We start from the raw sequence: 65,422 nt of genomic DNA on the forward strand, positions 1-65,422 counted from the left end.
CATGGGAGTAATGTCTCAAACCGTCTACGTTTTGATCGTTCCCTGGAAGACATGTAGTAGTTTCCGATGCACATCGGTGTCATTCTGTAATCTGTGGACCTTCAAAGTGTTGATGAAACACAGAAATTGACTCGGGATTGAATACAACAGTCATCATGCGCATTTTCCTCCATGGGAGTAATGTCTCAATCAGTCTACGCTTTGATCGTGCCCTGGAAGACCAGTAGTAGTTTCCTATGCACATCTGGAGGCATTCTGTAATCTGCTGACCTTCAAAGTGTTGATGAAACACAGATATTGCGTCGGGATTGAATACAACAGTCACCATGCGCACTTTCCTCCATGGGAGTAATGTCTCAAACAGTCTACGGTTTGATCATTTCCTGGAAGACCAGTAGTAGTTTCCGATGCACATCTGGGGGCACTCTGTAATCTGTGGACTATCAGAGTGTTGATGAAACACAGAAATTGCATCGGGATCGAATTCAACAGTCACCATGCGCAATTTCCTCCGTGGGAGTAATGTCTCAAACAGTCTACGGTCTGATCATTTCCTGGAAGACCAGTAGTAGTTTCCGATGCACATCTGGAGGCATTCTGTAATCTGTGGACCTTCAAAGTGTTGACGAAAAATAGAAATTGCCTCCTAATTGAATACAACAGTCATCATGCTCATTTTCCTCCATGGGTGTAATGTCACAAACAGTCTATGCTTTGATCGCTCCCTTTAAGACCAGTAGTAGTTTCCGATGCACATCTGGAGGCATTCTGTAATCTGTAAAAGATCAGAGTGTTGTTAAATCACAGAAATTTAATCGGGATTGAATACGACAGTCACCATGCGCACTTTCCTCCATGGGAGTAATGTCTCAAACAGTTTACGTTTTGATCGTTCCCTGGAAGACCAGTAGTAGTTTCCGATGCACATCTGGGGGCATTCTGTAATGTATGGACTATCAGAGTGTTGATGAAACACAGACATTGCATCAGGATTGAATTCAACAGTCACCATGTGCACTTTCCTCCATGGGGGTAATGTCTCAAACGGTCTACGCTTTCATCGTTCCCTGCAAGACAAGTAGTAGTTTCCGATGCACATCTCGAGGCATTCTGTAATCTGTGGACCTTCAAAGTGTTGATGAAACACAGAAATTGCCGCGGGATTGAATACAACAGTCACCATGCGCACTTTCCTCCATGGGAGTAATGTCTCAAACCGTCTTCGTTTTGATCGTTCCCTGGAAGACATGTAGTAGATTCCGATGCACATCTGGTGTCATTCTGTAATCTGTGGACCTTGAAAGTCTTGATGAAACAAAGAAATTGAATCGGGATTGAATACAACAGTCACCATGCGCACTTTCCTCCATGGGAGTAATGTCTCAAAGAGTCTACGCTTTGATCGTTCCCTGGAAGACAAGTAGTAGTTTCCGACTCACATCTGGTGTCATTCTGTAATCTGTGGACTATCAGAGTGTTGATGAAACACAGAAATTACATCGGGATTGAATACAACAGTCACCATTCGCACTTTCCTCCATGGGAGTAGTGTCTCAAACAGTCTACGATTTGATCGTTCAATCCAATACCAGTAGTAGTTTCCGTTGCACATCTGGAGGCATCTGCAAACTGTTTACCTTCAAAGTGTTGATGAAACACAGAAATTGCCTCGGGATTGAATACAACAGTCACCATGCGCACTTTCCTCCATGGGAGTAATGTCTCAAACAGTCTACGCTTTGATCGTTCTCTGCAAGACCAGTAGTAGTTTCCGATGCACATCTGGATGCATTCTGTAATCTGTCGACCTTCAAAGTGTTGATGAAACACAGAGATTGCATCGGGATTGAATACAACAGTCATCATGCGCATTTTCATCCACGGGAGTAATGTCTCAAACAGTCTACGCTTTGATCGTTCCCTTTAAGACCAGTAGTAGTTTCCGATGCACATCGGGAGGTATTCTGGAATCTGTAGACTATCAGAGTGTTCTTCAAAAACAGAAATTGCATCGGGATTGAATACAAAAGTCACCATGCGCACTTTCCTCCATGAGAGTAATGTCTCAAACAGTTTACGCTTTGATCGTTCCCTGGAAGGCCAGTAGTAGTTTCCGATGCACATCTGGGTGCATTCTGTAATGTGTGGACTATCAGAGTGTTGATGAAACACAGAAAGTGCATCGGGATTGAATACAACAGTCGCCATGCGCACTTTCCTCCATGGGAGTAATGTCTCAAACAGTTTACGCTTTGATCGTTCCCTGGAAGACCAGTATAGTTTCCGATGCACATATGGGGGCTTTCTGTAATCTGTGGACTATCAGAGCGTTGATGAAACACAGAATTTGCATCGGGATTGAATACAACAGTCACCATGTTCCCTTTCCTCCATGGGAGTAGTGTCTCAAACAGTCTACGCCTTGATCGTTCCCTGCAAGACCAGTAGTAGTTTCAGATGCACATCCGGTGGCATTCTGTAATTTGTGGACCATTAAAGTGTTGAAGAAACACATAAATTGTCTCGGGATTGAATACAACAGTCACCATGCGCACTTTCCTCCAAGGGAGTAATGTCTCAAACCGTCTACGATTTGATCGTTTCCTGGAAGACCATTGGTAGTTTGCGATGCACATCTGGAGGCATTCTGTAATCTGTTGACCTTCAAAGTGTTGATGAAACACAGAAATTGCATCGGGAGTGAATACAAGAGTCACTATGCGCACTTTCATACATGGGATTAATGTCTCAAACTGTCTATGCTTTGATTAGTCCCTTTAAGACCAGTAGTAGTTTCCGATGCACATCTAGAGGCATTCTGTAATCTGTAAACTATCAGAGTGTTGTTAAATCACAGAAATTGCATCGGGATTGAATACAACAGTCACCATGCGCACTTTCCTCCATGGGAGTAATGTCTCAAACAGTTTACGTTTTGATCGTTCCCTGGAAGACCAGTAGTAGTTTCCGATGCACATCTGGGGGCATTCAGTAATGTGTGGACTATCAGAGTGTTGATGAAACACAGACATTGCATCAGGATTGAATTCAACAGTCACCATGTGCACTTTCCTCCATGGGAGTAATGTCTCAAACGGCCTACGCTTTCATCGTTCCCTGCAAGACAAGTAGTAGTTTCCGATGTACATCTGGAGGCATTCTGTAATCTGTGGACCTTCAGAGTGTTGATGAAACACAGAAATTGCCGCGGGATTGAATACAACAGTCACCATGCGCACTTTCCTCCATGGGAGTAATGTCTCAAACCGTCTACGTTTTGATCGTTCCCTGGAAGACATGTAGTATTTTCCGATGCACATCTGGTGTCATTCTGTAATCTGTGGACCTTCAAAGTGTTGATGAAACACAGAAATTGAATCGGGATTGAATACAACAGTCACCATGCGCAGTTTCCTCCATGGGAGTAATGTCTCAAACAGTCTACGCTTTGATCGTTCCATTGAAGACAAGTAGTAGTTTCCGACTCACATCTGGTGTCATTCTGTAACCTGTGGACTATCAGAGTGTTGATGAAACTCAGAAATTGCATCGGGATTGAATACAACAGTCACCATTCGCACTTTCCTCCATGGGAGTAATGTCTCAAACAGTCTACGATTTGATCGTTCAATCCAAGACCAGTAGTAGTTTCCGATGCACATCTGGAGGCATTCTGCAAACTGTTTACCTTCAAAGTGTTGATGAAACACAGAAATTGCCTCGGGATTGAACACAACAGTCACCATGCGCACTTTCCTCCATGGGAGTAATGTCTTAAACAGTTTACGCTTTGATCGTACCCTGGAAAACCAGTAATAGTTTCCGATGCACATCTGGGGGCATTCTGTAATGTTTGGACTATCAGAGTGTTGACGAAACACAGAAATTGCATCGGGATAGAATACAACAGACCCCATGCGCACTTTCCTCCATGGGAGTAACGTCTCAAACAGTCTACGCTTTGATCGTTCCCTGCATGACCAGTAGTAGTTTCCGATGCACATCTGGATGCATTCTGTAATCTGTAGAACCTCGAAGTGTTGATGAAACACAGAGACTGCATCGGGATTGAATACAACAGTCATCATGCTCATTTTCATCCATGGGAGTAATGTCTCAAACAGTCTACGCTTTGATCGTTCCCTTTAATACCAGTAGTAGTTTCCGATGCACATCTGGAGGTATTCTGGAATCTGTAGACTATCGGAGTGTTCTTCAAAAACAGAAATTGTATCGGGATTGAATACAAAAGTCACCATGCGCACTTTCCTCCATAAGAGTAATCTCTCAAACAGTTTATTCTTTGATCGTTCCCTGGAAGGCCAGTAGTATTTTCCGATGCACATCTGGGTGCATTCTGTAATGTGTGGACTATCAGAGTGTTGATAAAACACAGAAAGTGCATCGGGATTGAATACAACAGTCACCATGCGCACTTTCCTCCATGGGAGTAATGTCTCATACAGTCTACGCTTTGACAGTTCAATGCAAGACCAATAGTAGTTTCCGATGCACATCTGGAGGCATTCTGTAATCTGTTTACCTTCAAAGTGTTGATGAAACACAGAAATTGCCTCGGGATTGAATACAACAGTCATCATGCGCATTTTCCTCCATATGAGTAATGTCTCAATCAGTCCACACTTTGATCGTGCCCTGGAAGACCAGTAGTCGTTTCCGATGCACATCTGGAGGCATTCTGTAATCTGTAAACTATCAGAGTGTCGTTCAAACACAGAAATTGGATCGGGATTGAATACAAGAGTCACCATGCGCACTTTCCTCCATGGGAGTAATGTCTCAAACAGTCTACGATTTGATCGTTCCCTGGAAGACCAGTAGTAGTTTCTGATGCACATCTGGAGGCATTCTGTAATCTGTGGACCTTCAAAGTGTTGATGAAACACGGAAATTGCATCGGGAGTGAATACATCATTCACCATTCGCACTTTCCTCAATGGGAGTAATGTCTCAAACAGTTTACGCTTTTATCGTTCCCTGGAAGACCAGTGTATTTTCCGATCCACATCTGGGGACATTCTGTAATCTGTGGACTATCAGAGTGTTGATGAAACACAGAAATTGCATTGGGATTGAAATCAACAGTCACCATGCGCACTTTATTTCATGGGAGTAATGTCTCAAAGAGTCTACGCTTTGACATTCTCTTTAAGACCAGTAGTAGTTTCCGATGCACATCTGGAGGCATTCTGATATCTGTAAACTATTAGAGTGTTGTTCAAACACAGAAAATGCATCGGGATTGAATACAACAGTCACCATGCCCACTTTTACTCAATGGGAGTAATGTCTGAAAGAGTCTACGCTTTGATCGTTCCCTGCAAGACCAGTAGTAGTTTCCGATGCACATCTGGAAGCATTCTGGAAACTGTAAACTATCAGAGTGTTGTTCAAACACAGAAATTGCCTCGGGATTAAATACAATAGTCACCATGCGCACTTTCCTCCATGGGAGTAATGTCTCTAACAGTCTACGTTTTGATCGTTCATTGCAAGACCAGTACTAGTTTCCGATGCACATCTGGAGGCATTCTGTAATCTGTGGACCTTTAAAGTGTTGATGAACACAGAAATTGCCTCGGGATTGAATACAACATTCACCATGCGCACTTTCCTCCATGGGAGTAATGTCTCATACAGTCTACGCTTTGATCGTTCCCTGGAAGACCAGTGTATTTTCCGATGCACGTCTGGGGACATTCTGCAATCTGTGGACTATCAGAGTGTTGATGAAACACAGAAATTGAACTGGGATTGAAATCAACAGTCACCATGCGCACTTTCCTCCATGGGAGTAATGTCTGAAAGAGTCTACGCTTTGATCTTTCCCTGGAAGACCAGTAGTAGTTTCCGATGCACATCTGGTGTCATTCTGTAATCTGTGGACTATCAGAGTGTTGATGAACACAGAAATTGCATCGGGATTGAATACAACAGTCACCAAGTGCACTTTCCTTCATGGGAGTAATGTCCCAAACAGTTTACACTTTGATCAATCCCTGGAAGACCAGTAGTTGTTTCCGATGAACATCTGGGGCAATCAGTAATCTGTGGACTATCAGAGTGTTGATGAAACACAGAAATTGCATTGTGATTGAAACCAACAGTCACCATGCGCACTTTCCTCCATGGGAGTAATGTCTCAAACAGTTTACGCTTTGATCGTTCCCTGGAAAACCAGTAGTACTTTCCGATGCACATCAGGGGGCATTCTGTAATGTGTGGACTATCAGAGTGTTGACGAAACACAGAAATTGCATCGGGATTGAATACAACAGACCCCATGCGCACTTTCCTCCATGGGAGTAACGTCTCAAACAGTCTACGCTTTGATCGTTCCCTGCAAGACCAGTAGTAGTTTCCGATGCACATCTGGAGGCATTCTGTAATCTGTGGACCTTCAAAGTGTTGATGAAACACAGAAATTGCCGCGGGATTGAATACAACAATCACCATGCGCACTTTCCTCCATGGGAGTAGTGTCCTAAACAGTCTACGTTTTGATCGTTCCCTGGAAGACCAGTAGTAGTTTCCGATGCACATCTGGAGGCATTCTGTAATCTGCTGACCTTCAAAGTGTTGATGAAACACAGATATTGCGTCGGGATCGAATTCAACAGTCACCATGCGCACTTTCCTCCATGGGAGTAATGTCTCAAACAGTTTACGTTTTGATCGTTCCCTGGAAGACCAGTGGTAGTTTCCGATGCACATCTGGGGGCATTCTGTAATGTATGGACTATCAGAGTGTTGATGAAACACAGACATTGCATCAGGATTGAATTCAACAGTCACCATGTGCACTTTCCTCCATGGGGGTAATGTCTCAAACGGTCTACGCTTTCATCGTTCCCTGCAAGACAAGTAGTAGTTTCCGATGCACATCTCGAGGCATTCTGTAATCTGTGGACCTTCAAAGTGTTGATGAAACACAGAAATTGCCTCGGGATTGAATACAACAGTCACCATGCGCACTTTCCTCCATGGGAGTAATGTCTCAAACCGTCTACGTTTTGATCGTTCCCTGGAAGACATGTAATAGATTCCGATGCACATCTGGTGTCATTCTGTAATCTGTGGACCTTGAAAGTGTTGATGAAACACAGAAATTGAATCGGGATTGAATACAACAGTCACCATGCGCACTTTCCTCCATGGGAGTAATGTCTCAAAGAGTCTACGCTTTGATCGTTCCCTGGAAGACAAGTAGTAGTTTCCGACTCACATCTGGTGTCATTCTGTAATCTGTGGACTATCAGAGTGTTGATGAAACACAGAAATTACATCGGGATTGAATACAACAGTCACCATTCGCACTTTCCTCCATGGGAGTAGTGTCTCAAACAGTCTACGATTTGATCGTTCAATCCAATACCAGTAGTAGTTTCCGATGCACATCTGGAGGCATTCTGCAAACTGTTTACCTTCAAAGTGTTGATGAAACACAGAAATTGCCTCGGGATTGAATACAACAGTCACCATGCGCACTTTCCTCCATGGGAGTAATGTCTCAAACAGTCTACGCTTTGATCGTTCTCTGCAAGACCAGTAGTAGTTTCCGATGCACATCTGGATGCATTCTGTAATCTGTAGACCTTCAAAGTGTTGATGAAAAACAGAGATTGCATCGGGATTGAATACAACAGTCATCATGCGCATTTTCATCCACGGGAGTAATGTCTCAAACAGTCTACGCTTTGATCGTTCCCTTTAAGACCAGTAGTAGTTTCCGATGCACATCGGGAAGTATTCTGGAATCTGTAGACTATCAGAGTGTTCTTCAAAAACAGAAATTGCATCGGGATTGAATACAAAAGTCACCATGCGCACTTTCCTCCATGAGAGTAATGTCTCAAACAGTTTACGCTTTGATCGTTCCCTGGAAGGCCAGTAGTAGTTTCCGATGCACATCTGGGTGCATTCTGTAATGTGTGGACTATCAGAGTGTTGATGAAACACAGAAAGTGCATCGGGATTGAATACAACAGTCACCATGCGCACTTTCCTCCATGGGAGTAATGTCTCAAACAGTTTACGCTTTGATCGTTCCCTGGAAGACCAGTATAGTTTCCGATGCACATATGGGGGCTTTCTGTAATCTGTGGACTATCAGAGCGTTGATGAAACACAGAAATTGCATCGGGATTGAATACAACAGTCACCATGTTCCCTTTCCTCCATGGGAGTAGTGTCTCAAACAGTCTACGCCTTGATCGTTCCCTGCAAGACCAGTAGTAGTTTCAGATGCACATCCGGTGGCATTCTGTAATTTGTGGACCATTAAAGTGTTGAAGAAACACATAAATTGTCTCGGGATTGAATACAACAGTCACCATGCGCACTTTCCTCCAAGGGAATAATGTCTCAAACCGTCTACGATTTGATCGTTTCCTGGAAGACCATTGGTAGTTTGCGATGCACATCTGGAGGCATTCTGTAATCTGTTGACCTTCAAAGTGTTGATGAAACACAGAAATTGCATCGGGAGTGAATACAAGAGTCACTATGCGCACTTTCATACATGGGATTAATGTCTCAAACAGTCTATGCTTTGATCAGTCCCTTTAAGACCAGTAGTAGTTTCCGATGCACATCTAGAGGCATTCTGTAATCTGTAAACTATCAGAGTGTTGTTAAATCACAGAAATTGCATCGGGATTGAATACAACAGTCACCATGCGCACTTTCCTCCATGGGAGTAATGTCTCAAACAGTTTACGTTTTGATCGTTCCCTGGAAGACCAGTAGTAGTTTCCGATGCACATCTGGGGGCATTCAGTAATGTGTGGACTATCAGAGTGTTGATGAAACACAGACATTGCATCAGGATTGAATTCAACAGTCACCATGTGCACTTTCCTCCATGGGAGTAATGTCTCAAACGGCCTACGCTTTCATCGTTCCCTGCAAGACAAGTAGGAGTTTCCGATGTACATCTGGAGGCATTCTGTAATCTGTGGACCTTCAGAGTGTTGATGAAACACAGAAATTGCCGCGGGATTGAATACAACAGTCACCATGCGCACTTTCCTCCATGGGAGTAATGTCTCAAACCGTCTACGTTTTGATCGTTCCCTGGAAGACATGTAGTAGTTTCCGACTCACATCTGGTGTCATTCTGTAACCTGTGGACTATCAGAGTGTTGATGAAACTCAGAAATTGCATCGGGATTGAATACAACAGTCACCATTCGCACTTTCCTCCATGGGAGTAACGTCTCAAACAGTCTACGCTTTGATCGTTCCCTGCATGACCAGTAGTAGTTTCCGATGCACATCTGGATGCATTCTGTAATCTGTAGAACCTCGAAGTGTTGATGAAACACAGAGATTGCATCGGGATTGAATACAACAGTCATCATGCTCATTTTCATCCATGGGAGTAATGTCTCAAACAGTCTACGCTTTGATCGTTCCCTTTAAGACCAGTAGTAGTTTCCGATGCACATCTGGAGGTATTCTGGAATCTGTAGACTATCGGAGTGTTCTTCAAAAACAGAAATTGTATCGGGATTGAATACAAAAGTCACCATGCGCACTTTCCTCCATAAGAGTAATCTCTCAAACAGTTTATACTTTCATCGTTCCCTGGAAGGCCAGTAGTATTTTCCGATGCACATCTGGGTGCATTCTGTAATGTGTGGACTATCAGAGTGTTGATAAAACACAGAAAGTGCATCGGGATTGAATACAACAGTCACCATGCGCACTTTCCTCCATGGGAGTAATGTCTCATACAGTCTACGCTTTGACAGTTCAATGCAAGACCAATAGTAGTTTCCGATGCACATCTGGAGGCATTCTGTAATCTGTTTACCTTCAAAGTGTTGATGAAACACAGAAATTGCCTCGGGATTGAATACAACAGTCATCATGCGCATTTTCCTCCATATGAGTAATGTCTCAATCAGTCTACACTTTGATCGTGCCCTGGAAGACCAGTAGTCGTTTCCGATGCACATCTGGAGGCATTCTGTAATCTGTAAACTATCAGAGTGTCGTTCAAACACAGAAATTGGATCGGGATTGAATACAACAGTCACCATGCGCACTTTCCTCCATGGGAGTAATGTCTCAAACAGTCTACGATTTGATCGTTCCCTGGAAGACCAGTAGTAGTTTCTGATGCACATCTGGAGGCATTCTGTAATCTGTGGACCTTCAAAGTGTTGATGAAACACGGAAATTGCATCGGGAGTGAATACAACAGTCACCATTCGCACTTTCCTCAATGGGAGTAATGTCTCAAACAGTTTACGCTTTTATCGTTCCCTGGAAGACCAGTGTATTTTCCGATGCACATCTGGGGACATTCTGTAATCTGTGGACTATCAGAGTGTTGATGAAACACAGAAATTGCATTGGGATTGAAATCAACAGTCACCATGCGCACTTTCCTCCATGGGAGGAATGTCTGAAAGAGTCTACGCTTTGATCGTTCCCTGGAAGACCAGTAGTAGTTTCTGATGCACATCTGGTATCATTCTGTAATCTGTGGACTATCAGAGTGTTGATGATACACAGAAATTGCATCGGGATTGAATACAACAGTCTGCAAGTGCACTTTCCTCCATGGGAGTAATGTCCCAAACAGTTTACGCTTCGATCGTTCCCTGGAAGACCAGTAGTTGTTTCCGATGAACATCTGGGGGCATTCAGTAATCTGTGGACTATCAGAGTGTTGATAAATCACAGAAATTGCATTGAGATTGTAATCAACAGTCACCATGCGCACTTTATTTCATGGGAGTAATGTCTCAAACAGTCTACGCTTTGACATTCTCTTTAAGACCAGTAGTAGTTTCCGATGTACATCTGGAGGCATTCTGATATCTGTAAACTATTAGAGTGTTGTTCAAACACAGAAAATGCATCGGGATTGAATACAACAGTCACCATGCGAACTTTCCTCCATGGAAGTAATGCCTCAAACAGTCTACGCTTTGATTGTTCCCTGGAGGAAAAGTAGTAGTTTCCGATGCACATCTATGTGCATTCTGTAATGTGTGGACTATCAGAGTGTTGATGAAACACAGAAAGTGCATCGGGAATGAATACAACAGTCACCATGCGCACTTTCCTCCATGGGAGTAATGTCTCAAACAGTTTACATTTTTATCGTTCCCTGGAGGACCAGTATAGTTTCCGATGCACATATGGGGGCATTCTGTAATCTGTGGACTATCAGAGTGTTGATGAATCACAGAAATAGCATCGGGATTGAATACAACAGTCACCATGCCCACTTTTACTCAATGGGAGTAATGTCTGAAAGAGTCTACGCTTTGATCGTTCCCTGCAAGACCAGTAGTAGTTTCCGATGCACATCTGGAAGCATTCTGGAAACTGTAAACTATCAGAGTGTTGCTCAAACACAGAAAATGCCTCGGGATTAAATACAATAGTCACCATGCGCACTTTCCTCCATGGGAGTAATGTCTCTAACAGTCTACGCTTTGATCGTTCATTGCAAGACCAGTACTAGTTTCCGATGCACATCTGGAGGCATTCTGTAATCTGTGGACCTTTAAAGTGTTGATGAACACAGAAATTGCCTCGGGATTGAATACAACATTCACCATGCGCACTTTCCTCCATGGGAGTAATGTCTCATACAGTCTACGCTTTGATCGTTCCCTGGAAGACCAGTGTATTTTCCGATGCACGTCTGGGGACATTCTGCAATCTGTGGACTATCAGAGTGTTGATGAAACACAGAAATTGAACTGGGATTGAAATCAACAGTCACCATGCGCACTTTCCTCCATGGGAGTAATGTCTGAAAGAGTCTACGATTTGATCGTTCCCTGGAAGACCAGTAGTAGTTTCCGATGCACATCTGGTGTCATTCTGTAATCTGTGGACTATCAGAGTGTTGATGAAACACAGAAATTGCATCGGGATTGAATACAACAGTCACCAAGTGCACTTTCCTTCATGGGAGTAATGTCCCAAACAGTTTACACTTTGATCAATCCCTGGAAGACCAGTAGTTGTTTCCGATGAACATCTGGGGCATTCAGTAATCTGTGGACTATCAGAGTGTTGATGAAACACAGAAATTGCATTGTGATTGAAACCAACAGTCACCATGCGCACTTTCCTCCATGGGAGTAATGTCTCAAACAGTTTACGCTTTGATCGTTCCCTGGAAAACCAGTAGTACTTTCCGATGCACATCTGGGGGCATTCTGTAATGTGTGGACTATCAGAGTGTTGACGAAACACAGGAATTGCATCGGGATTGAATACAACAGACCCCATGCGCACTTTCCTCCATGGGAGTAACGTCTCAAACAGTCTACGCTTTGATCGTTCCCTGCAAGACCAGTAGTAGTTTCCGATGCACATCTGGAGGCATTCTGTAATCTGTGGACCTTCAAAGTGTTGATGAAACACAGAAATTGCCGCGGGATTGAATACAACAATCACCATGCGCACTTTCCTCCATGGGAGTAGTGTCCTAAACAGTCTACGTTTTGATCGTTCCCTGGAAGACCAGTAGTAGTTTCCGATGCACATCTGGAGGCATTCTGTAATCTGTAGATCTTCAAAGTGTTGATGAAACACAGAAATTGAATCGGGATTAATTACAACAATCACCATGCGCACTTTCCTCCATGGGAGTAATGTCTCAAACAGTCTACGTTTTGATCGTTCCCTGGAAGACATGTAGTAGTTTCCGATGCACAACTGGTGTCATTCTGTAATCTGTGGACCTTCAAAGTGTTGATGAAACACAGAAATTGAATGGGGATTAATTACAACAATCACCATGCGCACTTTCCTCCATGGGAGTAATGTCTCAAACAGTCTACGTTTTGATCGTTCCCTGGAAGACATGTAGTAGTTTCCGATGCACATCTGGAATCATTCTAGAATCTGTAAACTATCAGAGTGTTGTTCAAACACAGAAATTGCATCGGGATTGAATACAACAGACCCCATGCGCACTTTCCTCCATGGGAGTGACATCTCAAACAGTCTACGCTTTGATCGTTCCCTGCAAGACCAGTAGTAGTTTCCGATGCACATCTGGAGGCATTCCGTAATCTGTAGATCTTCAAAGTGTTGATGAAACACAGAAATTGCATCAGGATTGAATACAACAGTCATCATGCGCATTTTCATCCATGGGAGTAATGTCTCAAATAGTCTACGCTTTGATCGTTCCCTTTAAGACCAGTAGTAGTTTCCGATGCACATCTGGAGGTATTCTGGAATCTGTAGACTGTCAGAGTGTTCTTCAAAAACAGAAATTGCATCGGGATTGAATACAACAGTCACCATGCGCACTTTCCTCCATGAGAGTAATGTTTCAAACAGTTTACGCATTGATCGTTCCCTGGAAGACCAGTATAGTTTCCGATGCACATATGGTAGCTTTCTGTAATCTGTGGACCATCAGAGTGCTGATGAAACACAGAAATTGCATCAGGATTGAATACAACAGTCACCATGCGCACTTTCCTCTATGGGAGTAATGTCTCAAACAGTTTACGCTTTGATCGTTCCCTGGAAGACCAGTATAGTTTCCGATGCACATATGGGGGCTTTCTGTAATCTGTGGACTATCAGAGTGTTGATGAAACACAGAAATTGCATCGGGATTGAATACAACAGTCACCATGCGCACTTTCCTCCATGGGAGTAATGTCTCATACAGTCTACGCTTTGACAGTTCAATGAAAGACCAATAGTAGTTTCCGATGCACATCTGGAGGCATTCTGTAATCTGTTTACCTTCAAAGTGTTGATGAAACACAGAAATTCACTCGGGATTGAATACAACAGTCATCATGCGCATTTTCCTCCATGGGAGTAATGTCTCAAACAGTCTACGCTTTGATCGTTTCCTGGAAGACCAGTGGTAGTTTCTGATGCACATCTGGAGGCATTCTGTAATCTGTGGACCTTCAAAGTGTTGATGAAAAACGGAAGTTGCATCGGGAGTGAATACAAATGTCACCTTGAGCACTTTCCTCAATGGGAGTAATGTCTCAAACAGTTTACGCTTTTATCGTTCCCTGGAAACCAGTATATTTTCCGATGCACATCTGGGGACATTCTGTAATCTGTGGACTATCAGAGTGTTGATGAAACACAGAAATTGCATTGGGATTGAAATCAACAGTCACCATGCGCACTTTCCTCCATGGAAGTAATGTCTGAAAGAGTCTACGCTTTGATCGTTCCCTGGAAGACCAGTAGTAGTTTCCGATGCACGTCTGGTGTCATTCTGTAATCTGTGGTCTATCAGAGTGTTGATGAAACACAGAAATTGCATCGGGATTGAATACAACAGTCACCAAGTGCACTTTCCTCCATGGGAGTAATGTCCCAAACAGTTTACGCTTCGATCGTTCCCTGGACGACCAGTAGTTGTTTTCGATGAACATCTGGGGGCATTCAGTAATCTGTGGACTATCAGAGTGTTGATGAAACACAGAAATTGCATTGAGATTGAAATCAACAGTCACCATGCGCACATTCCGAAATGGGAGTAATGTCTCAAACAGTCTACGCTTTGATCGTTTCCTGGAAGACCAGTAGTAGTTTCTGATGCACATCTGGAGGCATTCTGTAATCTGTGGACCTTCAAAGTGTTGATGAAAAACGGAAGTTGCATCGGGAGAGAATACAACAGTCACCATGCGCACTTTCCTCAATGGGAGTATTGTCTCAAACAGTCTACGCTTTGATCGTTCCCTGCAAGACCAGTAGTAGTTTCCGAAGCACATCTGGAGGAATTCTGTAATCTGTGGACCTTCAAAGTGTTGATGAAACACAGGAATTGCCGCGGGATTGAATGCAACTGTCACCATGCTCACTTTCCTCCATGGGAGTAATGTCTCAAACAGTCTACGCTTTGATCGTTTCCTGGAAGACCAGTATAGTTTCCGATACACATCTGGAGGCATTCTTTAATCTGTAAATTGTCAGAGTGTTGTTCAAACACAGAAATTGCATCGGGATTGAATACAACAGTCACCATGCGCACTTTCCTGCATGGGAGTAATGTCTCAAACAGTTTACGATTTGATTGTTCCCTGGAAGACCAGTAGTATTTTTCGATGCACATCTGGGGGCATTCTGTAGTGTGTGGACTACCAGAGTGTTGATGAAACACAGAAATTGCATCGGGATTGAATACAACAGACCCCATGCGCACTTTCCTCCATGGGAGTAATGTCTCAAACAGTCTACGCTTTGATCGTTCCCTGCAATACCAGTAGTAGTGTCCGATGCTCATCTGGAGGCATTCTGTAATCTGTGGACCTTCAAAGTGTTGATGAAACACAGAAATTGCATCGGGATTCAATACAACAGTCACCATGCGCACTTTCCTCCATGCGAGTAATGTCTCTAACAGTCTACGCTTGGATCGTTCCCTGGAAGACCACTAGTAGTTTCCGATGCACATCTGGAGCCATTCTGTAATCTGTAAACTATCAGAGTGTTGTTCAAACACAGAAATTGCATCGGGATTGAATACAACAGTCACCATGCGTACTTTCCTCCATGGGAGTAATGCCTCAAACAGTTTACGCTTTGATTGTTCCCTGCAGGAAAAGTAGTAGTTTCCGATGCAGATCTGGGTGCATTCTGTAATGTGTGGACTATCAGAGTGTTGATGAAACACAGAAATTGCATCGGGATTGAATACAACAGTCACCATGTTCACTTTCCTACATGGGAGTAATGGCTCAAGCAGTTTACATTTTTATCGTTCCCTGGAGGACCAGTATAGTTTCCGATGCACATATGGGGGCATTGTGTAATCTGTGCACTATCAGAGTGTTGATGTAACACAGAAATAGCATCGGGATTGAATACAACAGTCACCATGCGCACATTCCTCAATGGGAGTAATGTCTCAAACAGTCTACGCTTTGATCTTTCCCTGCAAGACCAGTAGTAGTTTCCGATGCACATCTGGAGGCATTCTGGAATCTGTAAACTATCAGAGTGTTGTTCAAACACAGATATAGCATCGGGATTGAATACAACAGTCACCATGCACACTTTCCTCCATGGGAGTAATGTCTGAAAGGGTCTACGCTTTGATCGCTCCCTGGAAGACCAGTAGTAGTTTCCGATGCACATCTGGTGTCATTCTGTAATCTGTGGTCTATCAGAGTGTTGATGAAACACAGAAATTGCATCGGGATTGAATACAACAGTCACCAAGTGCACTTTCCTCCATGGGAGTAATGTCCCAAACAGTTTACGCTTCGATCGTTCCCTGGAAGACCAGTAGTTGTTTCCGATGAACATCTGGGGGCATTCAGTAATCTGTGGACTATCAGAGTGTTGATGAAAAACGGAAGTTGCATCGGGAGTGAATACAAATGTCACCATGCGCACTTTCCTCAATGGGAGTAATGTCTCAAACAGTTTACGCTTTTATCGTTCCCTGGAAGACCAGTGTATTTTCCGATGCACATCTGGGGACATTCTGTAATCTGTGGACTATCAGAGTGTTGATGAAACACAGAAATTGCATTGGGATTGAAATCAACAGTTACCATGCGCACTTTTCTCCATGGGAGTTATGTCTGAAAGGGTCTACGCTTTGATCGTTCCCTGGAAGACCAGTAGTAGTTTCCGATGCACATCTGGTGTCATTCTGTAATCTGTGGTCTATCAGAGTGTTGATGAAACACAGAAATTGCATCGGGATTGAATACAACAGTCACCAAGTGCACTTTCCTCCATGGGAGTAATGTCCCAAACAGTTTACGCTTCGATCGTTCCCTGGAAGACCAGTAGTTGTTTCCGATGAACATCTGGGGGCATTCAGTAATCTGTGGACTATCAGAGTGTTGATGAAACACAGAAATTGCATTGAGATTGAAATCAACAGTCACCATGCGCACTCTCCTCCATGGGAGTAATGGCTCAAACAGTCTACGCTTTGATCGTTCCCTGCAATACCAGTAGTAGTGTCCGATGCTCAACTGGAGGCATTCTGTAATCTGTGGACCTTCAAAGTGTTGATGAAACACAGAAATTGCTTCGGGATTCAATACAACAGTCACCATGCGCACTTTACTCCATGCGAGTAACGTCTCTAACAGTGTACGCCTGGATCGTTCCCTGGAAGACCACTAGTAGTTTCCGATGCACATCTGGAGCCATTCTGTAATCTGTAAACTATCAGAGTGTTGTTCAAACACAGAAATTGCATCGGGATTGAATACAACAGTCCCCATGCGCACTTTCCTCCATGGGAGTAATGCCTCAAACAGTTTACGCTTTGATCGTTCCCTGGAAGACCAGTAAAAGTTTCCGATGCACATCTGGGTGCATTCTGTAATGTGTGGACTATCAGAGTGTTGATGAAACCAAGAATGTGCATCGGGAATGAATACAACAGTCACCATGCGCACTTTCCTCCATGGAAAGTAATGTCCCAAGCAGTTTACATTTTTATCGTTCCCTGGAGGACCAGTATAGTTTCCGATGCACAAATGGGGGCATTGTGTAATCTGTGCACTATCAGAGTGTTGATGTAACACAGAAATAGCATCGGGATTGAATACAACAGTCACCATGCGCACATTCCTCAATGGGAGTAATGTCTCAAAGAGTCTACGCTTTGATCGTTCCCTACAAGACCAGTAGTAGTTTCCGATGCACATCTGGAGGCATTCTGGAATCTGTAAACTATCAGAGTGTTGTTCAATCACAGAAATTGCTTCGTGATTGAATACAATAGTCACCATGCGCACTTTCCGCCATGGGAGTAATGTCTCAAACAGTCTACGTCTTGATCGTTCCCTGGAAGACCAGTAGTATTTTTCAATGCACATCTGGGGGCATTCTGTATTGTGTGGACAATCAGAGTGTTGATGAAACACAGAAATTGCATCGGGATTGAATACAACGGATCCCACGCGCACTTTCCTCCATGGGAGTAATATCTCAAAAAGTCTACGCTTTGATCTTTCCCTGCAATACCAGTAGTAGTTTCCGATGCACATCTGGCGTCATTCTGTAATCTGTGGACTATCAGAGTGTTGATCAAATACAGAAATTGCATCAGGATTGAATACAACGGTCACCATGCGCACTTTCCTCCATGGGAGTAATGTCTCAAACAGTCTACGCTTTGATCGTTTCCTGGAAGACCAGTATATTTTCCGATATACATCTGGAGGCATTCTGTAATCTGTAAAGTATCAGAGTGTTGTTCAAACACAGAAATTGCATCGCGATTGAATACAACAGTCACCATGTGCACTTTCCTCCATGGGAGTAATGTCTCAAACCGTTTACGATTTGATCGTTCCCTGGAAGACCAGTAGTATTTTTCGATGCACATCTGGGGCATTCTGTAATGTGTGAATTATCAGAGTGTTGATGAAACACAGAAATTGCAGCGGGATTGAATACAACATACCCCATGCGCACTTTCCTCCATGGGAGTAATGTCTCAAACAGTCTACGCTTTGATCGTTCCCTGCAATACCAGTAGTAGTTTCCGATGCACATCTGGAGGCATTCTGTAATCTGTGGACCTTCAAAGTGTTGATGAAACACAGAAATTGCATCGGGATTCAATACAACAGTCACCATGCGCACTTTCCTCCATGCGAGTAATGTCTCTAACAGTCTACGCTTGGATCGTTCCAGGGAAGACCACTAGTAGTTTCCGATGCACATCTGGAGCCATTCTGTAATCTCTGGAACTTCAAAGTGTTGATGAAACACAGATATTGCCTCGGGATTGAATACAACATTCATTATGCGCATTTTCCTCCATGGGAGTAATGTCCCAAACAGTTTACGCTTTTATCGTTCCCTGAAAGACCAGTATAGTTTCCGATGCACATCTGGGGGTATTCCGTAATCTGTGGACTATCAGAGTGTTGATGAAACACAGAAATTGCATCAGGATTGAATACAACAGTCACCATGCGCACTTTCCTCCTTGGGAGTAATGTCTGAGACAGTCTACGCTTTCATCGTTCCCTGCAAGACCATTAGTAGTTTCTGATGCACATCTAGAGGCATTGTGTAATCTGTGGACTTTCAAAGTGTTGATGAAACACGGAAATTGCATCGGGAGTGAATACAACAGTCACCATGCGCACTTTCCTCAATGGGAGTAATGTCTCAAACAGTTTACGCTTTTATCGTTCCCTGGAAGACCAGTGTATTTTCCGATGCACATCTAGGGACATTCTGTAATCTGTGGACTATCAGAGTGTTGATGAAACACAGAAATTGCATTGGGATTGAAAGCAACAGTCACCATGCGCACTTTCCTCCATGGGAGTAATGTCTCAAAGAGTCTACGCTTTGATCGTTCCCTGGAAGACCAGTAGTAGTTTCCGATGCACATCTGGTGTCATTCTGTAATCTGTGGACTATCAGAGTGTTGATGAAACACAGAAATTGCATCGGGATTGAATACAAAAGTCACCAAGTGCACTTTCCTCCATTGGAGTAAAGTCTCAAACAGTTTACGCTTTGATCGTTCCCTGGAAGACCAGTAGATGATTCCGATGAACATCTGGGGGCATTCAGTAATCTGTGGACTACAGAGTGTTGATGAAACACAGATATTGCATCGGGATTGAATACAACAGTCACCATGTGCACTTTCCTCCATGGGAGTAATGCCTCAAACAGTTTACGCTTAGATCGTTCCCTGGAAGACCAGTAGTTGTTTCCGATGAATATCTGGGGGCATTCTGTAATGTGTGGTCTATCAGAGTGTTGATGAAACACAGAAATTGCATCGGAATTGAATACAACAGTCACCATGTGCACTTTCCTCCATGGGAGTAATGTCTCAAACAGTCTACGCTTTGACGTTCCCTTTAAGACCAGTAGTAGTTTCCGATGCACATCTGGAGGCATTCTGGAATCTGTAAATTATCAGAGTGTTGTTCAAACACAGAAATTGCCTCGGGATTGAATATAACAGTCACCATGCGCACTTTCCTCCATGGGATTAATGTCTCTAACAGTCTACGCTTTGATCGATCCCTGCAAGACCAGTAGTAGTTTCCGATGCACATCTGGAGGATTTCTGTAATCTGTGGACATTCAAAGTGTTGATGAAACACAGGAATTGCCGCGGGATTGAATACAACAGTCACCATGCGCACTTTCCTCCTTGGGAGTAATTTCTCAAACAGTTTACGCTTTGATCGTTTCCTGGAAGACCAGTATACAGTCCGATAAACATCTGGGGGTATTCTGTAATCTGTGGACTATCAGAGTGTTGATGAAACACAGAACTTGCATCGGGATTGAATACAACAGTCACCATGTGCACCTACCTCCATGGGAGTAATGTGTCAAACAGTCTACTTAAGACCACTAGTATTTTCCGATGCACATTTGGAGGCATTCTGTAATCTGTGGACCTTCAAAATGTTGATGACACATAGAAATTGCCTCTGGATTGAATACAACAGTCATCATGCGCATTTTCCTCCATGCGAGTAATGTCTCAAACAGTCTACGCTTTGATCGTTCCCTTTAAGACCAGTTGTAGTTCCCGACACACATCTGAAGGCATACTGTAATCTGTGGACTATCAGAGCGTTGATGAAACACAGAAATTGCATCGGGATTGAATACAACAGTCACCATGAGCACTCTCCTCCTTGGGAGTAATGTCTCAAACAGTCTACGCTTTGATCGTTTCCTGCAAGACCAGTAGTAGTTTCCGATGAACATCTGGAGGCATTCTGTAATCTGTGGACCTTTAAAGTGTTGATGAAACAAAGATATTGCCTCGGGATTGAATATAACAGTCACCATGCACACTTTCTTCCATGGGAGTAATGTCTCAAACACTCTACGCTTTGATCGTTTCCTGGAAGACCAGTAGTAGTTTCTGATGCATCTGGAGGCATTCTGTAATCTGTGGACCTACAAAGTGTTGATGAAACACAGGACATGCCACGGGATTGAATACAACAGTCACCATGCGCACTTTCCTCCATGGGAGTAATGTCTCAAACAGTTTACGCTTTTATCGTTCCCTGGAAGACCAGTGTAGTTTCCGATGCACATCTGGGAGCATTCTGTAATGTGTGGTCTAGCGGAGAGTTGATGAAACACAGATATAGCATCGGGATTGAATGCAACAGTCACCATGCGCACTATCCTCCATGGGAGTAATGTCTCAAACAGTTTACGCTTTGTTCGTTCCCAGGAAGACCAGTAGTACTTTCCGATGCACATCTGGTGTCATTCTATAATCTGTGGACTATCAGAGTGTTGATGAAACACAGAAATTGCATCGGGATTGAATACAACATTCATCATGCGCATTTTCCTCCATGGGAGTAATGTCCCAAACAGTTTACGCTTTTATCGTTCCCTGAAAGACCAGTATAGTTTCCGATGCACATCTGGGGGTATTCTGTAATCTGTGGACTATCAGAGTGTTGATGAAACACAGAAATTGCATCAGGATTGAATACAACAGTCACCATGCGCACTTTCCTCCTTGGGAGTAATGTCTGAGACAGTCTACGCTTTCATCGTTCCCTGCAAGACCATTAGTAGCTTCTGATGCACATCTTTAGGCATTGTGTAATCTGTGGAATTTCAATGTGTTGATGAAACACGGAAATTGCGTCGGGAGTGAATACAACAGTCACCATGCGCACTTTCCTCAATGGGAGTAATTTCTCAAACCTGTTTACGCTTTTATCGTTCCCTGGAAGACCAGTGTATTTTCCGATGCACATCTGGGGACATTCAGTAATCTGTGGACTATCAGAGTGTTGATGAAACACAGAAATTGCATCGGGATTGAATACAACAGTCACCATGTGCACTTTCCTCCATGGGAGTAATGCCTCAAACAGTTTACGCTTAGATCGTTCCCTGGAAGACCAGTAGTTGTTTCCGATGAATATCTGGGGGCATTCTGTAATGTGTGGTCTATCAGAGTGTTGATGAAACACAGAAATTGCATCGGAATTGAATACAACAGTCACCATGTGCACTTTCCTCCATGGGAGTAATGTCTCAAACAGTCTACGCTTTGACGTTCCCTTTAAGACCAGTAGTAGTTTCCGATGCACATCTGGAGGCATTCTGGAATCTGTAAACTATCAGAGTGTTGTTCAAACACAGAAATTGCCTCGGGATTAAATACAACAGTCACCATGCGCACTTTCCTCCATGGAAGTAATGTCTCTAACAGTCTACGATTTCATCGTTCCCTGCAAGACCAGTAGTAGGTTCCGATGCACATCTGGTGGCATTCTGTAATGTGTGGACCTTTAAAGTGTTGATGAAACACAGAAATTTCATCGGGAATGAATACAAAAGTTACCATGCGCACAAAATCCTCCATAAAAGTAATGTGTAAACAGTCTCTGCTTTGATCGTTCCCTGGAAGACCAGTAGTAGTTTCCGATGCACATCTGGAGGCATTCTGTAAACTGTGGACTATCAGAGTGATGATGAAACACAGAACTTGCATCGGGTTTGAATACAACAGTCACCATGCGCACTTTCCTCCACGGGAGTAATGTCTCAAAGAGTTTATGTTTTGATCGTTCCCTGGAAGTCCAGTAGTAGTTTCCGATTAACATCTGTAGGCATTCTGTAATCTGTGGACTATCAGAGTGTTGATGAAACACAGAAATTGCATCGGGATTGACTACAACAGTCACCATGCGCACTTTCCTTCATGGGAGTAATGTCTCAAAGAGTCTACGCTTTGATCGTTCCCTGGAAGACCAGTAGTAGTTTCCGATGCACTTCTGGAGGCATTCTGTAATCTGTGGAGTATCAGAGTGTTGATGAAACACAGAAATTGCATCGGAATTGAATACAACAGTCACCATGCGCACTTTCCTCCATAGGAGTAATTCTCAAAGAGTCTACGATTTGATCGTTCCCTTTAAGACAAGTAGTAGTTTCCGATACACATGTGGTGGCATTGTGTAATCTGTGGACTATCAGAGCGTTGATGAAACAGAAATTGCATCGGGATTGAATACAACAGTCACATTCGCGCACTTTCTTAAACTGGAGTATGTCTCAAACAGTATACGCTTTGATCGTTCCCTGGAAGACCACTACTAGTTTCGATGCACATCTGGTGGCATTCTGTAATCTGTGGACTATCAGAGTGTTGATGAAACACAGAAATTGCATCGGGATTGAATACAACAGTCACCATGCTCACTTTCCTCCACGGGAGTAATGTCTCAAACAGTCTACGCTTTGAGCGTTCCCTGGAAGACCAGTAGTAGTTTCCGATGCACATCTGGAGGCTTTCTGTAATCTGTGGACTATCAGAATGTTGATGAAACACAAAAATTGCGTCGGGACTGAATACAACAGTTACCATGCACGCTTTCTTCCATGGGAGTAATGTCTCAAAGAGTTTACGCTTTGATCATTCCCAGGAAGACCAGTAGTAGTTTCCGATGCACATCTGGATGCATTCTGTAATCTGTGGACTATCAGAGTGTTGATGAAACACAGAAATTGCATCGGGATTGAATACAACAGTCACCATGCGCACATTCCTCCATAAAAGTAATATCTCAAACAGTCTACGATTTGATGGTTCCCTGGAAGACCAGTTGTAGTTTCCGATGCACATCTGGAGGCATTCTGTAAACTGTGGACTATCAGAGTGTTGATGAAACACAAAAATTGCATCGGGATTGAATACAACAGTCACCATGCGCACTTTCCTACATGGAAGTAATGTCTCAAACAGTCGACGCTTTGATCGTTCCCTGGAAGGCCAGTAGTAGTTTCCGATGCACATCTGGAAGCATTCTGTAATCTGTGGAGTATCAGAGTGTTGATGAAACACTGAAATTGCATCGGGATTGAATACAACAGTCACCATGCGCACTTTCCTCCATGGGAGTAATGCCTCAAACAGTCTAATCTTTGATCGTTCCCTGGAAGACCAGTAGTAGTTTCCGATGCACGTCTGGTGGCATTCTGTAATCTGTGGACTATCGAAGTGTTGATGAAACACAGAAATTGCATCGGGATTAAATACAACAGGCACCATGCGCACTTTCCTCGATGGGAGTAATTCTCAAACAGTCTACGCTTTGATCGTTCCCTGGAAGACCAGTAGTAGTTACCTTTGCACATCTGGTGGAAGTTGTAATCTGTGGACTATCAGAGTGTTGATGAACCGATTGCGCTTGCCAGGACTCCGTAAAGATTTTGCAAATATGCTTAGCCTGACATTTGAAAGGGAAGGTGTTGGCTAAGGTCGCCTGTGTGAGCCGATTTCTTTTATACTGTAGCTGGTTTTGCTGCCTTTATGTAAAATTATTCTCTACACCTGGACTGAAGTTTACGTGGACCTTTAGAGCGAACAAGAAAAACAAAAGACCAAGAACCGAGACAAAACAAAAGTTGGGATAGAAAAAAAAAAGAGTCGGTAGAGTATGAGACTCTTAGTCTCAGGGTCGTGGGTTCGAGCCCCACGCTGGGCGGAACGGAATTTTGTTCCGCTGCAGATGTAAATTACCGTTTTTCTGATTAACGTGATGTAATGGAAATAGCATCTTTAAACTTTGGCTACGTCTCTGTCAGTCGCAAGGAAACTTTATTTGAAGGTGAAGGTGATTTTGTAGACATGTGTGGAAGACATGTTCTGAAATGCAAGTGTTGTTGTTTGGAGAGGACATCGGTTACGTGTCAGATGTGTAGCCAAGCAGTAATGGGTCGCCATAGCTGCAAATATTAGTCGGTAATATGAAGTGTTGTCAGCTGAAGTCTGATGATCCAGACGACTGTAAGGACGAAGTATGCAAATGTACCGCTAGGCCGCGCCTCTTTAGCTCAGTGGTAGAGCACTGGTCTACTAAACCAAGGGTCGTGAGTTCCATCCTCAAAGAAGGAAGTCGAATTTTGGAAATCAGTTGCGCGTCGTGGCCGTATAGCAAACAGTATCTATGATGACGAACAATTAGCGACATGCCTTTTATTCAGAATTACTCTCAGATGTGATTAAGGCGAATGGTGCAGATAAAGCCTTTGCCAAAGCGGTGCAGCATAAAGTGGGACGAGGCAGTCTGAATTACATTTTATACACTCCTGGAAATTGAAATAAGAACACCGTGATTTCATTGTCCCAGGAAGGGGAAACTTTATTGACACATTCCAAGGGTCAGATACATCACATGATCACACTGACAGAACAACAGGCACATAGACACAGGCAACAGAGTATGCACATTGTCGGCACTAGTACAGTGTATATCCACCTTTCGCAGCAATGCAGGCTGCTATTCTCCCATGGAGACGATCGTAGAGATGCTGGATGTAGTCCTGTGGAACGGCTTTCCGTGCCATTTCCACCTGGCGCCTCAGTTGGACCAGCGTTTGTGCTGGACGTGCAGACCGCGTGAATCGACGCTACATCCAGTCCCAAACATGCTCAATGGGGGACAGATCCGGAGATCTTGCTGGCCAGGGTAGTTGACTTACACCTTCTAGAGCACGTTGGGTGGCACGGGGTACATGCGGACGTGCATTGTCCTGTTGGAACATCAAGTTCCCTTGCCGGTCTAGGAATGGTTGAACGATGGGTTCGATGAAGGTTTGGATGTACCGTGCACTGTTCAGTGTCCCCTCGACGATCACCAGAGGTGTACGGCCAGTGTCGGAGATCGCTCCCCACACCATGATGCCGGGTGTTGGCCCTGTGTGCCTCGGTCGTATGCAGTCCTGATTGTGGCGCTCACCTGCACGGCGCCAAACACGCATACGACCATCATTTTCACCGAGGCAGAAGCGACTCTCATCGCTGAAGACGACACGTCTCCATTCGTCCCTCCATTCACGCCTGACGCGACTCCACTGTCGGCGGTTTGCATGATTTTGGGGCGTGAGTGGAAGACAGCCTAACGGTGTGCGGGACCGTAGCCCAGCTTCATGGAGACGGTTGCGAATGGTCCTCGCCGATACCCCAGGAGCAACATTGTCCCTAATTTGCTGGGAAGTGGCGGTGCGGTCCCCTACGGCCTTGCATAGGATCCTAAGGTCTTGGCGTGCATCCGTGCGTCGCTGCGGTCCGGTCACAGGTCGACGGGCACGTGCACCTTCTGCCGACCACTGGCGACAACATCGATGTACTGTGGAGACCTCACGCCCCACGTGTTGAGCAATTCGGCGGAACGTCCACCCGCCCTCCCGCATGCCCACTATACGCCCTCGCTCAAAGTCCGTCAACTGCACATACGGTTCACGTCCACGCTGTCGCGGCATGCTACCAGTGTTAAAGACTCCGATGGAGCTCCGTATGCCACGGCAAACCGGCTGACACTGACGGCGGCGGTGCACAAATGCTGCGCAGCTAGCGCCATTCGACGGCCAACACCGCGGTTACTGGTGTGTCCGCTGTGCCATGCGTGTGATCATTGCTTGTACAGCCCTCTCGCAGTGTCCGGAGCAAGTATGGTGGGTCTGACACACCGGTGTCAATATGTTCTTTTTTCCATTTCCAGGACTGTAGAGGTATTTCTCACATATGTCAGAGCCTCTCGTCGTCGACGTCGTCGCCGCCGCTTCTGCAGAAGTAGCAAATGGCCATCGTGGCAAATGCGGCGAGGGACGCCCTGCCTTCGATTCCGTATGCACAATGTGTGTGGTCTTGTTTCCCAGTCTATATTTGGTCGGTCACGTAAGAGGTTGAATGTAACGAATGGGTGGGAAAGAGCAAGGGGCAGCGGCTGTGTAGAACGAAAACACAAATCATCATGGGTGTGAACCTTTGGAGATGAGTCATATACAAGTTGCACTTGGTCGTCAGTGACCGTGTGGCCTAATGGATATGGCGTCGTACTTCGGATCTGAAGATTACGGGTTCGAATGCTGTCACGCTCGTTTTTTATCAGTTCTGAAAAAGAAACATACCGTTTTAATGTAGCAATTGAGCAGTATAGCAAACAGTATCAGTGATGACGAACAATTAGCGACATGCCTTTTATTAAGAATTACTCTCAGATGTGATTAAGGCGAATGGCGCAAATAAAGGCTTTGCCAAAGCAGTACAGCATAAGGTGGGACGAGGCACTCTAAACTACATTTTATAGATGTATTTCTCACATATGTCAGAGCCTCTCGTCGTCGTCGTCGTCGTCGTCGTCGCCGCCGCTTCTGCAGAAGTAGCAAATGGCCATCGTAGCAAATGCGGCGAGGGCCGCCCTGCCTTCGATTCCGTATGCAAAAAGTGTGTGGTCTTGTTTCCCATTCTATATTTGGTCGGTCACGTAAGAGGTTGAATGTAACGAATGGGTGGGAAAGAGCAAGGGGCAGCTGCTGTGTAGAACGAAAACACAAATCATCAGGGGTGTGAGCGTTTCGAGATGAGTCATATACAAGTTGCACTTGGTCGTCAGTAACCGTGTGGCCTAATGGATATGGCGTCGGACTTCGGATCTGAACATTACAGGTTCGAATGTTGTCACGCTCGTGTTTTATCAGTTCTGAAAAAGAAACATACCGTTTTAATGTAGCAATTGAGCAGTACGAAACGGTCTGAATGTTGCTGTTGACCATTTTCTGCTTGGAGATGCTCTTGAGCTTGAAACACACACAACAAGACCGGAGTTAACTAGCGAAATGGTCGGCAGAGTGCTGTCACCGCGAGTTTTCACTGGCACTTGCACATCTAAAACAACGTCGGAAAGTAACTCGTTAGCCTTTTGAGTCACATCAAGTATGAGTGTTAATTTCGACGGCACTAGCTCTGCAGGTTGTCATGCAATTCCTTTACCTCTCAGAAATGATTATGAAATAAAAGTGAAGAACGTGACGAGTTTGGCGTTAGGAAAACATTAGCCAGCATGGAGAGATTCTGTATGGGACCACCCAACCCAAACGAGTACTGTGTGACGTGCTACCCAGCAAGTATTCACCGAAGCAGACTGGCTAGCTCAGTCGGTCGAGCATGAGACTCTTAATCTCAGGGTCGTGGGTTCGAGTCCCACGCTGGCCGGAACCGAATCTTGTTCCGCTGCAGATGTAAATTACCGTTTTTCTGATTAACGTGATGTAATGGAAATAGCAACTTTAAACTTTGCCTACGTCTCTATCAGTCGCAAGGAAACTGTATTTGAAAGTGAAGGTGATTTTGTAGACATGTGTGAAAGACATGTTCTGAAATGCAAGTGTTGTTGTTTGGAGAGCACATCGGTTACGTGTCAGATGTGTAGCCAAGCAGTAGTGCATCGCCATAGCTGCAAATATTAGTCGGTAATATTAAGTGTTGTCAGCTGAAGTCTGATGTTCCAGACGACCGTAAGGACGAAGTACGCAAAAGTACCGGTAGGCCGCGCCTCTTTACCTCAGTGGTAGAGCACTGGTATAGTTAACCAAGGGTCGTGAGTTCCATCCTCAAAGGAAGAAGTCGAATTTTGGAAATCAGTTGCGCGTCGTGGCCGTATAGCAAACAGTATCTGTGATGACGAACAATTAGCGACATGCCTTTTATTAAGAATTACTCTCAGATGTGATTAAGGCGAATGGCGCAGATAAAGCCTTTGCCAAAGCGGTACATCATAAGGTGGGACGAGTCAGTCTGAATTACATTTTATAGATGTATTTCTCACATATGTCAGAGCCTCTCGTCGTCGTCGTCGTCGCCGCTTCTGCAGAAGTAGGATATGGCCATCGTAGCAAATGAGGCGAGGGACACCCTGCCTTCGATTCCGAATGCTCAAAGTGTGTGGTCTTGTTTCCCAGTCTATACTTGGTCGTCACGTAAGAGGTTGAATGTAACGAATGGGTGGGAAAGAGCAAGGGGCAGCGGCTGTGTAGAACGAAAACACAAATCATCAGGGGTGTGAGCGTTTCGAGATGAGTCATATACAAGTTGCACTTGGTCGTCAGTGACCGTGTGGCCTAATGGATCCGGGAGTTGGCCTTTGGCTGTGGAGCGGTGCGGTACGTCCCGGCCGCTCCGTGTCGCGTTTCCGGATGTGTTGTTGTTTACCGCGCCGGCGCGCTAGTGTTTCGTATTGCCGTCACGTTCCTGACACACGATGGCTCTTTCGTATCGGAAAGCCACGATCAAGCTGCAGTTCGACACTACGTACTCTAGACCCAAGGCCCACGAAGTAGAGCGTTTTTTACGCGATGTGGTACATGTTGATCCTAACGAGCTGATCGGTATCCACTTATCTATTGTCTCCAGCGTCGTATATCTTCAGTTCACTGACGACGAAGCATGTGACAAACTTCTCAGACGCTGGACGGCAGATTATCGGTTCTGCCACTCAGACGGGAACGTGGGTGTGGTGACGCTTGAACGTGCTGGATTGGGAATCCAAAATGTGCGCGTGTTTGAGCTCCCTTTTGAAGTTCCAGCGGATTTGGTCACCCTTGCTCTTCGACCCTATGGAACAGTTCTCGGCCACACGGCCGAAAAATGGAAGACCTTCCACACCTACCCTGTCCTTAACGGGGTGCGACAAGTCCGTATCGACCTGCATCGCCATATTCCTTCGTATCTCACGATCGCTGGTTACAGGGCAATAATTATTTACGACGGTCAGCCGAGAACCTGCTCCGGTTGTGGCCAAACGGGACACATGTGTACCGAATGCCTGCAACGCCGTCTTGTGCAGACACCCTCGACCGACAAGATTCGTCCGTCGACACCGACCTCTCTGCCGATTACGTATGTTGCGGCGGCGAGACGGGAGACGCCAGCTGTATATGACGACCCCACTGTATTGGTGCGAGCTTTGGAGTACCCTGCAGTAGCTTCCACGGAGCCCCAAGCGTCTTTCAGTGCTGATGCTACTGATGTCCTTTCGTCGGACCCCGGCGCACCGTCACAACGGCTCGCCGACGGTGAGATGGAAGTTGAAGCACAGGATGCAGCGTCCTCCCCTTGCCCTACGTCGGAAACAGAGGCGCGGCAGCGTAAGCAGAAATCACCCAAGCGTCATAAGAAGCTGCGCAAGACAACCGACGACGTAGAACACCCCGAGGCGACACCGCTGGATGACGAGGTGCCTCAACCGCTCCACCGCGCCAACACAGGCGACCCTACCGTCTCACACGGTTCGACGTCTTCTCCCACTACCGCTGGGTCTGGACCACATGGGGATACGGGAGATCACCGCAGCTCCGACACCGGGGATGCACCCTTGCCTCCGTCTGCCTCTCGAGATCCAGTGGTGTCAACGTCCCTGGGCGACTGGGCGCAGGAGATGGAGTTTCAGGATGCGTTTCAGGACCAAGACGATGCACCGATGCCGATGGCAGCGTCTACGCGGCCGGCGACAGACGCCTAGGGCGGCATGAGCACCTCTCGTCGCTGCCTAGCACTTCGCAAGACCGGCGCTCCACGTCACGACTACTGCCCTCCTGTCATACCATGGTCACCTCCCGAGACTTGATGGACCAGGCATACCGCCTCGCCACGATCCACGTCAATGGCATTACATCTGATGTCAAGACCCGTATGCTGAAGGATACGTTACGCGCTGCGGATCTGGACGTTGTTTTCCTTCAAGAAGTCCGATCAGGACTCTGTCTCGATGCCTACGGTTATGACGCCTACACTATGCCTGCAGATGAGGGCGGCGGAGGTACGGCGATTCTACTGCGGGAACGGATAATGGCCACTGATGTCTCCTATTTACCGTCGGCCCGGGGGGTCGCACTCACGATTGGTACAGTACGTCTGGTGAACTTATATGCTCCTTCAGGCACCGGCAAAAGGAGAGAACGGCGCACCTTTTTCGCCAAAGATATAGCCCAGCTCTTCCAGGGCAATACCGACCACTTGGTAGTAGGCGGCGATTTTAATTGTGTGCTCCGCCCATCCGACCAGGAGCCACACTATACCACCTGCCCGGCACTCCAGGCACTTGTACAGGACTTCGCCTTGTTGGACACCTGGATCGTCAAACACGGCGACCGTCGAGCACACACCTACTTTACTAGTCACTCCGCGAGCCGTTTGGATCGAGTCTACGTCACCCGCGGCCTACGATCGGTCGTTGTCGACGCTGAGATGTGGCCGGCAGCGTTCACGGATCACCTCGCATATGTGTGTACTCTCACCCTTCCCCACCAGCGCGTCCGCCGAAGTAGGGGTCCGTGGCGCCTCAATGTGGCCCTTCTTGATGAGATAAATTGCAGACGCGCAGTCGAGTCCACATGGAGCAATTGCCACCGGCGTTTACCCGCCTACCGTTCTGTACTTCAATGGTGGTTACGGTGTGCAAAACCCGCACTGTGCCGAACATTAGTCAGCTATGGACGCGACCGAGCGCGCTGGTATACTGCGACTACTGATTTTTACTATACTGTGCTCCGCGAACCGGCTGTACAACCGCCGTAGCCAGAGCGACAATCAGCAGTACAACGCGTCAAGGCACAATTGCTTCGTATCAATGCCGTACGTCTTGCGGGTGTGCGGGTGCGAGCGAGGACGACTGATGATGTTCGTGGTGAACGACCTTCCCTCCACCATATCATTCAAGAACGCCGAAGACGCAAGAGGCAGCTCGTTACCGAGGTTGAGACGGAGGATGGGCGACGCGTTGACGCACAAATGGATATCGTCCGAGCGTTCACACAGTCATATAAACTTCTTTACGAGAGGGAGTCCCACATGAATGTAGGGGTCAGGGAAGTCCTATCTGACCTACCAGTCTCTCGGAACCTACAAGATGATGCTACGCTCTTGTCGGCGGTGACTTTGGAAGAACTGCGAGAGGCTCTGTTGCGTGGCTCTCCCAACAAAACGCCTGGCCCTCACGGCCTCCCTCTTGAATTTTACAAGCGGTTCTTTGATCTCATGGGCCCAATGTGGGTCAGGATGTACAGTGAACTCCTGGACGCCGATTTTCAGGTACCATCTGACTTTACTGAGGGTCTCTTCATCCCTGTGCCCAAACCCGGCGGAGGCCGTCGCCCTCTTGATTTCCGCCCGTTGACAATGCTAAACACTGACTATAAGCTGTTGACACGCATGCTCCGTGAGAGGCTCAAACCTACGGTAATGGCGGCCATTCACACTGATCAAACCTGCCTCGGGGGCGACACTAATGTGTTTACGACTTTAAGCACCTATAGAGACGTGGTGGCGCTCATGCAAACTTGCCGCCTCCAAGGCGCTCTTGTTGCACTGGACTTCGACCATGCTTTCAACCGCGTTAACCATGGTTTCCTGCGTGCTGTTATGGAACACATCGGTGTCCCGCGTCTGACGACGTCTGTTGTGCTTCGATTGATCCATGGGGCTGTCACGAGGATTATGATCAACGGCTGTCGGTCCGCCCCCGTCCGTGTCAACAGGTCCGTCCGGCAGCGTTGTCCTCTTTCTGCCATGCTCTTCGCCGTTGCCCTCGAACCAGCTCTTCACAGACTACGGCGACGCTTAGAAGGACTTACCCTCCGTTCCGTAACCTTTCGATGTGGTGCATACGCCGACGATGTGATGTTCTTAGCACGGTCTGGTGACGAAATACACACGGCGTTTTCCTGGCTCCACCAGTATGGGGCGGTGGCAGGCAGTGTGCTCAACCTTCGGAAATCACGCTACATGGAGGTAGGACGAGGAATGCCTGCAGGTCTGGCCGTACCTCTGACAAAGGTCCCGATGCTCAAGTGTTTAGGGATATCACTCCATCGACAAATACAACGCACGGCGGCCTTTACGTATCGTATGATCTTACGGCGACTCCGTTTAGAGGCTCGTCTCAATAAATTCACATCATTGAACATTTTGCAACGCGCCTAATACGTCAATGTGTACATGGCTTCTCACCTTAACCATTACGCCCATGTACTGCCGATAACGGACACGATGGCTTCCAGGATACAGGCAGTGTTTGGACACGTGGTGAACGATGGTGCTGTTTTCAAGATCCGTTTTGTTACGCTTACTTTACCCTTCGACAAAGGCGGTGTTGGACTCACTCACGTCAAGCACAGAGCGCTGGCACTGTATCCCTGTTCCATGAGGCGACTCTGCCTTTCACCAACAGCCAGTCTCCCTGGCCTACTGATTGAAGAAGTGGCCCCACGTACGCTGTACCCACCGGTACCAGTATGACATTTATCGCCCTCGCTGTCACATATTAGAACGTTTTTCGTAGAGCATAGCTATGTGTTGCGGGTTATATCGGAGACACGGAATCCGACAGCGAAGACTTATTATAGTGCTCTCCAACACTGGACTCCGGATAACGACATTGAACGGCGCCACCCTACGGTCGACTGGCCATGGGTATGGCGAGCCATCCACGCGCCGTTCCTGTCTACTTTCGTGCGGTCGACGCGGTATGTGGTCATTAACGAGATACTTCCAACCAGACAACGGCTGCATGCCATTCACCTAATTGACGACCCTGTGTGCCCCCGTTGCACGACGTTAGACACGGACGAACATAGACTGAAATGTGGCCCCGCGCGTGAGTGCTGGAAACTGATCCGCCAGATCCTGGCTTTCCTGCTCCGCCGCCCCTACTTTTCGATTTTACCCCAAGAACTCTTTCATCCCGACGCTGTCTATTTCCCTATGACCCGGATGAATGCGGTTAATTGGGTATGAGGAATGACGATACACTACATATACCGCGATGGAGACAAAGACGTCCTCGATTTATGGTACTATATGATCGACGAGTTTCTGGTCTTAACGAACAGACAGGATTACCGGAAACTTTTTGGGAACTATTTGGGTTCGTCATTCATGGACCCACCACCCAGCTGGGGTGTGCCGGGTGTGAGAAGACATTAACTTGTAGATGTGATCTTTCCACGATTCCCCTATGGTAACAGAAACAGTCTCTGACTGTGTGCAGCGGCCCCGGGCGCTCCAACGATTGGTGGCTGGTGATGTCCAATGTAATGACGACCGCCCGTTCCTGGCCGCCCGCCTAGCAATGTGACCGCGGCGAGCAAGATGGCCCTTTTTAGTTCACTTTATTGGCAACTTTTTGCGCATGGCTGCCTTGTTTTTTTTATGCATTCTCAAAAAAAAAAGGCGCGCAGTCCGGAGCCGTGCGACTGTAGAAAAAAAAAAGTAGCTGAGTGGTCAGAGTGACGAATTGCCCTCCTACGGACCCGGGTTCGATTCCCGGCTAGGTCTGAGATTTTCTACAAAAAAAAAAAAAATAAAAAAAATGGATAAGGCGTCGGACTTCGGATCTGAAGATTACAGGTTCGAATGTTGTCACGCTCATGTTTTATCAGTTCTGAAAAAGAAACATATCGTTATAATGTAGCAATTGAGCAGTACGAAACCGTCTGAATGTTGCTGTTGACCATTTTCTGCTTGGAGATGCTCTTGAGATTGAAACACACACTACAAGACCGGTGTTAACTAGCGAAATGGTCGGCAGAGTGCCGTCACCGCGAGTTTTCACTGGCACTTGCACATCTAAAACAACGTCGGAAAGTAACTCGTTCGCCTCTTGAGTCACATCAAGTATAAGTGTTAATTTTGACGCCACTAGCACTGCACGTTTTCATGCAATTCCTTTACCTCTCAGAAATGATTATGAAATAAAAGTGAAGGGCGTGACGAGTGTGGCGTTAGGAAAACATTAGGCAGCATGGAGAGATTCTGTATGGGACCACCCAACCCAAACGAGTACTGTGTGACGTGCTACCCAGCAAGTATTCCCCGAAGCAGTCCGGCTAGCTCAGTCGGTAGAGCATGAGACTCTTAATCTCAGGGTCGTGGGTTCGAGCCCCACGCTGGGCGGAACGGAACTTTGTTCTGCTCCAGATGTAAATTAGCGTTTTTCTGATTAACGTGATGTAATGGAAATAGCAACTTTAAACTTTGCCTACGTCTCTGTCAGGCGCAAGGAATCTGTATTTGAAGGTGAAGGTGATTTTGTAGACATGTGTGAAAGACATGTTCTGAAATGCAAGTGTTGTTGTTTGGAGAGCACATCGGTTACGTGTCAGATGTGTAGCCAAGCAGTAATGGGTCGCCATAGCTGCAAATATTAGTCGGTAATATGAAGTCTTGTCAGCTGAAGTCTGATGATCCAGACGACCGTAAGGATGAAGTACGCAAAAGTACCGCTAGGCCGCGCCTCTTTAGCTCAGTGGTAGAGCACTGATCTAGTGAACCAAGGGTCGTGAGTTCCATCCTCAAAGGAGGAAGTCGAATTTTGGAAATCAGTTGCGCGTCGTGGCCGTATAGCTAACAGTATCTGTGATGACGAACAATTAGCGACATGCCTTTTATTAAGAATTACTCTCAGATGTGATTGAGGCGAATGGCGCAGATAAAGCCTTTGCCAAAGCGGTACAGCATAAGGTGGGACGAGGCAGTCTGAATTACATTTTATAGATGTATTTCTCACATATGTCAGAGCCTCTCGCGGTCGTCGTCGTCGTCGTCGTCGTCGTCGTCGTCGCCGTCGTTGTCGTCGCCGCCGCCGCCGCTTCTGCAGAAGTAGCAAATGGCCATTATAGCAAATGCGTCGAGGGACGCCCTGCCTTCGATTCCGAATGCACAAAGTGTGTGGTCTTGTTTCCCAGTCTATATTTGGTCGGTCACGTAAGAGGTTGAATGTAACGAATGGGTGGGAAAGAGCAAGGGGCAGCGTCTGTGTAGAACGAAAACACAAATCATGAGGGTGTGAGCGTTTCGAGATGAGTCATATACAAGTTGCACTTGGTCGTCAGTGTCCGTGTGGCCTAATGGATCAGTTCCGCTTGAGACGCGACAGCGTTCGGACGTGCCTTCACTTCCGTGCCGTCGTAGCGCCGCAAGCCGTGTTTACATCGTTTCTTGTGACTGTGATTGTGTTTTTTTCTCGTGTTATTTTCCGTTTTTGTGTACTCTTATTCTTTTTTTTCTCTTACTAGCGGTTTCGGCCGCTTATCGTTACAGTTATGGCTAAATCGGTTCCCCGTAAGAATACATTATGTTTTGAGTTTGACAAGGCATCGCGTCGTGTGCAACCAAGCTCTCTGGAAATTCATGATTTAATTGACGATGTAATTGGGATAAGTTCTGACCAGGTTCACACAGCGTACTATGATATGGCGGATTACTGTTTCTTTGTCAAGTTTCTCACTCCGTTACAACTGGAGAAGATATTGCAGAAAACTGGAGGAAAGGCGGAATTCCATCATCGCGACCAATCGGTGAGTACCGTGTTAATCACCAATGCCGATGTAGAATATAAACAGGTTCGAGTATTCAATTTGCCACCAGAAGTTGAGCATTACCTATTGAAAGATGTTCTTGCCAAATACGGTGATATTCGGCAAATCAGAATGGAAAAATGGTCTAGCCAACACAAATTGCAATGCTACAGTAGGGTTCGTTCTGTTGATATGAGCATTAAAGTTAATATTCCCTCGAATATCGTGGTCTGTGGCTATAAGGCACATGTCGTTTATAGTGGGCAAGTAGAAACTTGTTATATTTGTAACGAGAGCGGGCATCTACGCAGTGATTGTCCTCGGCGTATTTTCGTCCTTAAAAACACCTTACAAAAACGCCAGAGGTTGACACTAGCTGATATTATGACCCAACGTCAGAATTTGGAGGAGACACCTTTGCCACCCGGTACATCAGAGGCCGTTGAACCTGATCTTAGCAACGAGTCCTTCCCGCCATTAGCGCAGAAGAGCGAGAAGCTTCCACTTGCTGTCAGCACAACGTTATCAGTCGGTAACAAACGACGCCGTACCTGTGACGATAGTGGAACTGATGAAGAGTTGTCGGTCAACGACCCGATCTCGGTCCCGGACGCAATCACTCCCTCCCAAGAAAACGTTGCCGTGGACAGCATAGATGAGGGCTCCGACGCCGCTGCTTCCACTGCGGCGTCGGTAAACAACAGTGCCGGCCAGTGTTTACAGCTGACTGTTGTGACGCCGCCGGCCGGCCCGCCACAACACGACTTGGACGCACAACAAGAGGACGACCGTCCGATGTCGGCTCTACAGACACACGACGAAGCAGTTGGTCTGGAGCCTGTTGTCAACACCAACCTGCCCCTTCATGAACTCAACCAACCTGGGACGCCGGACGGCTGTTTACCAACAGACAGTGTGGATACAAACAAACACACATTGCCTTCCGCCGCCGCGTCTTCGCACGAGTTAGCTCCAGTGGAGGAAGCCGGCACTCCGGCTACCGATTTCAGTCATGATCCGCCCACCCCGCCTTCTGCCATGGAACTCCCGGCTAGTGGACGACGGAAAACTAAACCCAAACCAAATGTCTCCGCGGCCCGAAGGAAGACTCCGATTAGAGGTGCCGCGGAATCAGGACGCGAACCTGGCACTGTCACTTCGCAGTCTGACAGTGCGATGGACTGGGCCGCTAATGCAATGCAGCTTTCTCCCTCCTCCGATGGGCACGACCCAGGCATATAAATTTCTTTCTCTTAATATTAACAAGTTCACGACAGCTTTGAAGACAGGGTGGTAGCGACAGTTTATCAACGGGTCTGCAGCCGATGTTGTACTTCTACAGGAAGTGTCTATATTAAGTCTCACCGTTCCTGCTTTTCATGAGATAGCAAATGTAACGAAAGACACGGGCACAGGTGCAGCCATTTAGTGAAAAAGCGGCGGACTTCAGGCTGACTTTTCTTCCCCTCAAATACATTGTGCACATTGGGCGAAGTGTACATCTCGAATTTTGTGTACCCCCTCCACTTTGCCATCCCTACATGACAATTAACCTTCTCAGATGATTCAAGCTTATAAAATATTAACTATTAACGTTAACAGGATAACGTCAGATTTGATAAAAGTAGTGTTAAAACAATTTATCTATGAATCAGAGGCCGATGTTGTGTTGTTGCAAGAAGTGTTATTCACTGATTCCACCGTACCCGGTTTTCAAATATTTTATAATGTCCTACCGGACGTAAACACAGGAACCGCAATTTTAACTCGTGAAGGTTTACCGGTGATGTTGTTGGACAAACTGGTTACAGGAAGAGGCCTTAGTTGTAAAATATTTGATGTCACCGTTGTCAATGTTTATGCACCGTCCGGTAACACCAACAAAGCGGCGAGAGCTAATTTTTTCAAGGATGACTTTATCTACTTGCTGAGGAAAAATCCTGCGTCTGTAATAATTGGTGGTGACTTCAATTGTGTAGTTAACAGGAAAGATCAGGTGCCGCACTTTAATTACAGCAAGGAGCTGCATGACTTAATTAGAAACATGAAGTACAAAGATGCATGGGAAATCAAATTCCCTACGCTAGTCAAGTTCACGCATTTCACTTCGACATCATGCAGTCGGATCGATAGGCAGTATGTGTCGGAGAATCTAATTCATAACGTGTTGCATGTGGAAGTAATCCCGACATACTGCTCGGATCACTGTGGGTTTTCTATGACTATCAATTTAGCAAGACAACCTACTAAATTTTACCGCAGTCAGTGGATGCTCAACATTGCCCATCTCAAAGATGACGAACTGGAAGACTGGATCAAAGCCACATGGACGGCATGTTTGAAATCAGTGCATAAATACGGATCTAAAATCGAATGGTGGGTCAAGTTTGCCAAACCTAAACTTCGGCAATCCTTAAAATTATACAGTTTTCAAAAAAACTAGAGATACCAAAAAGACAATCGAATTTTATTATACGGTATTGCGAGAACTACATGACAAATATAATGTAGCTGCTACTCACCTAGAGCAAATTCGAAAAATAAAAGCGAAGCTTCTAAGCATCACACGCCGGCAGTTGGAGGGATTAAAACTTAAATCAAAGGCGAAGTCTCTACTACAATAAGAAACTACTTCAATGTTTCACCTGATCAAACACCAACTTCATAGGCGACGCAGTTTTATTGAACACCTCAAACTCGAAGACGGGACTGTAATTACCGACCAACATGACATGGTGCGCGCCATACATCAGCATTTCTCTCACCTCTACTCTAAAGACCAGACTGCCGAGACTGCAACGTCCTGAAACTTTACACTTATTAACGGAACGGATCACTACAGATGAAAATAACTGTCTGCTTGCTGCCTTTGCAGAGGACGAAATATTACATCTCGTAAAGACGTCACCTTCCAACAAATCGGCGGGTCCAGATGGATTACCAAAAGAATTTTATTACAAGTTTTGGCATATTATTGGGTCAACATTCACGGATATAATAAACGAAACCATAAAAGGAGGAGAATTACCAACTGAACTTAAGGAAGGAAAACTAGTCTTGATTCCGAAAAGTAAAGGACAAAAGAACATTGATCAGTTTCGCCCCTTAATGTTGATGAACTATGATTACAAGACCATTGCACGAGCACTTAAGGAGAGACTCACACCACTTCTCAGAACAGTAATAAAAGGCCATCAAGCCTGTTTCCCGGGCCGGACGATCATGTCGGTCATCTCCGAATACAGAGACCTCATTTCTATCGTGGCAGTCACTGACATCAGGTGTGCAATATACTTCGTCGATTTCTGCAAGGCATTTGACCATGTCAGCCACCGATACGTGGACCTCATATTTAAACATCTGGCTTTTGACGATCGAGCAGTTAGAGTAATCCATCAGATGATGACCGGAATAACTGCCAAGGCTTACGTCAACGGACAGCCGACGAAAACTATTTATATAGAGAGGGGAGTTCCACAAGGGAGCCCGTTATCAGTGCTTTTGTATGTTCTTGTACTTGAACCTTTGCTACGGCAACTCAGCGACAAATTAAGTGGTGTCACAATCTCCGGAGTCACGTTTACAGCAAAAGCATATGCCGATGACGTGGGCGTCGTCCTTCGAAACGGAGGAGAAATTACAATTCTGGAAGAGACGATACGTCAATATAGTCGCGCCTCTGGTGCAAAAGTGAACACCCATAAGAGTAAAATCTTAAACCTAAGAGGGTTTGACAGGGTACGCAGCCAATGGGCGTCACTAGTTGATTCCCACAAAACACTAGGCATTACTATGAACAATTGTCCAATGAAGATGGCTGCAGTAAATTGGCGGGACACGGCGAACAAAATACAGGGTGCGTTAAGGGAACTTCGTTGGCGATCCGCGAATTTATTGCAAAATGTTCAATTAAATAACACCTACGTGTTTTCTAAAGCCTGTTTTGTAGCACAAATATTCCCAGCACCGACGTTACAGGTGAAAAAGGTAATGCGTCTTGCAAATAGCTACCTGTGGAAAGGCAACATATTTACAGTTAGACTGGACAGTGTGACCAAAGCAAGACTGATGGGCGGGTTAGGGCTAACTAATTTGGTTACAAAGGCAACTGCACTTTACATCAAAAGAACCCTGTTTCTGATTAATAAGGACAGAAATAACATCACCTCCCGACTATTCACAATTGTCCAGCCAGGTTCCCTGCAACCCCCGGTGAATGTGGGCAAACTAAACAACACACTAAGGCATATCAAGAAATTTTATATTGAGGTCGGCTACTTAAAGCCACGTATTATGTACAAGTCAAGTATAACTACAAAGGAGATTCTAAATACATCGCACCAATCGGACACACAAAATGCCATAGAAATCAAATATCCGAACGTCATATGGCGTACTGTATGGAAAAAACTTAGTCTCAAAATCCATTCAACAAACGTGGCTTCCACTTGGTACAAGGTAGTCAGCGACACTGTACCAACCAATGCAAAACTTTATCAGATAGGACTGTGTGCTACAAATCACTGCACTAAGTGTGGATTCGTGGACACACTTCACCACAGATTCACGTGCAGAGGACAATTTCACAATTGGACATGGATAAGACAGAAGATTGCACTCCTCACCAGAAGTGATGGCCGCCATTATACACCACAAATGCTATTACAGCCTGAAGTGACATTTTTTACAGAAAGCAAAAATAACGCTGTCATGTGGCTCATGGGTCACTACACACATTACGCAATAAGAAGGAATGGATCAGACAATGCACTTGATTTCATCGTCTATATGGAATCCGCTTATTGGGAATCAAAAAAATACAGTGACCATAAAAAACACTACGGCAACATGTTGAATATAGTCTTCTAGAGGACAGGCATAGGATAAAAACGAACAACACGATAGAAACTATAAGGAAGTAACAAGCAAACAGTGGACTGAGTGAACTATTTTATTAATCTCTGAGAAGTGACTACGGCTTCTACACGGTATTATGTACGAAAAAAAAACACAACAGAAAAATGTACAAACAAATTACAACATTCAAGAACCAAAAAGAGCAAATAATAAAATAAGACAAAAAACTAAAAAAACATAAAATAAAATAAGGGCAAAACCACAACGTTCTAAGTAAAAACTTTGTTCCATGATATAAATAAACTCAGAGGAGACAGACAAAAAGTATGTGTCCTCCCATGTCATGATAGGGAAGGGGTTCTGTGTCGTGACGCACTTGCAGTGCCCCGAAGAGGCCCCACTGCTGTTGCTGCGCGTCCGGGATCCTCCCTTCATTGCAATCTACTTATTGAAAAGAGAAGTAAAAAAAAGGGGTTAAGGAAAAAAAAGTGGTTGAAGACAAAAAAAAAGTTTGGATGAACGTTAAACAAAAATAAAAAAAAAGTGGTTAAGAAAAAAAAATGGATAAGGCGTCGGTATTCGGATCTGAAGATTACAGGTTCGAATGCTGTCACGCTCGTGTTTTATCAGTACTGAAAAAGAAACATACCGTTTTAATGTAGCAATTGAGCAGTACGGAACCGTCTGAATGTTGCTGTTGACCATTTTCTGCTTGGAGATGATCTTGAACTTGAAACACACACAACAAGGCCGGTGTTAACTAGCGAAATGGTCGCAGAGTGCCGTCACCGCGAGTTTTCACTGGCACTTGCACATCTAAAACAACGTCGGAAAGTAACTCGTTCGCCTTTTGAGTCACATCAAGTATGAGTGATAATTTTGATGCCACAAGCTCCGCAGGTTGTCATGCAATTCCTTTACCTCTCAGAAATGATTATGAAATAAAAGTGAAGTACGTAACGAGTGTGACGTTAGGAAAACATTAGGCAGCATGGAGAGATTCTATATGGGTCACCCAACCCAAACGATTACTGTGTGACGTGCTACCAGGCAGGTATTCACCGAAGCAGCCTGGCTAGCTCAGTCGGTAGAGCATGAGACTCTTAATCTCAGGGTCGTGGGTTCGAGCCCCACGCTGGGCGGAACGGAATTTTGTTTCGCTGCAGATATAAATTACCGTTTTTCTCATTAACGTGATGTAATGGAAATAGCAACTTTAAACTTTGCCTACGTCTCTGTCAGTCGCAAGGAAACTGTATTTGAAGGTGAAGGTGATTTTGTAGACATGTGTGAAAGACATGTTCTGAAATGCAAGTGTTGTTGTTTGGAGAGGACATCGGTTACGTGTCAGATGTGTGGCCAAGCAGTAATGGGTCGCCATAGCTGCAAATATTAGTCGGTAATATGAAGTGTTGTCAGCTGAAGTCTGATGATCCAGACGACCGTAAGGACGAAGTACGCAAAAGTACCGCTAGGCCGCGCTTCTTTAGCTCAGTGGTAGAGCACTTGTCTAGTAAACCAAGGGTCGTGAGCTCCGCCCTCAAAGGAGAAAGTCGAATTTTGGAAATCAGTTGCGCGTCGTGGCCGTATAGCAAACAGTATCTGTGATGACGAACAATAAGCATCGTGCCTTTTATTAAGAATTACTCTCAGATGTGATTAAGGCGAATGGCGCAGATAAAGCCTTTGCCAAAGTGGTACATCATGAGGTGGGACGAGGCACTCTGAATTACATTTTATAGATGTATTTCTCACATATGTCAGAGCCTCTCGCTATCGTCGTCGTCGTCGTCGTCGTCGTCGTCGTCGTCGGCGGCGGCGGCGCTTCTGCAGAAGTAGCAAATGGCCATCGTAGCAAATGCGGCGAGGGACGCCCTGCCTTCGATTCCGTATGCACAAAGTGTGTGGTCTTGATTCCCAGTCTATATTTGGTCGGTCACGTAAGAGGTTGAATGTAACGAATGGGTGGGAAAGAGCAAGGGGCAGCGGCTGTGTAGAACGAAAACACAAATCATCAGGGGTGTGAGCGTTTCGAGATAAGTCATATACAAGTTGCACTTGGTCGTCAGTGACCGTGTGACCTAATGGGTAAGGCGTCGGACTTCGGATCTGAAGGTTACAGGTTCGAATGCTTTCACGCTCGTGTTTTATCAGTTCTTAAAAAGAAACATACCGTTTTAATGTAGCAATTGAGCAGTTCGAAACCGTCTGAATGTTGCTGTTGACCATTTTCCTCTTGGAGATGCTCTTGAGCTTGAAACACACAAAACAAAACCGGTGATAACTAGCGAAATGGTCGGCAGAGAGCCGTCACCGCGAGTTTTCACTGGCACTTGCACATCTAAAACAACGTCGGAAAGTAACTCGTTCGCCTTTTGAGTCACATCAAGTATGAGTGTTAATTTTGACGCCACTAGCTCTGCAGGTTGTGATGCAATTCCTTTACCTCTCAAAAATGGTTATGAAATAAAAGTGAAGTACGTGACGAGTGTGACGTTAGGAAAACATTAGGCAGCATGGAGAGATTCTGTATTGGACCACCCAACATAAACGAGTACTGTGTGACGTGCTACCCGGCAAGTATTCACCGAAGCAGCCCGGCTAGATCAGTCGGTAGAGCATGAGAATCTTAATCTCAGGGTCGTGGGTTCGGGCCCCACGCTGGGCGGAACGGAATTTTGTTCCGCTGCAGATGTAAATTACCGTTTTTCTGATTAACGTGATGTAATGGAAATAGCAACTTTAAACTTTGCCTACGTCTCTGTCAGTCGCAAGGAAACTGTATTTGAAGGTGAAGGTGATTTTGTAGACATGTGTGAAAGACATGTTCTGAAATGCAAGTGTTGTTGTTTGGAGAGGACATCGGTTACGTGTCAGATGTGTGGCCAAGCAGTAATGAGTCGCCATAGCTGCAAATATTAGTCGGTAATATGAAGTGTTGTCAGCTGAAGTCTGATGATCCAGACGACCGTAAGGACGAAGTACGCAAAAGTACCGCTAGGCCGCGCCTCTTTAGCTCAGTCACATTCAGCCAGCGGCTGCTCTGGAGGTCGGACGTGCCGTGCTGTGTGCTGTGCTGCGTTAGCTCCGCGTGGTAAGTCTCTGCTCTTGCTGCAATGCCTCGCTGTCTATAGTATTTGTGTAGACATGAAAAAGAATTAAGATATGTCGCAACCGCAACGAAAAGATACTTTGAAATTCACGTTTGATCGCAACTTTGTCCGACCGAGGTCATTTGATGTTGAACAGTGGTTAGAGGAAGATGTTAAACTAGGACTTGATGATATTATCGGCATACATTTCTCGATTATGAACAGTGTGGTTTTCGTGAAACTTGCCAGTCCAGAATTGTGTGAAAGGATAGTTCGATCTTGTGGTGGCATTCTGAAATTTAAACATGCTGACGGAAATGTTGGGGAGGTTACCGTTGCCCATGCTGGTCTAGGTATTCGGACCGTGCGAGTCTTTGAACTTCCCTTTGAAATTACAAGTGACCAGATAAATGCAGTTATTGCTCCATACGGGAAAATTTTGAGTAATATTGCCGAACGGTGGTCTGCTGCACACAAATTCCCTGTTTTGAATGGTGTGCGCCAATTAAAAGTCGAATTGCAGAAGCACATTCCGTCGTTTATAAACGTCTGCGGATATAGAGCGGTTGTGATGTATGATGAGCAACCGAAAACGTGTGCTGTCTGCAATTTACCAGGCCACGTTCGTGCAGAATGTGTTCAAAGGCGAGTGGCGCAACTGCCTGCCGGCGATGCCGTCAGGCCCCTGCTATGTCAACGCTGCCCGTGACATATGTCGCCGTAGCGCGCGGTTTTGCAAGTGCCACTGCGCCCCCCGAAGTTACTACGAATACCGACCCACAAGCGACCGACCAACCGACCGACTCAGATGTAGCATCTGTAGACACTCAACCCTCCTGCGAAGACTTATCTGCTCCTGCCCTTGTCGCCGTGGAATCGCCCAATGAGGCAATGGATACGGACGCGACCTCAGTCGCTTCGGGTAGTGCTTCTCTGCATCCTGGAGCTTCTTTAGGAGGTATCAAAAGCGTATCAGGTGCACAGAAAACGGACTCGCAACCAGCCGTTTCTAGTGGTGCTCTTCCGAATCCTGCAGCTGCCTTAGGCACTGACCACATACCGTCAAGTGCAATGAAATCAGACCTGGCGTCAGTCACTTCGAGTAGTGCTACTTTGCAACCTGAGGCTTCTTCAGGTACCGTCCAAAGTCCACCACGAGACGTATCTCCCAAGAAATCTAAAAAACGGAGGATCGCGCGTCAAGGTGCAGAGCAGACTGCACCACAACTGCGTGAACAGGCGAAGCAAATAGGGGCAAAATACGTCAATCTGTATCTGAGAACTTGCAGTGCAATCAGCAGTCATCTAACGAAGACCCTGTGTCCTTGGATAGTACCTCAGTTTCTGCCAGTTTGCCCTCCGCTGACGTAGCAATTACCCGAACCGAAGATAAAAATCACCAGCAAACACCTGAATATAGTGCACCACTTAATGACGAACCGATGACAGGGCTGTCGAATCCGTGGGCAGACGATGTCGACGACACTACAAAGGAGGACGCAATTGTGGACACCACAGGAACCGTTACAGTCACCACGATGGCCACACCACGAGATGACGTCGTCTTGAATGTCATCGCCGCGACGGATACTGTCCCAGACACGGAGAAGCCGACTGATCCCTTCCCAAGTCATGAATATTTCTAGTCTGAACGGTTTTACTGACTTGTGTCCACATGTCTCTTGGGTCAGATTTCTTAATGTTTTTTCGAAATGATATGTTGCCAGAGTTTTTCCTAATTACACTCCCGTCTTGGCTAACGTAGTTCCGTTGCATGCCTATAAGATCGCTACGCTGAACATCAATAAAATTTGTAGCAGATTTAATTTACAAAATTTAAAAGATTTCCTGTATGCAGCTGATGTGGACATTTTGTTTTTACAAGAAGTAACAAACATCAAACTTGACTTCATACAGGGGTATAATGCTATAGTCAATCCTGGAATTGGATGTGATTTGGGTACCGCATTTCTTTTCAAAGAGGGCGTCGTCATTACAGACGTAAAAAACTGCCTAACGGCAGAGGCATTGCCGGCACGCTTTATAACACCAGGATTATTAATGTCTATGCCCCATCTGGTTCTACCAATCGGTGCCAACGAGCACAGTTTTTTAAGGAGGGAATTGTTCCTTTGTTTGGTGTACACTGCACCCATACCATCCTTGGAGGCGACTTTAACAGTGTCATACATGCCAAAGACCAAACTCCGAACTACAACAAATCGCCGGACCTGGAACGTATCGTCACCGAGCTCCGTTTAACTGATTCGTGGGAGCAAAAGAACGGCGCGGCACCCGGCTTCACCCACCTCACTAATCATTCAGCGAGCCGTTTGGATCGAATATATGTCTCGCCCAATCTGAAACACTGCATCCTGCAGTCTGAAGTTTGGCCAACCGTTTTTTCGGACCACGCTGCATATATATGCACATTAAATTTGGAACGACAAGGAACCTGTCGATATAAAGGGCCATGGAAACTTAATGTTTCACACTTAAAAGATCCTGCCTGTCGAGAAGCCTTTCTCACCACTTGGAGAGCCTGCGAGACCAAACTCATCTCTTACCACTCGACTTTGGATTGGTGGCTCAAATGCGCCAAACCTCAGATCCGGAGATGTTTCATCAACTACTCCCGGGAGAAGAGATTTTGGCGGAAAAGAAGGATAGAATTTTACTTTCATTGTCTCCGAGAACTCTACCTGCAAGGTGCTACAGCTATTGGGAACCATGGGAGAATTAAAAAAATCCAGGCAAAAATACTGTCATTAAGGCGACAACAACTTGAAGGCTACCAAATAAGGTCAAGAGCAGAGACTGTGGCGCAAAAATAAGCCACTTCGGTATATCATGTGATTCGTGAAACAAAACGAGGATTCCACAAAATACTGACGGAGCTTAAAACTGATAATGGAACCACCTTGACAATGCACAACGACATAAAAGCAGAAATACTAACCCATTTCGACAACTTGTTTTCACATAAAGAGGTAGACGAAAAAGCACAGGACGATTTACTGACCCACCTGCAGGGACGCGTTGGTAACGCGTACGCGGAAGCTCTAATAGCGGAGGCGACCGAAGACGATGTACACTATGCTGTCTATCAAAGTGCAAACAGTAAATCCCCTGGAGCTGACGGCATACCAGCAGAATTTTATCAAGTCTTCTGGGAACATATAAAACATAGAATTACATGCATCTGTAATGAACTTCTGAACCTCAATAAGGAGATACCGAAAGATTTTCGCGAAGGTATGATAGTGTTAATCGCAAAAAAATCGCCTGGCAAGAAAATTGGAAATTTGAGACCAATCACTCTGCTGAACAGTGACTATAAAATTTTTTCGCGGCTCTTAGCCCACAGACTTAAAAATGTAATGGCCAGCGTCACCGGCCCATATCAGTCTAGCGTGGGCAAGGGTAGGAAAATTCAGCAGACGCTGTCCGACTACCGCGACATAATTTCAATAGCAGAAGTATGTCGACTAAAATGTGCCATCGTGTCGTTAGATTTCGATAAAGCCTTCGACAGGATCAGCCACTCCTACCTCCTGAAAACGATAGGCGCAATGGGTTTTCCGCCGAGATTCGTTGACCTCATACGACGTTTGGTAACGAATAACTCCTCCAGAATCATCATAAATGGACAGCCTAGCCGGCCAGTCGAGATCGCATGTTCCGTCAGGCAAGGTTGTCCGTTGTCCATGGCACTTTTTGCCATGGCCATCGAACCTTTGCTCGCTACCTTGACTCAGCGGTTACAAGGATTGCAAATACGAGGAAACAAAATAATATGTAAAGCTTATGCGGACGATGTTGGGTTTCTCGTTATGAATGTAGCGGAAGTCGAGACGGCAATGCACATAATAGAAAAATACGAACGAGCGTCAGCCGCGAGGTTAAACAAAACCAAGTCCGGCATATTCAATATCGGACGTGGCATTGGCATGCGCACACACGGTCAGTTACGTGAGCTAACAGCCTTGAAGTGTCTCGGCATTGATTTCCGAAAAAATATACGTCAAACTATTGCGGCCAACTATAGACAAGTACTAACTACCATACGAGCTAGTGTACGGACACATAGTATTCGACAATTAAATGAAATTCAGAGAGTGTCTTTAGCGAACGTCTCTATTACTTCCAAAGTCAATTATGTCGCCCAGATACTGCCAATACCCGCCGGCATCGCCAAACAAATTATGTCAGCAATAGGCTATTTTGTGAGCCGTGGCCACATATTTAAAATCCAGTATGACACTCTGACGCTCGCCACTAATAATGGCGGCTTAAACTTAACGAATGTTACTAAAAAGTCGCAGGCTCTGTACATCTCCAATACGTTTCAACAATGGAGACAATCCGGCAGCTGTATCGCCGCGCACTTGCTATCTGAAATAGCTCCAGATGACCTCTCTCCACCCATTAATGTGCAGCACATACCGAGCGGACTTTACCTTTTACGATGGTTTTTAATAGAATATAGCTACCTACATTCAAGAATTCCGGAAAAAGACATGACAAACGTAAAAGAAATGTATGGCAAATTGATGGGAGAAAAGAAGAACAACAAAATAGAACAAAACTATCCATGTTCTAACTGGAAAGTGATATGGGCAAATATTCATAACCGTAACTTAGCTACTCATCTGAAAGCAACATGGTACTTTGTTGTAAATAGGAAAGTTGCAACAAACTCGAAACTTCATACGATCCACTTAGCGGATTCGCCTTTGTGTGCAACGTGTAGTTTAACTGATAACGAAGAATCGTTTCGTGTGTGACAAGGTTAAAGATATCTGGCTGAATGTCCGACGAAAGCTGGCACTCATCCTTCGAACGTCACCTAACGCTATAACGCCTGCGGACTTTTTGACACCGGATGATGTACCCTTTCCTAACACGAAACGCAACGCAGTCAATTGGCTGAAAGCGGCAACGGTACATTACCTCTTCACGAAGGAAGAGAAAAGCCAAGAGGATTTTTGGATCTATCTGCTAACTGAGCATCACATGTTACTGAAGACTAGTAAATATAAAGAAACATACGCAAATTTTTTAATCAAGACCTTGATGTAAAAGAATTAACAAGAAATATCTGCGGACACAGAAGACAAACGTAAGAGAGTGTTCACCACTACTAACATACTTTACAATCGTGGAAAAAAATAAAATAAAATAAAATAAAATAAATTATTTTCGTTTTTACCGGAATTGCCGTTCTTTGAGTTCAACGTTTATTAATTTATTTTTCAAGAAGCCATTATAAATAGTTGCTTCTCACCGAATATGGTTTGTTTTTTAAGCATTTTCAGAGAGAAGAGGCAGTTTCAGAATGCCCTCTGACGTTTCTTTGTCAAGGAAGCCTATTTGCTTTAAGTGTGACAACAAAAAACAGCGATGAAGAAGGAAACAAACTGAACATAACTTACGTTTCTACCTACTGAAGACTTCATTCTTTTTTCACATTATCAATAAGCCCAAAGAAGGGGTACATTAGTTTCTCCACGATAAAGGGATTAACTTTGTCTCATCAGTTTATGGTTATGTACATGGCGTGAGAAGCCGGCGCCGATGAAGGCGAATTATGGAGAGCGCAAGGATAGGCTAAAAGGGGTGATGGGAGGCCCAAAAAAAAAAAGTCGGTAGAGCATGAGACTCTTAATCTCAGGCTTGTGGGTTCGAGACCCACGCTGGGCGGAACGGAATTTTGTTCCGCTGCAGATGTAAATTACTGTTTTTCTGATTAACGTGATGTAATGGAAATAGCAACTTTAAACTTTGTCTACGTCTCTATCAGTCGCAAGGAAACTGTATTTGAAGGTGAAGGTGAATTTGTAGACATGTGTGAAATACATGTTCTGAAATGCAAGGGTTGTTGTTTGGAGAGCACATCGTTTACGTGTCAGATGTGTAGCCAAGCAGTAATGGGTCGCCATAGGTGCAAATATTAGTCGGTAATATGAAGTGTTGTCAGCTGAAGTCTGATGGTCCAGACGACCGTAAGGACGAAGTACGCAAAAGTACCGCTAGGCCGCGCCTCCTTAGCTCAGTGGTAGAGCACTGGACTAGTAAACCAAGGTTCGTGAGTTCCATTCTCAAAGGAGGAAGTCGAATTTTGGAAATCAGTTGCGCGTCGTGGCCGTATAGCAAACAGTATCTGTGATGACGAACAATTAGCGACATGCCTTTTATTAAGAATTACTCTCAGATGTGTTAATTTTGACGCCACTAGCTCTGCAGGTTGTCATGCAATTCCTTTACCTCTCAGAAATGATTATGAAATAAAAGTGTAGAACGTGACGTGTGTGACGTTAGGAAAACATTAGGCAGCATGGAGAGATTCTGTATGGGACCACCCAACCCAAACGAGTACTGTGTGACGTGCTACCCGGCAAGTATTCACCGAAGCAGCATGCCTAGCTCAGTCGGTAGAGCATGAGACTCTTAATCTCAGAGTCGTGGGTTCGAGACCTACGGTGGGCGGAACGGAATTTTGTTCCGCTGCAGATGTAAATTACCGTTTCTCTGATTAACGTGATGTAATGGAAATAGCAACTTTAAACTTTGCCTATGTCTCTGTCAGTCGCAAGGAAACTGTATTTGAAGGTGAAGGTGATTTTGTAGACATGTGTGAAAGACATGTTCTGAAAAGCAAGTGTTGTTGTTTGGAGAGCACATCGGTTACGTGTCAGATGTGTTACCGAGCAGTAATGGGTCGCCATAAATGCAAATATTAGCCGGTAATATGAAGTGTTGTCAGCTGAAGTCTGATGATCCAGACGACCGTAAGGACGAAGTACGCAAAAGTACCGCTAGGCCGCGCCTCTTTAGCTCAGGGTCGTGAATTCCATCCTCAAAGGAGGAAGTCGAATTTTGGAAATCAGTTGCGCGTGGTGGCGGTATAGCAAACAGTATCTGTGATGACCAACAATTAGCGACATGCCTTTTATTAAGAATTACCCTCAGATGTGATTAAGGCGAATGGCGCAGATAAAGCCTTTGCCAAAGTGGTACAGCATAAGGTGGGACGAGGCAGTCTGAATTACATTTTATAGATGTATTTCTCACATATGTCAGAGCCTCTCGCGGTCGTCGCCGCCGACGCCGCTTCTGCAGAAGTAGCAAATGGCCATCATAGTAAATGCGGCGAGGGACGCCCAGCCTTCCATTCCGTATGCACAAAGTGTGTGGTCTTGTTTCCCAGTCTATATTTGGTCGGTCACGTAAGAGGTTGAATGTAAAGAATGGGTGGGAATGAGTAAGGGGCAGCGGCTGTGTAGAACGAAAACACAAATCATCAGGGGTGTGAGTGTTTCGAGATGAGTCATATACAATTTGGCGGTCAGTGACCGTGTGGCCTAATGGTCAGTTCCGCTTCAGACGCCGTGCAGTGTGGACGTTCCTACTCTTCCGCTCCGCCGTAGCGTTACGTATAGTGGGATATCGTTTGTTTACGTGTAGAGTTGTACCTTCTGTAAGTTTTTCTCCGTCGTTGTTTCGTTCCTTGTGTTACTTTCTGTGTGTATTTCAGTGTTTTTTGTGTAGCGGTTTAGACCGCGTAGTTTTTGAAAACTTCGTCTCAGGTTATTCCTCGTCAGGCTACAGTTAGTTTTGCTTTCGACAAGTCCACCCGCCATGTGCAACCTAGTTCCCTTGAGATTCATGATTGGTTAGTAGATACCTTTGGCATTAATTCGGATCAGGTGCACACTGCATATTTTGATACTGAACTCTATGTTTTCTTTGTTAAATTTATTAACCCCCTTCAGGTTGATAAAATTATTTCCAAATTTGGTCATCAGGTTCTCTTTCGGCATCGGGATGATTCTGTCAGTACCGTACTGCTTTCAAATGCTTCCATTACGTACACCAGTGTTCGTGTTTACAACCTTCCGCCGGAGGTGGATAATGTGTATCTTAAGGAGGGTTTACTCAGGTATGGTGATGTTAAGAGTATTCGCCTTGAACGCTGGTCCAGCCAACATCGCCTGCAGTGTTACAGTGGCATTCGTTCCGTCGAAATGCACGTGAAGCAGAATATTCCCTCGCACCTGCAGATCGGTGGATATCGTGTCCATGTAACATATAGTGGTCAGGTTGGCACCTGTTTTTTGTGTAATGAGAGTGGCCACGTGCGTACCAACTGTCCGCGGAGGGTTTTTGTGTTAAAAAATTCTCTCCAACAGCGTCGCAAGTTAACGGTCGCTGACCTCGTTGCAGGTGGTTCTGCTCTTGGTGTCGAACAGTCCAGTGGTAGTAGCGCCCAGCCGCAGGTTGTGCACGCCCCTCACACAGAATTTCCTCTTTTACGTGCCAAATCTGATGTTGTTCCGTCGGTTCCTCAGGTGGGTGTGCCGCTTTTGAATAATAAACGGCGTCGCGCACAAGATGGAAATAGTACGGATGAGGATGTCCCCGAGATGCCCCAATCCGAGGGACCGACATCCTCCGAGCCACAGAGTAGTGTAGATGCTTCCTGTTCCCCAGAAGTAGCTGTAACGGTAGCGGCTGCTGACGCCCCTCCGGGTCCGACACGGCTTCTCTCGAGTCGGCTCGTCGGTCGGGCCTGTTGGCGCCGCCTTCCGAACCGACTTCGTTGTCACAACAATTTGAGTCGCAACAACTTCCTGCTTCGCTGCCCCACACCTCTGCCAGCGGAGCTGCTCCGCTTCCTTCCAACTTAGCAGTTTCTGAGCTTCCTGCTCACGTTTCGCCTCCGTGTAGTCCATGTTTGCCGGAAGCTAATACTGGTGTAGACCAGCCCGTTTCGTCGGATGTTTCCCCCGCGACCCCGGACCCTGACTGTGGACCGGCGCGGGTGTTGTCAGATACAGAACTTGACCCTCCTACGTCATCGGCGGCTGCCGCTTCCTTGCCCGTCAGCCGACGCAAATTGCGCGTTCAGCCGAACGTCAATGCGGTTCGTAAAAAACCGAAACGTAAGGGATCCGCGGAAGGGGGTAGCAGTCCCCCTCCCTCGGATGCCTCTGTCTCCCCTGCTATGGACTGTGATGTTGATGCGTCGGTGTAGGTGATTTCTTCTCTCGATTTTCTCTCCATGGTTCAAGCATACACCTTTCTTACCTTAAATGTTAACCGTATTGAGTCCGACGTTCGCATTGCCTCTTTGCGGCAGTTTCTTTACGACTCCTGTGCGGACGTAGTATTTTTGCAGGAAGTATTGTTTTCTGATCTCTCTCTACCTGGATTTCAAACTGTTTTTAATGTCGCACCGGAAAATTCAACAGGAACTGCCCTTTTCTTTCGAGAAGGTATTCCTATTACTGACATTGAATTCCTTGACTCTGGCCGTGGGACTGGTAGTCGTCTTTTTGATCTCTGCATAGTTGTTTTGTATGCCCCCTCTGGTTCGGGTCGCACTGTGGCTCGATCGCGCTTTTATAAGGAAGAGCTTATTTATCTTTTGCGCAAGAGTCCTCGGAGTATCCTGCTCGGAGGCGATTTTAATTGTGTTTTACGCCCTGAAGACCAGTCCCCCAGTTTTAATTATTGCCGAGGTTTACATGACTTGGTTCGTACGATGCACCTGCGTGATGTTTGGGAACACAAATATCCAACCCTGGTGAAATTTACGTATTTTACCGCGTCCTCATGCAGTAGACTCGACAGATTCTACTTCTCTGATTTTTTATGTGATAACATTCTTTCTGTCGATGTTATTCCTACTAGTTTTTGTGACCATTGTGCTTTTACTGCCACTGTAAATCTTAGTCACCAACCAGCAAAACTTTATCGTTCCCAGTGGATGTTAAATGTTTCCCACCTTGCCGACAGTGCCATTGATCAAGTTGCAAGTGCCGTGTGGGAGCGATGTCTTCGCTCTGTCCCGCGTTACCACTACTTGCTCGTTTGGTGGACTGCGTTTGCCAAGCCCAAGATTCGTCAGACTTTGATATTTTACTGTGCCGCAAGGGCGCGTGATTTTAAGAACACGTATGAATTTTACTACTCTGTCCTGCGTGAACTGTATGACGCGGCGGGTCCTTCTCCTCTGCGGATCCATGATGTTCGTCGTATTAAAGCCAAGCTCTTGACCCTCAAACGACGACAGTTGGATGGTCTGCGAGTAAAGCCGAAACCTCACTCTCTTGTTGAAGGTGAACTGACTTCTTTGTACCACCTGCTGCGGCATCAGACTCGACGTCGTCGCTCCTTCATCTCTTCTCTTATGGTGGATGATGGACGACAGCTTATTGCACAGGAGGATATGACTCGTGCTCTTCATCAGTATTACGCTAGTCTCTATTCTGCCGATGATTCTGGTGCGTCACTTTCTGATGATGTCCTTGAGGATCTTCCTGCGACGATCACGCCTGACGCGAACGGCGACTTTCTCCGGGAGTTGCAGGTAGATGATGTTTTTGACTTTATTGCTCACTCTCCGTCCGGTAAATCGCTGGGTCCAGACGGCCTGCCTAAAGAATTTTATCTCCGTTTTTGGCCCCTTTTGGGTGGCATTTTTACACAGCTTTTTAATGAGATTGTCAGGGGGATGGATGTGCCTGCCGATTTTAAAGTAGGGAAAATTGTTTTAATTCCGAAGTCCACTGGTCGTTTATCTACTGCCAATCTTCGTCCGCTCACATTGCTGAACTATGATTACAAGACAGCTGCTAGAGCACTCAATAGTCGATTGTCTTCACTGCTTCGGGGTGTGATTGATGCACATCAATGTTGTTTTCCTGGTAGATCTATTCTGACCCCAGTAGCCGAATATCGGGATGTTGTCTCGGTTGCGGCGGTTACAATCGTTCATTGTGCCTTTGCTTTCCTCGATTTTTATAAGGCTTTTGATCACGTCAGTCATGTGTTTTTAGATCATGTTTTAGATACAATAGGTTTTAACGCTTCATCACGTGGTGTTCTTGGTAATTTGTATAGGGGAATAACTGCTCGGGTGTCAGTCAATGGGCAGCTGACGCCGCCCTTTGCTATCCGCCGAGGGGTACCTCAGGGTAGTCCGCTCTCTATGTCGCTATTCATATTGTCCCTGGAACCGCTGCTTCGGACTCTTGCTTTCAAGCTTCAGGGTATGACCCTCTCTGGTGGGAAGCTCACTGTTAAGGCGTACGCGGACGATGTCGTTGTTCTCCTCTGTCAACGTGATGATATCACATTGTTGAAAGGGGCAGTCGATGCATACTGTTGTGTCTCAGGAGCGCGTCTTAATCAGGGTAAGTGTAAGTTCCTTGATATTCGAGGGTTTCGCCATGCTGATGTTCCTTGGGCCACTTTTGTCGATCGCCATACGTCATTGGGGATTACCATTGATCGGTGTCCTATCAAAATGGCAGCTCTTAATTGGAAATCTGTCACCGAGAAGATACAGGGGGCTCTGATGGTCCATGAGCAGCGCTCTGCTACCATTTTGCAAAAAATCAAAATTTTAGACACATACATGTTATGTAAAGCCTATTATGTTGCTAAGCTGTTCCCCCTTCCCATTATGGTGGCGAAACGGTTGCGCCAATTGTCTAGCAGGTTTATGTGGAAGGGTCATCTATTCAAGTTGCGTTACGAGGTTATGACGAAACCGCGTATCTCCGGAGGCTTGGGCCTCACTGACACTACTCGCAAGGCATCTGCCTTGTACATTCGCCGTACGACTCTAATTGTTACGCAACAAGTGACTTCAATTACATCCAGACTTTTTACTGTTGTGCGTCCGAAGAGCCTTGCTCCACCTGTCGACGTCGGTCGCCTCAATTTTAAGTTGAAACACGTCCGGGAATTTTATATTGCGGTTAGTTACCTCGGTGACGTCTTCTTGCGACGACCGGTGCCAACGACCAAGAGCTGGATTGCCCGTTGGGAGGGGCTGGCTGGTCCCAATCCAATCGAACTGGCGTCTCCATCAGTGTCATGGAAGAACGTCTGGAAGAAAGTCTGCCGATAAACACCATGGTTGTGGCGTCCACGTGGTGTAGGGTAGTTAATGGTTTGGTCCCCACCAACGTACGACTGCACCGTATTGGTCTTTCTGACACGGACAACTGCACTCGGTGTGGTCTCCTGGACACACTTGAGCATCGATTCACCTGCAGTGGGCACCTTGCTAATTGGATTTGGCTCAGGAAACAACTGGCTTTTGTCACTAGGACTGCCGAAACCGCTTATAACATTGACATCATCGTACGGTCCGATTCTTCCTTTTATCCGCGAAAGAAGCTCAATACCGTTATGTGGTTGCTTGGACACTTCGTACATTTTGTTATTATTTGTCATGAAGAGGATGAACACCCAACGTTTCGACAGTACATTCTTACTGCTTACTGGAACCGATTGCGCATGCCAGGACTCCGTGAAGATTTTGTAAATATGCTTAGCCTGACATTTGAAAGGGAGGGTGTTGGCTAAGGTCGCCTTTGTTAGCCGATTTCCTATATACTGTTTCTGGATTTGCCACCTTTCTGTAAACTACTTTTCTAAACCTGGACTGAAGTTTTCGTGGATATTTAGGACGAACAAGAAAAACAAACGTGAGACCAAGAACCGAGACAGTAGGGGAAAGTACGACGCCGTAGTACAGGTGCCATTCGGAAACAGGACGGTGGAGTCATCGTGGCCAGGCCTCGGGTTTCGACCCCTGCCCGATTTGTTTCCGCAGGCCTGAATCTGAGTGTCACCCCTAAATTTTAAACAATGGCATATCAAGTAATACAAAAAAAAAAAGAAAGGAAAAATAAAATGAAACAACATGCAAAACAGGGAAGGCAAAAAAAAAAAAAATGGATAAGGCGTCGGACTTCGGATCTGAGGATTACGGGTTCGAATGCTGTCACGCTCGTGTTTTATCAGTTCTGAAAAAGAAACATACCGTTTTAATGTAGCATTTGAGCAGTACGAAACCGTCTGAATGTTGCTGTTGACCATTTTCTGCTTGGAGATGCTCTTGAGCTTGAAACACACACTACAAGACCGGTGTTAACTAGCGAAATGGTCGGCAGAGTGCCGTCACCCCGAGTTTCCACTGGCACTTGCACATCTAAAACAACGTCGGAAAGTAACTCGTTCGCCTTTTGAGTCACATCAAGTATGAGTGTTAATTTTGACGCCACTAGCTCTGCAGGTTGTCATGCAATTCCTTTACCTCTCAGAAATGATTATGAAATAAAAGTGAAGTACGTGACGAGTGTGACGTTAGGAAAACATTAGGCAGCATGGAGAGATTCTGTATGGGACCACCCAACCCAAACGAGTACTGTGTGACGTGCTACCCGGCAAGTATTCACTGAAGCAGCCGGGCTAGCTCAGTCGGTAGAGCATGAGACTCTTAATCTCAGGGTCGTGGGTTCGAGCCCCACGCTGGGCGGAACGGAATTTTGTTCCGCTGCAGATGTAAATTACCGTTTTTCTGATTAACGTGATGTAATGGAAATAGCAACTTCAAACTTTGCCTACGTCTCTGTCAGTCGCAAAGAAACTGTATTTGAAGGTGAAGGTGATTTTGTAGACATGTGTGAAAGACATGTTCTGAAATGCAAGTGTTGTTGTTTGGAGAGCACATCGGTTATGTGTCAGATGTGTGGCCAAGCAGTAATGGGTCGCCATAGCTGCAAATATTAGTCGGTAATATGGAGTGTTGTCAGCTGAAGTCTGATGATCCAGACGACCGTAAGGACGAAGTACGCAAAAGTACCGCTAGGCCGCGCCTTTTTAGCGCAGTGGTAGAGCACTGGACTAGTAAACCAAGGGTCGTGAGTTCCATCCTCAAAAGAGGAGGCCGTATTTCGGAAATCAATTACGCGTCGTGGCCGTATAGCAAACAGTATCTGTGATGACGAACAATTAGCGACATGCCTTTTACTAAGGATTACTCTCAGATGTGATTAAGGCGAATGGCACAGGTAAAGCCTTTGCCAAAGCGGTACAGCATAAGGTGGGACGAGGCAGTCTGAATTACATTTTATAGATGTATTTCTCACATATGTCAGAGCCTCTCGCGGTCGTCGTCGTCGTCGTCGTCGTCGTCGTCGTCGCCGCCGCTTCTGCAGAAGTAGCAAATGGCCATCGTGGCAAATGCGGCGAGGCACGCCCTGCCTTCGATTCCGTATGCACAAAGTGTGTGGTCTTGTTTCCCAGTCTATCTTTGGTCGGTCACGTAAGAGGTTGAATGTAACGAATAGGTGGGAAAGAGCAAGGGCAGCGGATGTGTAGAACGAAAACACAAATTATCAGGGGGTGTGAGCGTTTCGAGATGAGTCATATACAAGTTGCACTTGGTCGTCAGTGACTGTGTGGCCTAATAGATAAGGCGTCGGGCTTCGGATCTGAATATTACGGGTTCGAATGCTGTCACGCTCGTGTTTTATCAGTTCTGAAAAAGAAACATACCGTTTTAATGTAGCATTTGAGCAGTACGAAACCGTCTGAATGTTGCTGTTGACCATTTTCTGCTTGGAGATGCTCTTGAACTTGAAACACACACTACAAGACCGGTGTTAACTAGCGAAATGGTCGGCAGAGTGCCGTCACCCCGAGTTTCCACTGGCACTTGCACATCTAAAACAACGTCGGAAAGTAACTCGTTCGCCTTTTGAGTCACATCAAGTATGAGTGTTAATTTTGACGCCACTAGCTCTGCAGGTTGTCATGCAATTCCTTTACCTCTCAGAAATGATTATGAAATAAAAGTGAAGTACGTGACGAGTGTGACGTTAGGAAAACATTAGGCAGCATGGAGAGATTCTGTATGGGACCACCCAACCCAAACGAGTACTGTGTGACGTGCTACCCGGCAAGTATTCACTGAAGCAGCCGGGCTAGCTCAGTCGGTAGAGCATGAGACTCTTAATCTCAGGGTCGTGGGTTCGAGCCCCACGCTGGGCGGAACGGAATTTTGTTCCGCTGCAGATGTAAATTACCGTTTTTCTGATTAACGTGATGTAATGGAAATAGCAACTTCAAACTTTGCCTACGTCTCTGTCAGTCGCTAAGAAACTGTATTTGAAGGTGAAGGTGATTTTGTAGACATGTGTGAAAGACATGTTCTGAAATGCAAGTGTTGTTGTTTGGAGAGCACATCGGTTATGTGTCAGATGTGTGGCCAAGCAGTAATGGGTCGCCATAGCTGCAAATATTAGTCGGTAATATGAAGTGTTGTCAGCTGAAGTCTGATGATCCAGACGACCGTAAGGACGAAGTACGCAAAAGCACCGCTAGGCCGCGCCTCTTTAGCGCAGTGGTAGAGCACTGGACTAGTAAACCAAGGGTCGTGAGTTCCATCCTCAAAAGAGGAGGCCGTATTTTGGAAATCAATTACGCGTCGTGGCCGTATAGCAAACAGTATCTGTGATGACGAACAATTAGCGACATGCCTTTTACTAAGGATTACTCTCAGATGTGATTAAGGCGAATGGCGCAGATAAAGCCTTTGCCAAAGCGGTACAGCATAAGGTGGGACGAGGCAGTCTGAATTACATTTTATAGATGTATTTCTCACATATGTCAGAGCCTCTCGCGGTCGTCGTCGTCGTCGTCGTCGTCGTCGTCGCCGCTTCTGCAGAAGTAGCAAATGGCCATCGTGGCAAATGCGGCGAGGCACGCCCTGCCTTCGATTCCGTATGCACAAAGTGTGAGGTCTTGTTTCCCAGTCTATCTTTGGTCGGTCACGTAAGAGGTTGAATGTAATGAATGGGTGGGAAAGAGCAAGGGCTGCGGATGTGTAGAACGAAAACACAAATTATCAGGGGTGTGAGCGTTTCGAGATGAGTCATATACAAGTTGCACTTGGTCGTCAGTGACTGTGTGGCCTAATGGATAAGGCGTCGGGCTTCGGATCTGAAGATTACGGGTTCGAATGCTGTCACGCTCGTGTTTTATCAGTTCTGAAAAAGAAACATACCGTTTTAATGTAGCATTTGAGCAGTACGAAACCGTCTGAATGTTGCTGTTGACCACTTTCTGCTTGGAGATGCTCTTGAGCTTGAAACACACACTACAAGACCGGTGTTAACTAGCGAAATGGTCGGCAGAGTGCCGTCACCCCGAGTTTCCACTGGCACTTGGACATCTAAAACAACGTCGGAAAGTAACTCGTTCGCCTTTTGAGTCACATCAAGTATGAGTGTTAATTTTGACGCCACCAGCTTTGCAGGTTGTCATGCAATTCCTTTACCTCTCAGAAATGATTGTGAAATAAAAGTGAAGTACGTGACGAGTGTGACGGTAGGAAAACATTAGGCAGCATGGAGAGATTCTGTATGGGACCACCCAACCCAAACGAGTACTGTGTGACGTGCTACCCGGCAAGTATTCACTGAAGCAGCCGGGCTAGCTCATTCGGTAGAGCATGAGACTCTTAATCTCAGGGTCGTGGGTTCGAGCCCCACGCTGGGCGGAACGGAATTTTCTTCCGCTGCAGATGTAAATTACCGTTTTTCTGATTAACGTGATGTAATGGAAATAGCAACTTCAAACTTTGCCTACGTCTCTGTCAGTCGCAAAGAAACTGTATTTGAAGGTGAAGGTGATTTTGTAGACATGTGTGAAAGACATGTTCTGAAATGCAAGTGTTGTTGTTTGGAGAGCACATCGGTTATGTGTCAGATGTGTGGCCAAGCAGTAATGGGTCGCCATAGCTGCAAATATTAGGCGGTAATATGAAGTGTTGTCAGCTGAAGTCTGATGATCCAGACGACCGTAAGGACGAAGTACGCAAAAGTACCGCTAGGCCGCGCCTCTTTAGCGCAGTGGTAGAGCACTGGACTAGTAAACCAAGGGTCGTGAGTTCCATCCTCAAAAGAGGAGGCCGTATTTTGGAAATCAATTACGCGTCGTGGCCGTATAGCAAACAGTATCTGTGATGACGAACAATTCGCGACATGCCTTTTACTTAGGATTACTCTCAGATGTGATTAAGGCGAATGGCGCAGATAAAGCCTTTGCCAAAGCGGTACAGCATAAGGTGGGACGAGGCAGTCTGAATTACATTTTATAGATGTATTTCTCACATATGTCAGAGCCTCTCGCGGTCGTCATCGCCGTCGTCGTCGTCGTCGTCGTCGTCGTCGTCGTCGCCGCCGCCGCTTCTGCAGAAGTAGCAAATGGCCATCGTGGCAAATGCGGCGAGGCGCGCCCTGCCTTCGATTCCGTATGCACAAAGTGTGTGGTCTTGTTTCCCAGTCTATCTTTGGTCGGTCACGTAAGAGGTTGAATGTAACGAATGGGTGGGAAAGAGCAAGGGCAGCGGATGTGTAGAACGAAAACACAAATTATCAGGGGTGTGAGCGTTTCGAGATGAGTCATATACAAGTTGCACTTGGTCGTCAGTGACTGTGTGGCCTAATGGCACAGTTGCGAGTCAGCCGCCGAGCGGGACGGACGTGTGGCGGAGCTGGACGTCTGGCTGTAGTAAACACAGGCTGAGTCGCTGCGTTTGACGTTAGTGGTGCTGCTAAGCCGCTATTCGTGTTGCACTTGTATTCATGAAGTTCTAGAATGAATAGGTCGAATTATTTGAGGAAATACACAATCAAGTTTACTTTCGATCGAAATTTCGTTCGACCTAAAGCATTTGAAATTAAAGCATGGTTTATCGAAAAAGTATTGATTAACGGTGATGATGTTGTCGGAGTTTATCTCTCGTTTGTGACAAATGCTGTGTATCTGAAGATGAAAAGTCCAGAATTATGTAGTTCCATTGTGGATCGTTGCGGAGGTAGCGTGAAGTTTAATCATTCTGATGGGAATGTGAGTGACGTTGCTGTTAGTCATGCTGGGTACGGGATTCGTACGATCAGAGTGTTTGAGCTCCCTTTTGAAATTCCGCCCGAAGAACTTAATGTTGCCCTTCGGCCTTATGGCAGAATTATTTCCAATGTGGCAGAAAGGTGGTCTGAAGCTCATATGTTTCCTGTCTTGAACGGCGTAAGGCAAATTAAGATTGAATTACAGAAGCATGTCCCCTCTTATCTTAATATTTGTGGGTATCGTGCTTTGATTATCTATGATGGGCAACCGCGGACTTGCGCTTTATGCAATTCCACGGAACATATTCGTGCAGAATGTTCACGGAGGCGTGTCCCGCAGTTACCGCGTGACGAGATGCCGAGGTCCGGCCCTGTTGTTGGTATGAAGTTGTCATACGCTGCCGCTGCTGACTTCCGCAGCCGAGGCGAGTCGGTGCCACCTGTGCGCGGGGAGCCTGCTGCCTCGCGGGCGGTTGTCGATGATACTCCGGCTTCAAGCTCTAGATTTGCGGATGGTCTGCCGATCAGCTCCGCGCCCCTCGAATCTATGCCGACGCCAACTTTTTCCAACTCTCCCACTGTGGTTGCTCGTTCTTCCGCGGACTCGGCCGAAGATCCCCAAATACCCGCAACGGAGGTTTCCTTGCGTCGTCAGGATTCCCACCAACGTGAGGATATTGCCACTAGCTTCCGAGGAGTGGACGCTTCAGGCATCCACTCTGCGGGAACTATGAACGAAGATAGCAATCTGGACATTGGTTACACGTTGGCGCCCACAGAAGACACTTGCGTCAAGGAAACCACAACGAGCGATAGTGTAGAATTGGAGACTGGGTTGCTACCAGTGGGAGCCATGGATAAAGATGCGCCTCCTTCTGCCGTTGTGGAATGCGATACGCGGACTTTTGTCCGAAAAAAGGAACAGGCGACGTCAGACGTATCATCCGGTACTTCTCCTGACAGGTCGCAAACTTCATCTCCTGCTAGATCGCCGAAGAGATCTTCGAAGAAAGGCAAGAAGAGGAGATTGGCACACAAAGCAGCAGAGAGTTTAGCTCCTGCATTGCGGGAAAAGTTAAAACATTTAAGGGATAATGAACGACTACGAGAACAATGCCCAGTAGCAAGAGTTAACGAGTGTACTGAAGCGGAGATGAGTCGTGCCGATGCAGATGATCTTCAACAACAACCTCGCGCACCGCTTGGCGTCGCAGGTTTGCAGACCGGCACTACTATGGATTTAGACCGAACTGTCTCAGGAAAAGGACTTGATTGGGCCGATGCCCAAGAAGATCGCACCGACCACGGAATGGAGATGGACCTGACACATGCTAGTGGCATTTAATTTTTTTTTTTTAATGTCTATTTTTCTTTCTGACAGACAGAATGGAATGGTACAGACGTGACTCTGCATGGGGTATACTTCATTAGCCAATTTCTTTTACCTGCACCTATGCCAACGGAACTGACATATAATGTGACCACGATCAATATAAATCGGATTCGCAGTGAAACGAAAGTCGCTTCTTTAAAAGATTTCCTTTACCAGTCGGATACTGATATAGCCCTCCTACAGGAATTTAATGTCCACAACTTTTATGTCCCAGGTTTTCAAGAGATTTTAAATATTGCACCGGAAGCCACATGTGGGACTGCGATCCTTGTCAAAGATGGTATTGATGTGAAGGATATCTGTCTGTTAGAAAATGGGAGGGGCATCAGTTGTAAAATTTTTACTACTACTGTTTTAAATGTATATGTCCCCTCTGGTAACAACGCTAGAGATGATAGGGCTAATTTTTTTAAGAACGATATGGTCTATTTACTTAAGGGGAATCCGGCGGAAGCTTTAATCGGTGGTGACTTTAATTGTGTACTTCACAAAAAGGATCAGCGACCAAATTTTAACTTCTCCAGGGAACTGGCGGCTTTGGTGACAAACATGAAGTGGACAGACGTGTGGGAAAGCAAATACCCCACGTTAGTCAAATTTACGTACATCAGTAGTCGCTCGCAAAGCAGAATAGACAGAATATACGTCACAGCAAACCTGGAAAATAAAATCAGTAGTATCGAAGTAATTCCCACTACCTTTTCGGACCATCTCGCAGTGAAATGCAGCATTCGGTTTCAGAAGCAAGGAACGTATTGGGGTCGCCCCTTATGGAAGCTAAATACCCATATGTTGTTTGAGGGTGCCCTATCAAGAACAGTAGCGGAGGTATGGCAGGCTGCTCTACGTATGCGCCATAAATACAGCTCTCGCCTTGCGTGGTGGACCTCATGTGCTAAAAAGAAATTGAGATCATCCCTAATAGCTTACGGGAGGGAGCGAGCGATGTGGTCTCGCAATACCGTTGAATTTTACTATACATGCTTAAGGGAACTATCAGCTCAGCAGATGACTGATGAGGTTTTCATTGAAATAAAGAAGATCAAGGCTCACCTCATAAGTCTCAAGCGACAACAGCTGGAGGGTTTAAAAATTAAATCTCGTGTCCCGACAACAGTGGAGGACGAAAACGCATCGCTGTACCACTTACTCGAACATGAAAGAAATAGAAGACGAGCGTTTATTGCTTGTCTTAGAGTGGGCGATAACCGGGTGCTGACGGAACACTCTGACATTTTAAATGCAGTTTATGGATTTTATCGTACGTTATATACTGATACCCGGTATAATCTAGACTGTGCGAACGATTTGCTACGAACTACAGGTATCGACAACGTTATCAATGACGAGGACAATGTGTCCCTTACCACTGCGATCACATGTGAGGAGGTGTTTGATATACTTAAATATTCGCCTACCCGTAAGTCCCCAGGGCCTGATGGCTTGCCTGTAGAGTTTTATTGTAAATTTTGGCCTCTCATCGGTAATCAATTCACAGAAGTGATAAATGAAGTGTTGCAAGGTGTTACTGTTCCACACGAGTTCAAAGAAAGCGTAACTGTGCTAATACCAAAGGGAAGGAACGCGACAGTTAAAGATCTCAATCAATTGAGACCAATATGTTTGATGAACTCGGATTATAAAATAATTGCACGTGTACTGAAGGAAAGACTGAGACCTCTAATGGAGAAGATCGTAGGTGACCACCAAACCTGTCTCTCGGGGCGGAATATTTTTAAAACTGTTTGTGAATATAGGGATGTCTCTGCAATTTTTGCAACGTCATCCTCACCAGGAGGCCTTGCCTTTATCGACTTCTCAAAGGCTTTTGACATGGTCAACCACTTATTTTTGTTCAGAACGTTGACCTATGTGGGTTTTAGTCAACATTTTGTGCAAGTTTTAATTAACATTGTTGAAGGCATCCAAACACAAGTGTCTGTAAATGGGCATTTCACTCCACCCATTGAAATTCGCAACGGCGTCCCGCAGGGAAGTCCTTTGTCAATGCTCCTGTATGTTGTTGCACTGGAGCCTTTACTAAGGAGACTCGATGTCGATCTTGAGGGCATCACGATATCTGGCGTTAACAACGTCACCAATGCATATGCTGATGACGTTGGAGTGGTTATTCGTAGTAACGAAGATTTAGAGAAATTAACTACGAATATTCAGATCTTTTGTGAAGCTACAGGCGCTAGGGTTAACGAGGTGAAGAGTTCGTTTTTAAATCT

The 65,422-nt window shown here is 45.8% G+C and overlaps 8 non-coding genes across 8 annotated transcripts; all 8 read left to right on the forward strand.

Moving 5' to 3' along the window:
- The first annotated feature begins 27,918 nt into the window (after positions 1-27,918).
- Positions 27,919-27,991, forward strand: Trnak-cuu (transfer RNA lysine (anticodon CUU)). The gene has a single exon. It is a non-coding gene; the product is annotated as a tRNA-Lys (tRNA).
- Positions 27,992-34,653: 6,662 nt separating this feature from the next.
- On the forward strand, positions 34,654-34,726 carry Trnak-cuu (transfer RNA lysine (anticodon CUU)). The gene has a single exon. It is a non-coding gene; the product is annotated as a tRNA-Lys (tRNA).
- A 7,329-nt stretch (positions 34,727-42,055) lies between these two features.
- Positions 42,056-42,128, forward strand: Trnak-cuu (transfer RNA lysine (anticodon CUU)). The gene has a single exon. It is a non-coding gene; the product is annotated as a tRNA-Lys (tRNA).
- A 1,453-nt stretch (positions 42,129-43,581) lies between these two features.
- On the forward strand, positions 43,582-43,654 carry Trnak-cuu (transfer RNA lysine (anticodon CUU)). Its single transcript has one exon. It is a non-coding gene; the product is annotated as a tRNA-Lys (tRNA).
- Positions 43,655-50,494: 6,840 nt separating this feature from the next.
- On the forward strand, positions 50,495-50,567 carry Trnak-cuu (transfer RNA lysine (anticodon CUU)). Its single transcript has one exon. It is a non-coding gene; the product is annotated as a tRNA-Lys (tRNA).
- A 6,777-nt stretch (positions 50,568-57,344) lies between these two features.
- Trnak-cuu (transfer RNA lysine (anticodon CUU)) lies at positions 57,345-57,417 on the forward strand. The gene has a single exon. It is a non-coding gene; the product is annotated as a tRNA-Lys (tRNA).
- A 1,444-nt stretch (positions 57,418-58,861) lies between these two features.
- Trnak-cuu (transfer RNA lysine (anticodon CUU)) lies at positions 58,862-58,934 on the forward strand. The gene has a single exon. It is a non-coding gene; the product is annotated as a tRNA-Lys (tRNA).
- Positions 58,935-60,371: 1,437 nt separating this feature from the next.
- Positions 60,372-60,444, forward strand: Trnak-cuu (transfer RNA lysine (anticodon CUU)). Its single transcript has one exon. It is a non-coding gene; the product is annotated as a tRNA-Lys (tRNA).
- The last annotated feature ends 4,978 nt before the right edge of the window (positions 60,445-65,422 follow it).

Source organism: Schistocerca gregaria, chromosome 8 (assembly GCF_023897955.1).
Source record: "Schistocerca gregaria isolate iqSchGreg1 chromosome 8, iqSchGreg1.2, whole genome shotgun sequence".
Classification (NCBI taxonomy): Eukaryota; Metazoa; Arthropoda; class Insecta; order Orthoptera; family Acrididae; genus Schistocerca; species Schistocerca gregaria.